General features: G+C 50.8%; 1 protein-coding gene across 2 annotated transcripts; it reads left to right on the plus strand.

Moving 5' to 3' along the window:
• Positions 1-19,908: 19,908 nt before the first annotated feature.
• Igsf5 (immunoglobulin superfamily member 5) lies at positions 19,909-56,569 on the plus strand. Of its 2 annotated transcripts, XM_015478786.2 has the most exons (10): positions 19,909-20,041; positions 20,149-20,214; positions 22,797-22,875; positions 26,719-27,039; positions 31,848-32,147; positions 41,748-41,888; positions 43,990-44,014; positions 47,298-47,398; positions 48,908-48,981; positions 56,188-56,569. In XM_015478786.2, exons 3-10 carry the CDS (start codon positions 22,818-22,820, stop codon positions 56,281-56,283), a joined length of 1,116 nt encoding a protein of 371 aa, XP_015334272.1. In that variant the 5' UTR covers positions 19,909-20,041; positions 20,149-20,214; positions 22,797-22,817; the 3' UTR covers positions 56,284-56,569. The 2 variants fall into 2 exon arrangements, with proteins under 2 accessions (XP_015334272.1, XP_048659649.1); XM_048803692.1 differs by lacking the exons at positions 48,908-48,981; positions 56,188-56,569 and adding an exon at positions 52,521-52,531 and having other exon boundaries at positions 19,919-20,041; positions 47,298-47,439.
• The last annotated feature ends 13,943 nt before the right edge of the window (positions 56,570-70,512 follow it).

Consider the following 70,512-nt stretch of genomic DNA (forward strand, 5'->3'; position numbering starts at 1 on the left):
TCCCATCTACCTACCCATCCATCTACCCACCCATGCATTCATCCACTCATCCATCCATCCCTCCCTCCAGAATCCATTGAGCTTCTACCCATGACACAGGGATGACCCGTGTGTGACTTGGCTTTGTCACTACAGTGACATACCCATCACAGGCCACTTGTGGTGCATAAGAGAGGCTTCCTTTGGTTCATGGTTCTGGAGGCTCAGCTGCAACATTGGGTGACCCCATCTGTTTGGTCCTCTGGCAAAGGAGGTATATCAGGAGCCAGGAAGAAGAGAGGGAGAGATGGGGGTCTCTTGGTTCCTCTTGAGAGCCCCAATGACCTAAGGGCCTCCTGCTAGGCCCTGCTTCCCAACAGTCCACAGACCTTCCAATATCTACCACCAACCACCCTGGAGACTAAGCTTGCCACAGGGACGTATGTGGATGCTCATCCAACCCACAGCACCAGATACTAAAGAGACATTATAAAGAAGAGAGAAAATAGGTTCCTGCTACTGTAGAGCACAAAGAGTGTTCTGGTAATTTTAGCCTGAATTTTGACAGTAAAAGTACAATTTCTTTCTATTAAAAAATAAAACCTGACTGGAAGATAATCATTCATGGATTTTATACTTAGTTATAATTTATAGTCTTCTTTATCTGTGTTCCAACTTTAGGGAGAGCATTCATAGATGCCCGAGTCACACCGTCACACTGAATAAAATGAGCTGCGGGTGAATGTGGAGAGGGAATCTACCCCCAGGATGTTATTGAAGTAAAATTCTACTAGGATCCTGCTCACTCAGTTTATCACCCTGCAGTGCCACCTGGTGGTACCAATGATGAACTACATGCAACTCTCACTGATGACAGAAATGTTGGGTCCCTGCACCTGTGATGACCACGTCACTTATCATCCAAACCTTGTATGTAGAATGGGAGCTATTGGTAACTTCCCAGAGCAGCAAGCATAAACCAAGACCCTCAAAATCAAACTTACCCTAGATGGAAGAGTAAAAATTCCCTTCGACATTCATGAGGCAGCAAGGACTTAGGTGTATGCTTTCATAAAATCGTCCCAGAAATCTACCTCGTGGAAGGCGAGTTTAAGACTTACCATCTTTTTACTGATGAAGATGTGGAACTTGTAGGGTTTCCAGATAAATGGAGGACAGCCCAGTTAATTTCAGAAAATCAGCAATCATATTTTTAAATAAGTGTGTCTCAAATATTCAGATAATTTGCATAGGACATACTTATACCTTTTAGTATAAGTATGTCCTATGCAAATTTGGGGCATATTCATATAAAAAATTGTTGGCATGGAGCTGGGGTTGTGGCTCAGTGGTAGAGCACTTGCCTCTCACAAGTGAGGTGCTGGGTTCGATCCTCAGCACCACATAAAAATAAATACATAAAGATAAAGATATGGTGTCCATCTACAGCTAGAAAAAAATATTTTAAAAATTGCTGGCTGTTTATCTGATATTCAAATTCAATTCGGGGGAAGATCTTTTACTCTGTTTTCTCCTGAATCTGGAAGCCCTGGACGGGAGAGGTTAGGTGCGGGGGCTGAAGACGATAGAGCTAACAAGGACAGTGCTGGCGTTGGAAGCCAGCTCTTTCTTAGAATGACGCTCAGGCTCTTCATGGTGTGGTCATCTCTGGAGACCATGGTCCCCACCTGGGCCAGAAGAGCAGTTTGTGGTGGAGGCCGAGCTGTTCCCTGTTCCAACAGTGTGCGCAGGGAGGACTGTGATCACCAACAGCACAGCTTGTTTCAATTTAGTGAACTGCACAGAATTCTGTGGGAGACGGTGCATCTGGGACGTGAAAGGAACTGGACCCAGGCACTGGAAGGTACCAGCAAACGTGAGATTCTCTAGGGGAACTCTGAGCACGGGCCATGCCAGCCTCTGGGGGCTGTGCCGGCGAAGCACAGGCAGCACTGTACCCAGAGCTCAGAGACTTGAGTGTGGAGGAACCTGGGGACCCCCCGGGGGACTCCCAGGCTTGTGTGCCCAAGTGGAGTCATAGAAGACGACCATGGAAACCCCTTCCCACCCCCAGTAAGGGCAGAGGTGAGACACCAACTCTAACATGGGCTTTGAGGGGTCTTGCGGTCCACACTCCTCTTCTGACACCTGCCCTCCTACCCACAGAGGGGTCCTGGAAGCCATCTTTGAACTTTGTGGCTTGTCCCCAAGGCCACAATAGCAGGTGGTTGTGGGGACACCAGACCAAGGAGGACCAATCAGAGCCTGTCCTCTGGGAACTTGGGATCAGAGTCTGAGGCACTAGTGAATTGTGGTGGACATGAAAACCTGGGAGCTGGGAGGGTCCTGACGGCAGGGAGCTGGGGAGGAGGAGGGAGAGGAGGGCGTGTGAGAGAGGCCGAGAAGGAATCTGAAAGAGAAGCGGAGCCCCTGTGGCCCGTCAGCACACAGAACCCGGCCCCAGCTGCAGTCTGGAGCCTGCGGTCCCGCTGAGCGTCTAGTTCCGGGGCTCCTGAGACCCCTCTGCCTCCCGCAGCCCCAGCAGACACCAGCATCACCACCATCCTGGCTCATGGCCAGGGACACCCCCTTCCTCTTTTATCCCTGACACAGAAACCCTGCGCATCACAGATGTACCCCAAGCAGCTCTCTGGAGACTCCTTCCCTGGGGCTGGACTCCCTGTAGGTGGATGCTGTAACCTGGCTTCGGAACTGTTCTCGGTGTACCCCCAAGGAGGCCAGGCCACAGGGCCCTCCCTCAAGCCCTGCCTGGCTGCCCCTGAATAACCCATGCCTTCAGCCAGGACGCTCTGTCACATTCCTGCTGTGCCTGCTGTCTGTCCTCCTGTCCTCCTGGGTGTCCCTGTCTATGGGCTGGCCAGCATCTGTCTCAGGGGGCGAGGCTACGAATTCTGTCACCACCCATGGCCAGCTGGGGCCAGAATGGAGGGGGTCTGTGGCAGCCTCCTGGGGTCTAGTGAAGCCGCAGCAGATTGGGGGATCCCAGGGGGTTCGGAAGGTCCCTGGATAGGAGAGGGATCCGTAGCCACGAGAGTCAGAGAACACGAGGTCCCATCCCTGGGCATCCCCGTAGTAAGCCAGGGCAGAAATGACAGGCTGACCTTATGGGCCTGGGCCTGGGCTCAGCCTGCACCTCTCCCCTTGCCCGGGCACTTCCTGCTCACTGCCCCTGACCTATGTGGAGCTGCTGTTCCCTCTCACGACTTGCTGGATGGGCCACTGTGATTGGCCTCGAGGTGGACATCTGCTCTAAGATGACAAAATCAGAGCTTCCCCTGGAGGTCTAGATGTGGGGCCTGAGGGCCCAGCCAGCCTCTTCCCAGGGCTGGAGGTGGCATGCCAATGGCTGAGCTCTTGAGGGCCATTGTGTGGTGTGATGGATAGCAGCAGGTGCCCGTCATCCTGGGCTGGTGAAGAGGGGCTTGTGGGGAGAACTCGGGAGTTGGCATTTTTCCTGAAATGACACACACTGGATTCCTGATTCTGGCCACTGACCAAAGGTGACCACAGGCCCGTTTCCACCCCTACGTCAGCCTTGCATGAGCAGCCTCAGGTCTGTCTGTGCTGTGTGGTTAAGGAGCTCAGCAGACCCGGAGTCCACCATAGCCTGGGACAAGCACCATCCAGCCTTGAAGAGCCCTGCCCTATGACCAGTCAGTCCTCAGTGCAAACTCCTCCCCGGAGGGGTCACCCCCCGCTGGTCCCCGGTGTGGACTCTGCATCTGCTGCTGGGCTTGTGTCATGGCTCATCTTTTCCCTCCATCGGGTTGGCAGCTGGCAAGGCCAGTCTGGGAAGCTGTCACAGCTGAGCGGGCCACGGAAACAGGGCAACCAAGTGTTATGCGGTGTCCTGGACGGGATTCGGGAAAGGAAGGGACATCAGGGAAACCCGGAGAGCCTGGAATGAAGCATTGTGCCCAGGTCAGCAGTCCTCCACTAGGGCCTCTGAGGTCCACGGGCAGGCCACCAAGGGAGGCCGCCGTCCGCCGGTGGGGTTCTCCCCGGAAGCCCCCCTGTTCTCCAGGACTTTCAACAGGTGGAGCCAAGGCCACTAGAGACCTAAGAGAGAATAAATAAATAAATAAAACTAATATGGCCCCTCACAAATGCCTGCCCAGGACACTAGCTAGTGCCTGGTGGAATAGTTGGGGCCTTGAGGCTGGCCAGGCGTCATAGAGAGCTGACCGACTCACTCACTCTGTCATCTGCCTGTTCTCTATCATCTCTCCAGATACTCTTCACTGGATACTCTTTTATATAAGTTATGCTCCTTTTATGATTATTTCCCTAGCAATGGGAGTTACTGAGTGAAGGATCATACTCATGTTTTTAAGATTCTGAGTTATATCCATTGGAGTCAGCAGACTTTCTCTCATGATCTTGCTCTCCAGGCTGAACCTTGAAGAGACATGGGAGCACTTCAGGTGTTAGGGGTCAGAAAGCAGTGGGGGTGTGCCCTGAGGCGAGAACGTGAATTTTGTTCCCATCAGGGTCTGAATTGGGCTCCCGACTGAATGCACATTCTCTCTTTGCCTCTCTCTCTCTCTCTCTCTCTCTCTCTTTTATGAGGATGGAAATTTAAGTCTTCCTTTAAAAAAGAAATTGTCTGTTATTTGCATGAAATCACCAAACTGCTTGGACCTGGGACGACCTGGTTCCTCAGGTGGTGTAGTGCATTCCCTATCCTGGTGGACAGAAGTTGGTGGAAACTTTTCTGTCCCATCCCTCTTCATCCTGAGCTTCTATCTGGGGTGACGACGGGCACAGTTAAAGAAGAGATTTCTCATCCTTGGTGGCAGCGGTGTGAACATCTGGCATAGTCTAGCCACCCTGTCACGTGCGGCTCCCAGGAAGAGTCCCCACAGCAAGGGATGAGCATCCAGCATGCTTTGCGGCTGTCCCTCTTCCTGGTCAGCTCCGTCTTCGCGGTGCAGGATTCTGAGAACCAATCTTCAGGTATTTTAGCTGACAGGGGTGAAGGGGCCTGTGCCCTGAGGCTTTGGAACTGGCCCAGGACTGCTGGCCTCAGGCCTCTTTGTACAGTAGAATAAGCCCTATGTGTGCGGCCCCTGTTTTATTTTGGTTTCTCTTATATGAATTTGAACTGTATGTTGCTGGTCTAACCCTGACCCAAGAGGCACTGTTAGCCCACAGAGCCCAAGGACCTGTGGCCACCTGGGCAGCTGTGAATCAGGCGAGGTGCTGGGCAGGCCCCACTGGCTGCCTCTGTTCTCTGCCACACGTGCCTGACTCATGGCCCAAATAAGTAGATCAGGGTTCCCTTGCCCCGTGGGGGGTGTTACACTTAGCTTCACTCATCGGCCATGCGAAACCCCGAAATGTAAACCCGCACTGCTTCACGTGAGTGCCGTGATGTGCGACGGGCTCCTAGCACTTTTGGGAAACCGTAAGACACGGCTGGGGCAGGACAGGGGAGCGGCTGGTCAACACTCCTCAGTGCTAATGGCTCTACACGGGGGCACAGCAGCTTTCTTCTTTTCTGTGTAAAATCAAGTCATTTATTAACAGTGCAGAGCCCCAGAGGGTTTCAGAGTTTGGAAGCAGCAGGGCCCCTTTCTTCTCAAGGCAGTAAAAATAAGTGTTACTGACAACCTCAAAATGGGAACCAGAAATCCAGGGCTTCCACACCTCCATGGGTTCAAAAGAAACCTGGTTTCCCGCTCCAGAGACTGAACAGGGCTCCGTCTATAGGACCCGGCTTCAGAATGGAGGACAGCTCTTCCCACAGGTGGACACACATGACCCAGGAGACACACGATTTGGATCTTAACCATTAGGATTTTGTCTGGATGTGTATTAGGGAAAACCATGACTAGCTCATTGGGTTAATAAGTTCACGGGTCTTGTCACTTAGGGTAAGACTGCAGTAGGTAGGTGTGGCTGCTGTATTTGTGGTGCTGGAGACGGAGCCTGCACTGTGTGTTGTGTGCTTCCTGACACCCTCGCACCACAGCCACTATCACTGTGTGTGTGTGTGTGTTCACCTCCCGAGGACGGAACAGGGCCAGAGCAGGACGAGAGACCATGAAGAAAGATCTTGATTCATTGTTTGGACTTTGAAAAGGACATTTCCCTTATTTAACTTGGGGTCTGGAGCAATTTAAAACCTTAAGCAGTTTAGAAGCTGGAGGGCCCTCTAGTGGAGGCTGCAGGAACAGGGTTTGAAAATTAGACTAAGCCACAGGGAGAGGTGAGGGGCCGGCTTTTCTGGGAGTGGCAGGAGATCCCCGGGCCTCACGCTGGTGTCCTCTAGGAGACTCCAGGGTACTAGGAGACTGGTCTGGAAGTGCCAGCTGGCCCCACCCTTGGGCACTCACTACTCATGCAATGGCAAGGCGGGAGGTGGCCAAGATGGGTAGCTTCTCACTCGGAAGCGGTTCCTGCTTCTGATGAATGCCCGCCGTGTTTCTCATGTGGCTGGGCCTGGGGAGCAGAGTCACGTGAAAAGTTTATTTCAACTACAGGGGAGGTAATCTTTCATTACTGGAACTGACACCTGCTTCTAAGTCAGATTTACCTTTTCTGTCTGCAGTTAGTGTCACCATTGGAAGGCCTCCAGGATGAAGGGGTTCTCCAACAGGAGTCTGCACAGCATCAGCTCAGTCAAGGACCTTAAGCAGTGTTATGGCTCACATCCGTGAGGTGTCCCCAAAAGCTCACCTGTGAGACAGTGCAAGAAGGTTCAGAGGAGAGATGATTGGGTGGTGAGAGTCTTGACCCAATCAGTGAACTGATCACCTGATAGACTTAATTGAGAGGTACCTGAAGGCAGGTGGGGTGTGGTTATAGCAGGTGGGGCACTGGGATGTGGCTTTGGGGCATATATTTGTACCTGGCCAGTAGAGTCTCTCTCTGCTGCCTGATCATCTGTGAGCTGCTTTCTCTGCCACACTCTCCCTCCATGATGTTCAGCCTCCCCTTGAGCCGCAAGGAATGGAGTCTGCTCTGTATGGATTGAGACCTCTGAAACTGTGGGCCCAAGAGAAACTTTCCCTCCCCTGCCGTTGATCTGGGTGGGTCCTTTCATCAGAGAAGTGAAAAAGCTGACCCATTTACGGTCAGGGAGGATGTCATGAAGGCCCAGCCCCGGGGTCCACTGTCATTACCCTGCCCTGCATCACCCAGAAGCAGTCGGCATGAAACAGTGAAAATGTCCCCACAAGGCTCAGTGACAGTTCCAGCCCAGGGCTGATGCGCCCTGGGGTGGGCCCTGCTCGTGCCCCCCAGCATGGCCAGTTCAGGTGCTGCGCCTGCCACCAGTAGGTGACGCCTCGTCACTGACCATCGGAGTAGGCAGGTCTGTGGACTAAGCCCGGGACTAAGCAGGGCTGGCTGCTCTCGCAGGTGTTCCTGGCCTCCTGGTGGGACTGAAGCCTCATGTTCTGCAGGTCTGGAGAACCATTGTGGGGTAGAGTGGGGCAGCTTCCCCTGAGTGTGGCCTCCGCCTGGGCACCCTGGGCATCCCCTGGGAGTGGAGCAGCTACTCCACCAGGCAGCCACTGACCCCCACACCCGGGGGCCACGGCCACTGCCGTGTTGCTGAGGCGTGGCTGGGACTCGAGAGATGCCTGGGCTCCTTGTTGTGCTTCCAGCCTGGCGGCAGGGTGGCTGGTTATTTGCAGCAGCCGTGGCCTGGCGAAGGCAAGGTAACCGCGAGCTCCAGGGTGGCGGGAGGGGGGAGTGACCACACCACCCCTGGCTCTGAGGAACTGCAGGTGGCTTGTTTACTTCACCTTGTGCATGGAGTCTTCCTAGAAACTGTGGCTGGCCATGATCAGGGTGACAGTGGAATTGCCTTGGAGCAAGAATGACCTGTGGCCTCACCCAAGCGCTGAGTGGCCTCACCTGAGCTCTGATTTCGGCAGGTCTCTGTTCTGATTTCTGCATTTCTGTTCTGTTATCAGCACGAGATGCCTTCCTGCTGATAACAGCTCCCTTCAAGCCCAGCCGAGCCTGGGGTGCAGGCTTTTCCTTTCTTCTTTGGACTCCTCTGATGGTAGCCCTTGACGGTGGGGAGTTAATTCCTCTGGAAAAAAGGCTGGAGGGTGAATGTGCAGGCCTCCCGGCCTTCAGGTGGGCAGATCTAGGGCAGCTTTGTTTCTCAGGAGGCCCGGACATCCTCGAGCCCCACTGCCCCAGCAGCCTCCTCGGCCACATGGTCCTTCTTCCTGTCCCGACTCCTGTTATAGGTCGAGTGGTGTCTCCCCAAACGATCCGTTCAGTCCTGACCCCTGGCACCTGTACTGGGACCTCATTTGGGAACCAGGCCTTTGCAGATGAGCAGGTTGCGAGGAGACCACGCTGGAGGAAGGTGGGCCTCTACTCCAGTGCGCCTCGTGTCCTGAGAGGAGGGCGAGGCCCAGGCAGAGGAGCCCACGTGAGGACAGAGGCGGCGAGGAGACATGGCCACAAGCCGAGGCACACCGAGGACGGAGGGGCAGGGAGGGATCTCTCCTGCAGGTTTCGGGGTGCGTGGCTCTGCGGCACCGTGACGGGGACATGCTGCCGCCAGGACGTGAGGGAAGAGAGTCTGCTGCTGGACCCCTGGTGTGTGGCTGCAGAGCCCTGGGAGACCACGTGCTCATGTCCCACCTCCTCTCTCTTGCCGCCCACATCACCTCCCAAATAAACCGCCTGCTCACGGATCTTTCCACCGGGCCTTCCTTCAGGAGCCAAGCGGAGGCACCCCGTGCGGTGCAGAGAGAGTGTCCACGGAGTCCTGAGTCCCCGAATGAACCTCATTTTGTTAAAACAGTGAGTGGAACCATCCTTTCCATTTTCTGCCCACCTGTTCTGTGCTTGGTACTTTACAAACGAATCAGATTGGCTCAGACCCCTGTAGTAGATAGCGCCATCATGACCTCTCCTTTAAGCAAGGGGGAGCCTGGGTCTGACTGAGCCTGAGTAGCTTGCACCCCTTGGGACCCTAGATGAGCTGACTACCCAGCACCCAAATGCTGCCCAGTCGTTTCTCCACAGACCTCAGGTTTTTATCTAGCGTCCACCTGTGCTAGTTGGTGTGTGTCAGTTGCTTGACAGAGACCCAGTATCAGTGGCTTAATTCCAGCAAGCTACCCGTGGGGCGTTTCGGCTCTGGGAGCCCCTGAGAGCTCTGATTCCTGCCACCTGCGTGCTCGGCCACATGGGGTGCAGTTACAGCAGCTCATTACCATGCCACCCTGCAGCCAGGGGTAGGGAGGGCACAGGGAAAGAGGAGACGGGACTCTTCCCAGCAGAGCTACGCACATTCCTTGGATCTTGAATGCCCCCAAAGGCCACGGGTTGGAGGCTCAGTCACGGGTCTGAGGCACTGTTGGGAGGTGGTGGAAGCTTTAGGCCTGTGGTAGGAAGTTGGGTCGTTTGGTCATGCCTTTGAAGGGGGTGTGGGGACCCCAGCCCCCTCCTCTCTTTGCTCACCGTGAGGTGAGCAGCTCTGTTCCCCATCTCTGCCGTGATGCACCATCTCCCCATGGGCCCTAAACAGTGGCACCCACCAGCTGTGGGCTGAAACTCTCAAATTGTGAGCCAAATTAAACTTTGCTTTTAACTTGGTTCTCTCTGGTGTTTTGTCACAGCAACGGAAAGCTGACTCACCTGCTATCGATGGGAATTCTGACCCATGGTCACACTTCGACGCAAGAGGCGGGGCAGGCTGGGACATGCAGCGTGTATTTGTGCCTAGCCGTTGACATAGAATGGGGGGAAGGGGGTGTGGAGACAAGCCAGCAGGGGTTCTCTTGGGCCCTGTGCTGGTGGCAGGGACATGCACACAAATGCACTTGATCCTTCAACTCAGAAAAGGCGCATGATGAAGGCAGAATTTCCTCAGCAGAAGAGATGGTCAGTGGGTCTGTGTGACGGCGGGAGCACAATAAGACAGACAGTGATGTCCCTGTGACGAGCCGGCAGGCCCTGAGCAGGAGGATGCCCAGAATGCACTAGGGAGGAAGTAGAGGGAGAGGAAGGGTGTCAGCCTGTCCAGGACTTGATGCAGATCTCTAAGGCAAAACAAGCAAACAAAGCCCCAAGAGTCCCTCTGCCCCGTGCCCTCCACCTTGACTTTGGAAGTGGGCTGCAGTGAGAGCAGACAATGCCAGCGGGACATTGGCCCTTCTGGGACCCCAGCAGCTGGAGGAGGAGGCCGCAGGCAGCTGTCACCTCCTGGCTGCTGGGTGGAAGCTGACGTCAGAGGTCGGGTGTCAGCAGGGTCAGGCTCCCTCAGACCTGCAGGGGAGGGCTCCGTCCTGGCCCATCCCTGCTTCTGGGGGCCCCAGGGGTTCCTTGGCTTGTTATCCCAGTGGCCGGTTGACCCTGTCTCTCCTCCACGTCTCCTGGCTTGTCCTTGTCCCTTCACGTGTCTTTGTGTGTCTCTGCGTCCACATTTTCCTTTCTGAGAGGACGACAGTGAGCCTGGAGTCGGCTCCTCTAGTGTCCCCGTCCTAACTTGACTCACCAGTGGAGGGCTTGTCTCCAACTAAGGCCACACGCACAGGTGCCGGAGGTGAGGGCTCCAGCATGTGTTGTTGGGGACACGGCTCCACCTATGATAGCTTGCTTGATGGACGTTCATTTCTGAAGCCAAAGTACACTTACACCTCACTCTCGGCAGCAGGAAGACGCCCCTCTAAAGCTAACAAAACATGCAGGGAGTTTTGTTTCCTGAGCAACGAGCAGCCCCTGTGCAAGAATGGATTGCCAAAAAAGGACTCGGTGGCTCCTCGTCCCCTGTGCATACCTATGAGGAGGCGAGGCTTCTGACATGCCCAGGACAAGAATCTGTCAGTAAAAATAGAATCAAATTATGATGTCCCAAAGGCAATTTATATTTCCTATGCTTTGTTTTCAAAACACACTTTTGTGTTTGAGAATTTCAGTTCACTTTCAAGGACCACTTTTATTTTGCTTTTTGTTCAGCTTTTTGTGAACCGTGAGAGGCACAGGTCAGCAGCCAAGCTGGGGGACTCGTGGCCGGTGGCCTGGTGCCAATGGAAGGCCCTGACTGATCACGAGTGCTTTGAAAAGGCTGCACATTTTAATCCTCTCACCCACCAGCAAACACCACTTCCCCATCCACAGCACCCGACTGTCCCCACCGGGAGGCCAGCTGACAACCGAGGCCCAGGCCCGGGTGGAGGAGATCGCCGGGTATGCTTTGGCTGTGCTTTGTCTCCCCAGGGCGCACGAGTCCAGGCTTGGTCCTCCATGTGCTGGTGTCGAGTGGTGTGGGACCTTCCCGAGGGTCCACTGGAGTGGCCTCAGGAGGGACTGGGGGTCCCCGTCCCTCTGGCTTTCTGTTTGAGTTGTGATCTCTTTCTCCCAAACATGCTCCTGTGCATGCCATACCTCTTGAGTCCCCAGAGATTGAGCTGATGCCACTGCCAGGCCTTGAACCCGGCTGTGGTTTGGGTCTGAAGTGTCCCCAAGGCCATGCGTGGAAGGTTTAGTCCCCTACTGGCTTTACCTGGAGGCAGAGGAACCGTGAGGAGGCGGGGCCTAGTGGAAGGAGTCGGGCCATCTGGGGGTGCTCTGGGGGTGTTGGAGGCTCTGGTCCCTTCCTCTCTTCTTGCTTCCCAGCTGCCGTGAGGTGACAGCTTTGCTCTGCCGCGTGCTCTGCCGCGAGGCTCTGCCTCCCCATAGCCCACAGCAGAGGAGCCATCTTGCTGACCCTTGATTCTGGTCTCCTGAGGCCCTAAGCAGAGAGCTTAGGGCTTCCCACCTCAGAACTGAGGGAGATGAGCAAGCAACCTTTACGTCCCTCTGTTTGCAGAAAAGCAATACTGTGACATGTGCTGCTTCCAGGTCCCTGCTGTACAAGACTAGCAGCTTCCATTTCTGGCTCTGGGGACCTGTCCCATGAGGAGGCTCCAGCTGCCCTCTGGAGAGGCCCCTGTGGGTGGTGGAGCCCCTCAGCCAGCCCAGCCGAGCTCCTGACCAACTTCCCGGGCCTGTGTGCGAGCCTCCTTGGGAGTGACCGCCCAGCCCCACTGTCCCTGTCCCAGCCGGTGTGGGGAGCCCGTCCAGAACACCAAATAGATGCTGGGTGTTTGGAACCACCAAGTTTGGGTGCTGTAAGTAGAACACATTTTTGCTTCTTGCTCTCTGTCTCTGAGGATGTGTTGAGATGAAGATAACTTGAGCAGAGAGAGCCATTCAAGATGGTACATGTGACATTCCTACCCGAGGGGAGAATCAGCCCCTGAGGCTTGAAGGACACTTATTCTTATGTATAGAGGGAGTTGTCAATGTTGTGCCCAAGTATGCCACACTCAGGAAAAGGACAGCATTCATGCTGCCGAGGGCTTGGGGACAGGAGCCCTCTCAGACTCTGCACGTGGGTTGTGAGAGGCATAGTTCTGGGAACCGACTGAACTCCACCTCTGATTTCAAAGTGATCAGTGTCTGGATGTCTGCACTGAATTAAAGAGAATCAGACTGCCCAATGCTGGGGAAATTAATAACAGCTCACAGGAGCGTATCTGTCTTCCTCTAGCTCTCAAAGCTAGCAGCGCAGGCGGCCTGATGGAGTGGGTATTCTTTCAGTCCTTATGATACATTATTATGATATTGTGCATCATCATGTAGCATGTTATTATGAAGCCATTAAAACGATGTTCACAAGTGGTTTTTAATGATATGGAGCAATGTGCATCGTACAGCAAAAAATTTAAAAAGATGCAAAATTTTATGTACAACTTTATATTCTACTATATAATATGTGAAAGTACGTATGGTCGCCGAATTCAAATATCCCTAAGAGTTAAGAAACCGGCACAATTTAATATTCAATAATGAAGAATTCTTTAAATAACTTGGTACATCCATAAAACATAATACCATTTAGCCCTTTAAAATTATAACAATGCAGAAATGTTCGGAAACCCAGTTAGGCCACTTGCTCAAGTGGGTATGTTGGTTTCCCTGGGAAGCCATCGGAAAGAGCCGCAGATCAGCCGTCTTAACGCAACCCTGGTTCCTTATGCAAGGTTCTGGAGCCCCGAGGTCTGCAATTGAGTGTCAGCAGGGCCTTGGGAGGAGCCTTCTTCACCGGCTCGCAGCACTGGCTGAGGCTGGTGGTCCTGGGTGGTCCTCATTCTGGCCTCTCCACTTTCATCTCTGTGTGGCTTCTCCTGGGGGCTCACACCTCCCCCTGTCTCTGCACACACACCTGTCTCTCCCTACAAGGACTCCTGTCATACGGGATGGAATTCCCACCCTGACTTCAGGGTGACCTCATCTTAAGTGAACTCTTTACATCTGCAAAGACCCTTAGATCAAATAAGTTCCCACTTGGGGGATCTGGGTGGACTCTTCGACCCGGTACAGGGGATGAAGTGAAAGAAGTAGAATTTCAATACGAAATTCCATGTCATACTTCAATAAAAAGTTAAAAATGAAGTGCAACACACTCACAGGCACATGAGTGTGCACACATGTGTGTGTGCTTACACACAGGCAAAGGGGTGAAGGCTGGGTAATGAACACTTTCCTGGGGGGCTTTCTGGGCCGAAAAGCTGTGGATTCTGCTTCATGAACCCTGTGTATTTTTTGGAATTTTATGAATTTTCTACATTGATAACACACCACCTTTGTAATTAAAATGCTGATGATTTTTTTTTTTTGCCAAGTTGTCAAAAATACAATAGCTGATGGTGTTGAGTGCCCTGGTCATTCCCTGCAGGGGGACAGTGACCATCTTGCAGAGGCCTGGCTACACTGCAGACTGCTCGAGGTGTGCATATCCTCTGACCCAGCGAGTTCATAAAAAAAAAAAACAAAAAAAAAAAACAGACTGCTTTTTAGAGTAGTTATATGTTTGCAGCAAAACAGAGGAGAAGGTGCAGACGGCTGTCATGTCCCAACCCACACACGCATGGCCTCCGCACCATCGACACCCCCCCCTGCAGGTCCCTTTGTCACAGTGGGTTGACCCCCACCGGCCAGGTATCCACCCCCCAGCATCCACGGTGTGCAATGGGTGTGGCTCTTGATGCTGCACCTTCTGTGGGTGTGTCCAAGTGTGCAGTGATGTGAGTCCACTACAGCGTCACACAGAGGAGCTCGCTGCATGCCCTGAAAGGCCCTCTTGGATCCTCTCCCCTAACTCCTAGCAGCCGCTGAATTTTTTGCATAACAGCAATTGCATTTTCCAGAATTGATCCTCGGCTGTGGCCTCCTCTCTGGTGGGCTGTGACAAAGTTCACCACTTACTATACCAAGCTGCTGAAGCCCAGCAGCAGGAGGCCACCCCCTGAGAGAGGTGGCCTCAGCTGACAGGGTCATGCTCAGTCACCGAGAAGTGTGTGTATAGTCACGGGAAGTGGCAGGGGTTTGTAACCCACAGGTGACTCAATCCTGCTGTGAAACAGTAGGCTCAGCATGGACGTGAAAACACTCAGGCCACGCGGTTGACCTGTTGACCGTGCTGTCCCTGCATGGTGGCCTTAAGTGCATTCTGTTTAGAAACTTTCCTCCTTTTTGCTTTCCTGTATTTTCTAATTTTTCTATAGCGAGTATGTTATTGCTTTTTTCGTAAGGAAAACAATTGAATCTAGTTATTAAAAATCCATGGTGCTTCTGTTGAGATTACAGACGGTTTTTATTTTCTTCTTTATATTAAATTGAACCAATATGAAATTGCTTTTTTCTGAAGATGAGGTTAAATATCGGCCCTCTTATTCACTGCTTTCTCTACCGTCTTCAAGAAGTCACGTGCTTGAATTCCTTATATACCTGAATTCCTCAAGACGATGTTTTTGAAGTTGAAATCATGGCTCTCCTTCAAATCTACAATGAACAGTGTCAAAGACTGTAGGTACCAGCAAATTCAGGGGAGAACCCAGGAACATGCACACGTGTGCCATCGTGAGTGATGGGGGACTTCACAGTTAGAACGTGTCACTCTCCACCGAGCCAAAGTCCAGGGATCCCCACTAGACAGGGGTCATTTGCATTTCTGCATCCAGCAATCATCTGTTTTACTTTCAGTTTCTCAGAGCCAAGGGCTCCAGGACGGCTCAGGCCCTGTCAGCCACAGCCTCACAACCTTGGCCCCGTCCACGTTTCTCCACGGCATTTCCCACTTTCCTTTCTATAGGGGAAGGTAAAACCCAAACCTTTGGCCTACCCCTTGGTCTGGCCTTGCATCTAAGGCCACCCACCGCTGGCCCCTCTCTGCACTCAGACCCCACTGGCGTCTCCCACTTCAGGGCCACCTGCCCTGCCCTGCGGCCTCAGGCACACAGTCCCCCTCTGCACTGAGGTTGCGGTCCCACCTCACAGCTTCCTACCCACCTGACAGCCAGCTCAGCCCCACTTCCCCAGGGCCTCCTGGGGTATCCCAGGGCTCCCAGGCCTCCGTTGCAATCTGAATTGCCACATGAATATGCGTTATGTAAATCTGAACTTTGCAATTTTAAAATAGCAAAGGCTAAAAATATCAGTAAAATCTCTTTGTGCTCAAATTTGGAAATAATGCAAGTCTCCAAACTTAAAAGAAAAAAAAAAAGTCGCTCGGGGCCACACTTTGCTAGCTACCTTTCCAAAGACCTGTGAGCCCGTCTGCAGGTCCTGCCTCTGGTGGCCTCTCAACAGCTAGTGAACAGATGCAGTCCAGGCCCAAGGCCACCTGGGGCCCCTGCCCCTGCCGCGGGACCTCTGAGTATGGTCATCAGGTGTACATACTACACAGGTGTGCTGTGGTGCTCACTGTTGTGAGAGTTCTCCTAGAGGCTCTGGTGGTGTTCTCTGGTAGTGATGCTGGGGTTAGGGCTGGGACTGGGAATCTTGGTGACACTGAGGTTGGAAGGCCAGTCCTCAAGACGCCTGGTGCCAACTGATGTTCAAAATGGTAGAAGGAGGCCAAGAGGAGAAAAGAGCCGGCGAGGGCAAGGACATGCCCTCGTTTTACAGTCCTGCGGCACATTGTTCCGGAATTGAGTTCTGAATCATGTTAGGCCACAGCTCATCAATAAGACACAAAACCCTGTGTGATATCTCTGTGATTATTTGACTCCCCGAGACTCTCCATTTTTTCCCCCTTTAGAAATGGCAATTTTGCTTGATGTTACTATTTTGATTTCTATGGGCACAGAGGCCTTCATAGAAAGTGGGGTCCCTGATAAGTGGGGAAACTCAGAGCTTAGATGTGCAGATGGGATGAGACAAAGAAAAAGGTATCTGGGCTTCTACAGGAGATAAATTACTGGAAGGCAATTATATGTTTGAAAGTAACAGAAGAAAGGGGTATTTAGGAAGGCTCTGTCAGCCAACTTGTCTTGGCACTGTCTCTGGTGATAAAGGTCACTCTCTCCTTTGCTGTATGAGAGGGGTCACGGTCACAAGGAAATGTGTATTCTGCTTTTAGGCCGACAGGGGGAGGCAGAGAGCTTTTCCTGTATCTGTTTTTCTCTTAACTGCCTTCAACACAAAATCATCTTTGTAACAAATGCATATTTTGGGGTGGCATATTCCATATTCTAGCCCCTTCAATCTAGAGCTCCAAATAGATTCTGAATGAACAAAAAAGCAATAAATGTTAGTATTAAAAACAACGTGTCTGCTCAGAGGGCTCTTCTGAAGGGGTCCTCTGGCCCCAGTCCTGTCCATACAGTGCAGCCAGCCTCAGGGGCCCCGGGAGGCGCTGCTGAAACCGAGTCGGAGACTGAGCTAGGTTCTCTGCTGCTGCGGGCTCGTGGGTCTGGGTAAGTTGCAGGCCTCACTGGTTTCTTTCTGGTTTCTTGTCTTATGAATTGGAGGAATGAAATCCACAGGAAATGAGGGCTGAGTGTAAAAGAGGAGGATTTGTTCCAGTGATAAAACAGAAGCGGGGCTCTGCAGAAGGAGCGAGGGGCCTGGAGGCAGGTTTCATGTAGGTGTGCTGGTCTGGAGTCCTTGGCCCATCTGCGCTAACCAGGTATTAGAAGACGTCAGGGCTATGGGTTCGGCCCTGACCTTCTGATTGGCTGTGACTTCCCTAGCCCTTGAGTTTGGACTTTCCTGTAGCCTCTATTTAGATGTGTCCCCACTTCTGCTTTCCCACCACTCCAGGACAAACGGCCATTTTATCACTTTTCTGGGACCAAGGTGTGGCTGGAGCATTTGGGTTGTTTCTCCAGGGACATTTCACGGAGCCCTAATTGGTGCGGTGGCTCACACTTATTATCCCAGGGACAGGGAGGCCGAGGCAGGAGGATCCCAAGTTTGAGGCTAGTGTCAGCAGCATAGTGAGACCCTGTTCAAAATAAAAAATAAAAAGGCCTGGGGGTGTAACTAAGTGGCTAGGCACCCCTGGTACCCAAACAAACAAAAAGACAACACAATACAACAACAAACCCCCCAAATGCCCCAAACAAAACAAACCAAACCAAACCAAAAAAAACCCAGCCTTAATTGGGTCCCGTTGCCGTGACTGTCTGAGGGTTTTACTGGGTCCGGTCCTCTTCACTATGAGCTCTTTGACTGAAGACTCAGCGCGTTGTAAGTGTCCCAGTGTTGGCCGTGGCTGCTGCCATGACTGGTAACTACATCATCATGATGGCCGGGTGTCACCAGTGTTACCACACCCCTCTCCACCCTGCAAGCAAGCGGCACTGTTCCCCAGCCTTGCTGACAGGAGCAGCCTTGGGAAGCAGAGGCTGCCTGTGGGGCCCAGGGCTGAGGCCCAGTGAGTAGGCCTCATGTCATCCCACCAGAGGGTACATGTCGTGGGGACAGGCACCATGTGTGGTCACGAGCCACCCTCCTGTGCCTAGAGGACTGCCAGGGAAATACTAGATGCTTCTAAATATTTACTGCATGATATTTGGTGGGTGATATGTCTGCAGTGGCCACGTGGCCCATGGGTTTTGGAAACTCTGGACTGGACTTGCTAAGACTCTGAAGGGGAGGCTTTCTGAGACACTGAGTAGCAGCACTATTTATTGGATTAATTACTGGAGAATGAGGAAGTTACCTGCACATTGATAAGGGTGATGGAAATTCATCTTCTGCATGAACAAACCACAGAACGGGCAGAGGACCCCACCTGTTAATCCAGAAGTCGGCAGCTCTGGAGGAAGCCAAGAGCTGGGTATAAAAACGGGTGGGTTTGTGATTTTGGGCTGGGGATGTGGCTCAAGTGGTAGCGCGCTTGCCTGGCATGCACGCGACTCTGGGTTCAATCCTCAGCACCGCATACAAATAAAATAAAGATGTTGTGTCTGCCGAAAACTAAAAAATAAATATTAAAAAATTCTCTCTCTCTCTCTCTCAAAAAAGAATTCACTTAAAAAAACAATGGGTGGGTGTATGATTTCAAATGAATAGAAATGAGAAGTTTAGATCCTGAACATAACTTCTGCACTCAGTGTGTTTTCCAAGTGGATTCACACTGTACCCTTTTCCTGATGAGGTTGACCTAGACACGTTTGAATGTGTGACATTTCCAGGCACATGCTGGTGCCCAGGACGAGGCCACCAGGGAGCAGGACTTCAATACTACAGCACTGGACGATAACGTGCTCAGGATTTAGGCTGTGATTGCACCAGTCGGAATGCAGGCGTCAGACGTGGTCATTCTCTGCGCAAGAAGAAAGGGCTAGGGTCACGGTCAGTGTGCATTACTACAGCAAAAGGCCACACACAACGGCTCGAGGACAGACAGACTCTTCCCACAGTTCTGGAGGCTAGCAGCCTCTGATCAAGGGCCGATGGTCTTCCTGGCTTGTAGATGCCCCTTCCTGGTACATGTGGGAGGAGAGGGATGGGGATGGAGATCTCACATCCTCATAGGACACTACCCGCCTCAGGAGTGCCACCCTGGGGACTTCACTGTGGCCAAAAGCTCCACTTGAGGAATTAGGACTCCAACATATGATTTTATGTCACACACACACACACACACACACACTTCAGTCCACAGCAGCTAGAAAACAATGTCTTGTTTGTGAAAGGGAAGGTGTTTCTAGGATTTCTGCTCTGAGTCAGAAAAGGGAAGGCCAGCCTGCCCGCCCTCCTTCTTTCCTTCTGCATAAGGTTGAATCTCCAACATCTTCCACTTAAAATGATCTTGAAGTCAAAGTGACACATCGGATCCCCTTCAACAGAAAGGAGCAGCACCCTGCCCTTTCCCCCATGTACTTGCATTTGTGTCTTTCTTTAATATGTGCGTTCTACCCCTTGGGGCCTACTATGTGCACACAGCCTGAATTCTGCGTCCCCTGGGAATATTAAACTACAGTAGGAGAGACAAGATCAGATAGTCACAAAAACTCTTCTGTAGGCAGATGGTTCAACTGTGTAGAGCATCAGGATTTTGGAAGATGGTCTTCTTTAGAAATGTCACAGTGCTCTGAAAAGGCAAGTGGTTTTGTGTACCTCTGAGGAGCCAGGTGGGATGGAGGCCCAGGTCTGTCCTAGTCCCTGAGGGCTGGTGAGGTTGCAGGCTGAGGTGGACTTGGTTCTCAGGCAAATGCTCCAGGGACACTGTGCCCCATTCCTAAGGGCTGTCATGTGCCACCTCCTGTCACTCTAGATTTTATTTTCCCCCAATCCAGCTGCTCTGTGTTGGATTCGAGGTGCCTGCAGGAGCAGGAACCGGTTTCAGCAGCGCCTGGGCTTATGTGAGGCCGGGAGGAGCAAGGTGGTGGCCAGCCAAGGTCCTCGGAGTCTGGGAGGAAGGGGGCTGACAGCCTCGGGCTGGTGGAAAAGTACCAGGACCCAGGCTTTGGCCTGGGAGGCTGGGAGGGCTGGGCGGAGGGGAGCTGAAGAGGCCGGAGGCCTCTGGATCCTAGGCCCCGCGGTGCCTGCGAGCAGTTGTCTAATGATTAATGCAGAAGGTGGGGCGCTTGCCTGTGGGCGTGTGGCCCCGCCTGTGACATGACGGGGTCATTTCAGGAGGAACTTCCTGTTAGCTGGTCAGGAGAAATCGGAGTTCTGTGGCGGCCAGAGGATCAGCTCCCGCGCCCTGTGGAGAGGCCAGCAGCCTGGAGCCTCTGGGAAAGGAACCTTCCTGGCAGCCCGAGGGGGAGGCCTCCTGGCCGAGGTAGGACACTGCGGCTCGCGCTGCAGTTGACCCAGGTCTGCCGGGGTCTCTCCTGGGTCTCCCATCAGAGCCTGGACGTTCACCCCCACCTGATGTTTGCTTTCCAGCCTCCACGGAGTTAAAAATTAAAGGAGAGGCCTGCTCGGAGGAGTCGGGGATTCCCTCAGTACCCGGTGAGTGTCCCTGTCACTCTTGGGAGTGTGGAGGGCCACTCTGCTGGCACTTGGGGAGGTCTCGGGACTTGAGTGCTGGGAGGTCCCAGGGAAGCGGCTCCTTGGGCACTTGAGAGGCCATTGCTCCCCAGCGAGAAGGCCCACGTTTTGATGTCTTGACTTTTTAAGAAGTTGGGCCCCGGCTTAGGGGCCGGCAGAGCTGCAGTCCGCAGGGTCCAGGCAGAGGCGGTCCCTGTCGCGGGGGCGGTTGAGTGCGCACTCCTCCCTGCCAGGCCCCACTGGGTTCTGTTGGGGTCGGGCTTCTGGAGCTGCCTAGACCAGGACGTTCGCAGGTGCTTTGGGAAGTTACGACATCCAACTCCTCCCAATCCCTAGCGGGAAAGGCCGGCTCAGGGAGCTCAGACCCAGCGCTGTTCTTCCCGAGAAGGCAGCTTGGCGGTGCCTGCCAGAGTTTTCCCAGGGCTCCTCCGGCCAGTAAGGCAGGGGCAGGGGTTACGTCCTGCCCAAACGGCCCGTCAACACAAGACTGAAGAAGACTTCGCAGTTTTTCAACTACAGGCGCATCATTCGGATCCTTCCATAGTGGAATGAATGAGAAGTCACGTCTCAGGGCTGCTCAAACTCCCCCAAGCAACTTGTCTGATTTAGGTTGCACTTGAAATCCGCTGTGTAGTCCTGCCCCAACTGAACCCAGCCTTTGAGCCCTGTGTGTCCTCACAAGCCCATGACTGTAGTGACCGCACTGGTCCTGCTCTTGGACTCCCACCGTCCGCTGTGCTGCCCACCCCAGACCTTGCTGGAGCATGAGACAGCCATTTTCCGGGGTGGAGAGCAAAAGAGGGGGACAGCATCTCCCAGGGGACCTTAACCCGTTGCTGCGGTTTCCCTAACTCTGGGCCACCTCCACAGTGACTGCTTTTGATAAAAATGTATCACTTCCGTAACTGGCAGGGTTGATTTCTCCTCATTCTGTGCGGGCCTTGCATTCCAGGTGACTGTAAAGCCATCAGCCACCAGTTGATCCTTGACAACTGGTAAATGATTGATGGGGCGCTGCGTGGCTGAGGTGTTGGAGTGGTCTCAGAGGCTCTGATTTCATTCTGGTTTGTGCCTGGCCGAGGCGAAATTTGGTGCTAAGACATTTGCTGGGTCTGTTTGAGGCCAGCGCAGGGGGCCGGCTCCTGCCGGGGAAGCGTGCCGTGAGATGTTTGAACCTTAAATTAAGGGTAGGAGTAGTTGCAGTTTTCTTTCCGAAGAGAGCAGAGAAATATAAGGCCGAGACCCCGTTCCTTCTCGGGAGCTCTGAGTACCTGTAATGAGATGAAATGTTCACTGAGTCCCGGGCTGGAGCCGCTTGGCTGCCAGTCACAGGGACCCTGGGCAAAGCATAGTCGTCGCAGCCCAGGCGGGCCTGCTTGGGGTCTTGTATTCCTGCCTCTGGGTCGGCTGTGGGGTCTGCCTTCTTAGGCCATCCCTGGCCTGCTGTGCCCACACACTACAAGGTCCCACCACAGGGTCTCTGGTGGGACCTGGCACCTCACGTTTTGGAGGGACAGGCTGTGGAGTCTCGTGGGTGCTAAAGCTGAAGTGAGAACCACCTGCCTCTCTCGCACACCTGTGAGGGTGGGGAGGAGGGCTGGGAACACCCTAGCCCCAGGCACAGGGTATGGCTCCTGCAGGGTGTGTTCCTGCCCAGGTGAGCTAGCCTTCAGCTGCCCCGAGGGACCCACAGTTCTGGCAGGTGCCTGGAGAAGGAAAGAGCAAAGGTAAAGAAGCAGATGGGGAGTGAACAAGGAGGCCATCAAGGAGAAGGGGGACTTGGAGGAAGGGTCGAGGGGTGTACATGTGGGGCCTGGAGTGCGGCTTAGTCGACCCTGACCTTCTGGACCCTGAAGGTACCCCTCACTCAGCCACAGAGCTCTAGGCTCTCTCTCAGCATGCCTGGCCCGGCCCACCCCAGGGCCTTTGTACCTGCTGTTCCCCTGCCAGGGGAGCTGCTCCTGCAGAAGTACACACAGAGGTTGCCTTGCTCACTCTCCTCTTGGGAGCCTGCGCAGCTGGCGAAGATGATAGCTAGACCCCGCCCCACGCACACCCCTGCGCATCCTATTTTCTCCTCACCTCTTGCACCTTCAGGAGATGACATGATCGATTGATCTGTTTTGTCTTCTCTTCCTTTGTGAGAGTGTAAGCTCCTGGTGGGCAGGACTTTTTTCTCAGTGGCTGACAGGGAGGATAGGAAGCCACGCAGTACCTCTCAGTGGGCTGTGCAGGGCTTGGGCTGCACCATCTGCACCCCATCATTGATGGGAGGGCTGGGATAGGGTTGCTCTATTCATCCAGTGACTCTCAAACCTGAGCTGTGTCAGAGCCCCGGGGGCTTGTGTGGATGCAGGTGGCTGGGGGCACCCCTGAACAGCTGGTCCAGCGGGGTGGGTGGACCCGAGAATGTGCCTTCCTGTCAAGTCCCCTGTGAGCCTTCTGTTTCTGCGTGGACGCCAGGAGCTGCTAGGGCTCAGGCCGTCTCTGGGTGGCAGGTGCCTCTTGGCGTGGGGTGTCACCCACTTGCCTTTCTATTCCAGGGTGAGGAAGAACATGCGGAGATGGAGGGCGGCTGGAAAGAGGTGCTGGCCGTGCTGGTGGTCCTGGCTGGGCTCGCAGGTAGGGGTCACAGGGCTGTGGACTGGTCACTGTCTGCTGCAGGCAGGGTGGCGGGCACACAGCTGCCCGAGGGCACCTCCCAGTGCACGGCTGCCTCTGGGCCTCCCTCTCGGTGGGATGCTGTTCCTGCTTGGAACTGACATCACGGCCCACGTCGGGGCTGTGGCTGAGACTTGGGGGACCACATCAAGGACCTTCCCGAAGCAACGGCACAGCTGAGATGTCTCTCTCACCCCCATCAGTGTCTACCTGGCTTTCAAGGAAGGGGGCACAGGTGTCACCGCCTCGGGGAGCCTGTGGTTTCCAGGGTGGGCACCCCGGCTGCCACGCATCCCCAGGTGAGGTCCATCGTGTGACAGTGCCCCCTGGATGTGGCTGCTCCGGGACATGGTGGACACGCCCAGGTGGAACGGACTTGGGGTTGAGGCCCAGCCTCCGTCTTGCTCACTTGAGTCTGCACACCCCGCTTTGGTTTAGCTGGTCTTGTCTGGCTCCGCGGCTCCCGGAGGGCTTCAGCTTGTCTCCCTGACTGGTTAGATGTCCCTCGGCATCCCTACTGCAGGGACTCGCAGGCGTCACGCAGAAGGACAGTGCGTGTCCAGGAGCGCACTGTGTCGTCCAGGTGCAGAGCGAGGGCTTTCAGGGCTCGCGCCTCTGTGCCGTCTGTGCTGGGAATGGGGTCTCCCCTGGGCAGCCCCCTCTCTGGCCTCCCTTTGCTCCTCCCCAAAGTGGCCGCTGTTCTGACCTGTCACTGCACAGACAGTTGTGGCTGTTTTTTAGGTCCCTGTGTTCCCTATTTTGGATGCTAGACACAGCATTTAAAAAATCTGGTCATGTCAGCATCAAAAAAAAAAAAAAAAGGGGGGGGGTGGAATAAAACAGAACAGGAAACATCGGGTGTGTTCCACGCAGCAGGGGCACTGCGAGAGGCTTGATTGGGGGATGATTGGCATGTGAAGTCTAGGGGCTCCAGACTGTGGTGGGGAACGCACTCGGGGCACAGGGACCGGGAGACCCTGTCCTATGGCGTGAGGGTGAGTTGGTTGGAAGGTGCTTGCTAGACATTTGTCTGCAGAGTGGAGGGGGGAAGAAAGCCCCCGGCGGGCTGAGCCCAGGGCTGGCCAGCCACCCTCAGGACTCATTGCAGTGACACGGCACTGTGTGGGCCTCTTCTAGCCATGGCTGCAAAACTCTTTCAAAGGATTGTCAGGCAGTGATGAACTCTGGTTTGGATTTTCTTAGAGATTTTTTTTCCTGGTGTTGCTGTCTTGTGCACTGGGTTGAGGCCAGGGAATCTGGTTGATGTCTTATCTAGAGCCCTGGGGAGGGGGGCCCATCCTCAAACTGGTGATGAATACAAATTTGGAAATGTGTTGCCGACGCTTCACTTGGGCAGGCTTGGGGTACAGTCCTCTTCACTTGCAGACACCTCTGAACCCCTGGGGGCAGCGACTGGGGACACCCAATCCTCCCTCTCCACCTTGCCTGTGGTAGCTCTCCTGATACGGAACCCGACCACTTGATTCATTCACTAGTAACTATGCGCAGAACTTTTGTTGTGTGCCACTTCTTTGAGGCACTGACACCAAGTCTGGGGTGTGGAGTGGGAGGTGGGGCAGGGTTGCCCGATCAGATGCATGACTGCGGCATGGACAGCAGCTTTGGGGGGACTGGTGGTCTATGGGTGATCCCGACTCTTCCTGGGGACTATCCCAGGGACTGAGCTGGGAGCTCACCTGCCCCGGGGGCCCTCCTTCACGTCTCTTCTTGTTCTCGCTCCTTTCTCGCCTTCCAGAGCTGCGTCCCAAAGCAGCGCTCTCTCTGCCCGCCCCTGTCTTCCAGCTTCCAGGAGGATCAGCTGCTGCGGACGGAGCCAGGACCTGGCGTGGCTAACAGCTGCAGCTGGGCCCTCGGGCAGGCGCCCTGATCTTTCCCAGTTTCTCTTTGCTCTTAGGGGAGAGGGCCAGCCAAGGGAAGAGGAAGGTTCTGAGCAGAGGTTCTGTTGGTTAAAGGTCTTATTTACAGTTTGCTCCTACTCATCCCGGTGGGGCAGGCTTGCACACTCAGCTGCAGATAAGATACGAGGCCTTGACCAGAAAAACAGCTTCTGACTCAGGTCTGGCCCGGGGCGGTGGCTTAGGGTTCTAGCAGGACCGCGGGATTGTCAGGGGGAATTTGGTGCTTAGCATTTGGTTCCTCCTGTTTGTGATTTAAAGGCCCATCAAACCCAAGGGGTTTCCATCCCACACAGGCCCCCTCCCCCCTTCCCCCCTCCCATCTCCCCAGCTGCACCGGAAGCCTCACCCCTGGGTGCTGGGTTCGTAATCGTGGTACAGGCTGACTTTGGAGTGAAATGATGTGCCCGCCCCATGCCCAGGGCTGGGAGGAGGTCTGGGTTCAGATGGGCTGGCTTGGAATTGCCTGCTGGGCTCCCCGGGGGGCGGGCAGGCTCAGTTCCCTGGCCCCACTGGGCACGTCCATCCCTCGTCTACCTGGCCAGGTGAGGTCAGGATGCCTATCATCAGAGTGTGGAGCTGGGGCTCAGCTTGCTTCTTCCCTTGGGGGCAAGTCTGCCTGTCCTTGAAGTGTGGTTCAGGGCTCAGACTCATGTCTGATTCCCCCTCTTGTGGCTTTTCATTTCTGTAGCTGAAGATCAAAGTTGTGGGCCGAGCGTCTTGCCCAGGTCAGGGAGGAGATCCGACCTAAGTGTTTAAAGTCACGCTTTGTCTCTTTTTTTCTGTCATGCTCCCGTCAAAACAAAGAATGGTGACTGTTTTCCCGGACCCTGGATGGGCTTCCTGGGCCCTGACCTGCCCCAGCTCTGCCCCAGCTCTGCCCTTGGCCAGCAGGTCCTCCTGGTCTCCTTGCCTGGCCTGCAGCGCTTCCCTCCCTTGCACGGTTCCTGCAGTGCCTTCTGGGTGCTCAGTGAGGTGCCCATGGCAACGTGTGTCCTTCAGTGTGGCTCTTCCCCAGGAGCTGCAGGCCGCAGGGAGACCCCTCTAGAACCTGCCTGACACTTGACCTTTACCAGGTCTGAAGGAAGGAGGGGAACTCACTCTACCTGGGGACACCCAGTGCACATGGCAGGCCACCTGGCTGACGGGGTGGCGGGGGGGGGGCGGGGGCGGTCCTAGGACACCAAAAGGCAACAGGAAAGTCTTGATGGAGAGAAACTAGGGTTTGGGGTGCACCCCGGGCCAGGCTCTTCCTTTAGTGGCTTCAGAGGCAAAGAGCAGGGGATTCAGAGTGGGAAGGTCCGAGCTGGCCCAGGTCCACCACTGTGACTGCGAGTGCCGAGGTGTGGCTGGTGGACAGGGCTAGCTCCTCTGCAGTGTCAGGGAGGACCTGTTCACACCTCTCTGCTCCCAGTGGGTACCAGTGACCGTGGGTGTCTCTTGCTTGGAGGCCCAGGGCTCCATTCTCGGCCTCTATCTTCATTGGGTGGCCCTCTGTCCTTTCTCTTATAGGGACACCTATGATTGGACTTAAGGTCTGTCTTAAATCCAGGTTGATTTCATCTGGAGATCCTTAACTCATTACATCTGCGAAGGCCTTATTTAAAAAGGTCACATTCTGAGGTGGACATGGTGGACATGGACTTTTAGGGGACAGTATTCCACACAGTGCAGCCCAGGGAGGGGAGGGGACTGGAAAGGAGGATGCGGTGGTGGCCTTGTGTCCACGGGCAGCTCCTGGTCTCCTGGGGGCGCCCTGGAGTCAGGACCAGTAAGATGGGGTCTGAACCATTGGGTGGACGTCCATTGGGGGACACAACTGGTAATATAGAGGGTTACACTACAGGGTCGACTTAGGTTACCACCTTGAATATCGGTTGTTTTCCAGCTCCTGGATCCGGTTATCAGATCATAGAAGGTCCCCACAATGCGACCGTCCTGGAGGGCTCGGAGGCTCGCTTCAACTGTACCGTGTCCCCGGGCTGGAAGCTCATCATGTGGGCTCTCCAGGGCACGGTGGTCCTGAGCGTCACCCCCAGGGAGCCCATCATCACCAATGACCGCTTCACCTCCGAGAGTTACGAGGACGTGGATGGGAACTTCATCTCCGAGATGATAATCCACAACGCGCAGCTCAGTGACTCGGGGTGGGTCAAATGCAGCCTCCAGAACAGTGACCGGGAAGGACTGGCTTTCCTTGCTGTCCAAGGTGTGTGTCCAGGTGGTCCCCACGCTGGGAAGCTGCGGTCCATTGGGTTGGCCATCAGAGGGTCAGAAGGGGCCTTATGAAGTCGAGGCCACACAGGGTGGCCCTGTTCTGCCTTCGGCTGGTGTCACCCTTGCCCTTGGAGAATGTGGTGTCTGTCACTGTCCTCCGTCCCTCCCTCCCTCCCCGTGCAGCCCGGCCTTCAGTTTGCAGGGTGTAGAATCGCCCAGAACTAATGTTCACTGTTTGTCCTTCATCTCTCTCCTCCGTCCCTCACCTCTCCCTTTCCTCCTTCTTCTCCTTCCTCCTTCCTCTGCTTTTTAAAAAAAGACTGTTGGGATGGGCTTGGTCATTCTGGTCCCTTCCTGTATCTCCCGGCCTTTCTGGACCCCATCCCCGCATCCTGCAGGATCAGGGACGAGCGCTGTCTCTGCTGTGGAGATGTGTGACGAGCACGGTCCCTTCTCTGGTTTTCCCTAGACTTCACCGTCTTTCTTTGCACACATTATTGACCGACTTTGAACATGCCTTAAGTTCCTTCTCTTCCTGGCTGGAATTCCCCCACCTCGTTCTCTCCCCGCCCCTACTGCAGTGGTTATTACAGTCAGAGGTGTGTGTTCATCAGATGTACCGAGCCTCTGGGAGAGAAGGGACGTAAACATCATGTGTCATGATGATAACTTCTTTTCTGTTCTTCAAGGTAACGCTGAGATTCTGAAGATCATGTTACATACTAGGGGAAAAAAGTAAAGGGATGCTTTGTCAAGGATCTAGAATATTCCGATCCAAGTTCAATCCCTTTGTAGTCTTTCGCAGTATATTTATGTACTGTTTATAGAGGCACAGGAACTAGTGGGGTTCTGGGTTTCCACGTTAGCACTACTTACAAGAGACTGTGCCATATCTTTGAAATGATTTCTTACATCCATTTACATATTTGCCTGAGGGAAATTCTCAAAGATTCTGTCTATGTTCCTGTTGCTGACATATCAGATTTCATAATATTCGATGGATAGACATGTCTATTTCTATTTGCTTTTTTAAATGATTTTTTTACTGTAGAAATTGAGCTACATTGGTGAGCTACTGCAGGGTGTCATTCATTTTGTGTGGTTTAATGAGAGTCCAATGACATTTTCTAAGTAAGTGATCCTCTGAGGCCACCTAGGACCGCTGGCCTTTTGCACGACCAGCTTCTTGCGATAATGACTTGTGGTATAAGGGAAAGAACACAGGAGGAGAGCGTCAAAGGCACGAGCTCTGCGTGGCTTTGTCTCCCAGAGAGACAGCTACCTCATCTTTTAAAAACTGGGATGAGGCTTCCCTGCCCACATCCTAGGCTTGCTGTGAAGACCAGATGTACAAATGACTCAGGATAGTTTGGGGACTCCAAAGTCCCTTCCCTTCAATAGATGACAGCAGAGCCAGGGCCACAGTGCCACACATTATTGTGACTTGAGGCCTCATTGCCTGGGGTCACTGTTCAGCTCTATGGCTAACCCCTGGTGTGACCCAGGACATGGCGTCCAGTGGCCTTGTGCCCTCGTTCCTTCGCCACAGGGCTGTCGTTGATGTAGGACGGATGAGGCTGGACACCCGAGGAATTTTCAGGAAGCAGGTTTACTTAGGCTGCAGTGGTCCAGAGGGGCTCATGCCTATAAATCTCTGGATTTCCCAGAGTCTGGAAATTCCTTTAGATTAGACAGTGGCATCGGTGGGAACATGACAGTTACTCTTTGTCTCCTACTCGTAGGCTAGACAGAGGCTTCACACGCTGTGTCTGCAAACCTGGCATTTACAAGAAAGAGGAAGCTCTGAACCACAGTGAGCTCTCTGCAGATCTCCTGTGAGATCCTGTTGGCGCTCTTTGTAAAAATCTGACAAGAGGAGAAGCTTAATTCTGGTGGGGGGGTCTTTTGGGTGGGGGTACCCAGTCTGCTTCATCATGGCATCTCCAAGGCGGGTCTGTGGAAGGTCTTCAGCTCAGCGTGGCCCCCAGGACCATTTGCTTCATATTTATTGGGTTCCTAAAAAGAGCAGGCGTTTCTGTCGACTCAAGATGAAAAGAGGAAGACACGGTTCCTGTCCTCAGGAGCCCGACAAGACCAGGGAGAGGCAAGTGGCCACCCAGGGGCTGGCAGCCGTGAGGGAAGGAGGACAAGATTGGGGACCCACAGGGAAGGAGGTGACGGGCTCTGCCACTCCTCCCAGAGCAACTTCCCGGAGAAGGCTTCGTCTGAGGTGTGCCTGGGAGGTCTGCGGACCTGGAAGCAGGAGCGAGAGAGGAGGAGGGAGCCTGGATGGGGAGTGGAGCATGAAGGCTGGCTCCTCTCCCAAGGCCGCGAGCCCACAGGGTTGTCTGAATACGCCCAGTGCACATCCTCCTGTATGGTAATTGCCGTCATTTTTGGTTTTAATACAAATGAAAGAAGAAGCTTCTAGGGGAGGCAGAACTTTCTCCAGGGTCGTGCGGAGGGAACCCACAGGGCTGGGGCTGCGTGCCATCATTTCACCACGGCTCCATGGATCTGGGTGGCACTTTGTCGTTGGAGGAACAAATGTTCTCTGAGCAACAAGGTCTCCTCGAGGGAGAAAAGCATCTTGAAAAAAGAGAGGACATGCCCACCAATTACCCAACGATGCTCATTTTTCCTACACGTATCAATGAGGAACATAAAGAGTGGATGGAGCTCCAGTTTGAGTCATGCAAACTCTGTGGGAGCGCTGGAGTCATCCTCTTGTGGACAGAGTGTGTCCTGCTGCTGGAGAAGCTCCGTGAAGCCAGCGGGGAAAGTGGAAGTCCAGATTGCTGTGTGGGTCCTTTCATCAGCCATCTACCACTTTACCCCTCACCAAACAGCCCTGGTGTTTTGAGGACCACTTGGCCCAGAGTTCAAGGTCCTCTGATCTTGTCTGAGGCAATACTGTTCCTTCCAGGGTCTGCATCTTAAGACCCCTCTCCATCAAACAAACAACGGACAGACACAGGACAAGTGCAAAACCCTGTGGACCTAAGGGACAAGTCCTTTCCCTGCTCTCATCGCATTTACGATGGCCTTTGAATTAGCAAAGGTGCCTTCTTATTCCAGGGAATATTCAGGAATGAAACAGTTGGAAGTCTCAGCGTGGGTGGGTCAGGCAGAGCTGGTCTGGTTCATGTGGCCTGGGACTACTCGGTACCCAGGACCTCTCCAGGGGTCAGTGAAGCCACTGGTGCTCTCAGAGTTCCCAGATGGGGGCTGAGTTTCTGCTTTCCGTCTGGCAAGTGCACAGGGAGCTTTTGGCTGGGCACTGGGAAGGTCTACAGGGCTCAGCAGGCCCGCACTTTCCCCAAGTGAATAGGGACAATGGTACAAAGTCACGAGAGGACAAAAGACCCCAAGTGCCCACTGGAGAGGAGGAAAGTCCCTTGGTACAGCTTCAGAGTCCATGGTGCCACCAGCCTTGAAGAACGCTCAGCTGTTGAGCTTTGGTCTGGTATCAAAGAAGAGCAGGATGATCTACAAAGGCGAGGAGCTTCTCCGCACTATTGCAATTACATTTCAGTGTGAAGTGAGAGAGTCTTTACATCTTTCAAACAAAGCAATATATTGCAACAGATGGAAGGAAGAAGCAGATGTGAGTTCCTGGCCAGACACCGAGATTTTTGTATAAGTAGGAAACAACGTCACCCTTACTAATTTTTATTGGTTTAAAAATTAAGTTATTTTTTATGAAATATGTTGATCTATGTTGGCATGGAATAGGTTATTTTTTTGAATAAATATGTTAAAGTAAATATTTAATCTAAATTTTAAATATGTTAACTATCAATAGAATCCACATAAATGAAAGGTCTTTGGAGTCCTCAGAGATTTTCAAGAGTTAAAAGATACTGAAACCAAACTGAGAACGGCTTACCTGGTCAAATCATCTGATTGACAGGAGGAAAACAGCAGCAGGATTTCGGTCTTTTTTTGAGGTAATGGCAATTTTTCAGCAGAGCCAGGAGCGAGGGCAGAGCCTTTGATTCTTAGTCCAGTGTTCTTTCCATTACATTACGTGGAGGGGAGTTTCAGCATGTGCAATTTGAATATTTCAATGCATGTATATTTCGCTAAGGCTGTGTCTTTGCTGGAGCCAACGCTCAGGTTGTATTAGCAATATCAGCAAAAGTAAACAATATTTTCCCGTGGATTATTTATATTGTGAACACTGGTATAGGCAAACGGGTTCTCGATAAAATTTTAAAAATCATTTATCTGAGTAAACCATTTTGATACATGATTTGGATTCATTATTTCTATCATTACCTCAGATTTGATTTTTGTTTAACATATGGCTACAATCATATTTTAAAGGCCATGTCAAAGATAGTAATAATGTCTAAGCATTTGTGATCCCCACAATAAATAAAACAAATGTGGTTGACCCCACATCAAGGAGAGGCCTGCTTCCCGGGAGGCTCCAGAATCGGGCCACCTTGAAAAGAATCTGGAGGCTGTTTCCCTTCCTGCTTTTGCTCCCGGGGAGGCCCAGGACAATCCTGTGTCTCACTGCAGTGACTCTGTGGCCATGCATCTGTTTTCTCTTCCCTATAAAGTGGTTCCCCAGAGCATCGTGGGCGATCTCACCTTCTCTTGAGAACCTGGCAGATATAGAAAGGGACACAGGTGAAACCTGAGCTGGGGTTTCCCAGGACAGACACAGCCTCGGGCTTTGGGAAGAAAGTCTCCTGCCCTGTGATTGGGAACACGAATTGCCGCAGGAGAAGAGGAGCTGGCACTGACAGCCACTGCCGATTCTCCGACTTTCTCTCTTCTCTTCCTCAGTCATGGGAGCGCTGTACATTCCCAATGACAGCATTGTAGTCACTGAGGACGAGCCTTGTACTGTCACTTGCCGCGCACTGGGCTGGAGCCCACTCCCGAATATTTCCTGGGAGGTCGCCGTCCCCGTAAGCCAGTCGAGCTATTACTCCTTCCTGGAGCCCGGCGAGCCCCGCAGTACGGTGAGCGTCCTGGCTCTCACGCCGCAGGGCAACGGGACCCTGACTTGTGTGGCTAACCTGAGGAGTGTGCAGGCCCACAAGGCCGTGGCTGTCAACCTCACGGTGGTCCAGTCTCCGTCTGGTGAGTGAAGACTTTCTGCCTCATGTCCAGGGAATTGTGCCTTCAAGCTTCTGTTTTCTGTGTGGGGCTAACATAATGCCTGAGAAAATCACAGGGGACCTTGGTTTCTAGCTGGGGATGGTAATGAAGACAAATATCTTGTGCTGTTGGCTTAAAGATCCTGTGATCTCTTCTGCACTTAAAATTCATCTTAAGGTTTTTTTTTGCACATGAGAACCATTCAGAAGTCTTGCCAATCAATGATCATAAAAGAGCATTGGATTCAGAGACAGATATTTGGATTGAATATTTCCTTTAGCCTCTACTGACATGTTCCAGGTTGGTCCCACTTCTGAGGAGAGGAAGCAGCAGGTCCCAGTGTTGGGGAGGGTGTTCGGGTTGCCTTAGGGGAATTATGAGGTTTGATCTAGTTTGCCCAGCAAATCCTCTATGCACCATGTTTCCATTGACTGTTTAACTGGACTAAGGGATATGACTTTAAAGTCTAGATCCTTCAGTGGGATCTACATGGGGTCCTTGACAGGCCGGAGACCCTAACCAGCAACTTGCAGAACCTATGAGCTCCAAGTGGTGTGGGTGGATGGGAGCGCAGGGGTGGTGGGGTTTTGGGTGCTCAGCCTGGAGATTCTCTTTAATGCCTTTGTTTCGCAGAAGACGGGGAGGTCTGGAAAAGTGTTCTGCTCTAATCAAGAGCACTAGCTGGGTGGGGCAGAGTGAGTCCTGGAAGCTAAGGAGAGTTTTTCTCTTGGTTCAAAGCTTTTCCCACCATGCAACCACCATTACTCGAGGGTTTTCAAAGTTCAGAACAAAGCTCTAGCCAAAGCAAAATAATAATAATAATCCAATAATAAACAGCACTTTCCAACCACAATAAAGAGGCACTGTCCCAAGCACTTCCCAAGTATTTTCACCACTGTGACCAAAAGATTTGACAAGAACAATTAGAGGAGGAAAAATTTATTTGGGGGCTCATGATTTCAGAAGTCTCAGTCCATAAAAGGCCAATACCACTCCTTGGGGCCTAAGAGGAGGCAGAACGTCACGGCGGAAATATGTGGTGGAGGAAAGTGGCTCAGGACGTGGTGATCAGGAAGTAGAGGGAGCTCCACTCAATGAGGACTCAATATACACCCAAAGGCATGCTCTCAGTGACCCGGCTCCTCCCCCCGTACCCTGTCTGCCTGCAGTTCCCACCGGGAACTATCAGGGGATTGATTCACTGATTAGGTTGAGGCTCTCTAACCCGGTCATTTCACCTCCAAACTTTCTTGCATTTTCTCATACATTTTTGGGGGACACCTCACATCCAAACAGAACATCAAATATGAACCAGGTTCACCTGCACAGCAACCCTAGTCACTGTAAGGTGAGGTGACAGGGACAGTATTGACAGGATTTTGACCAGGCCATAGAGACAGTAGACAGCAGGGCAGTCCTGGCAGTCTGTCCCTAGGATCTGACCCCCCACTCCACCCACCACCGTGTGAGTGCCACTGAATTGTGTAAGGGCTTCCTGTGGCCGCTGTATGAGGTGTTGCAGATGACAGGGCGGGGGGCTGGGAGGACCAAACAGCAGGAAGTCACTGTCTGGTCCTTTTGGAGGCTGCAGTCTCAGGTCAAGGTGTCAGTAGGGCTTGTTCCTCTTGAGGGCGGTGAGGGAGAATCTGTTCTGCTGCTTTCCCTTCATTTCTGGTGCTGGCTGGTGGTCTTTGGCGATGTGTCTTTAGCCATGTTGATGGAACTCTGCCTTCATCTTCCCATGGTGTTCTCCTTGTGACCAGACCGCCCACCCCCCACCCCCACATTTTTTTTTTTTTTTTGACAACAGTCATATTGGATCAGGGAGTTGTCTTACTCCAGAATGACCTCAACTTACATTTGCAATGCTTCTCTTTCAAAATAAGATCACATTCTGAGGGATTTAACGTGAGTTATTTTGGGGCACAGTTCATCCCGTAACAGGAATCTCTGAACCTATCAAAAACTGTTCTGAGCCTAACCTGTTGTAACCACCCACCATCTGTACTCCATGCCATGTGGATTGATCCCCAGGGCAGTGTTTGCTCACTCCCCTGATGTAAGCCTTCTTGTTTCCAATTCGGCTGTCCCCAGAGACCAGGCAGACAACAAAAATGAACACAGAAATGAACATATGCATTAGCTAGAGGATGGAGTGGTAGGGGAGGGGGGAACCAGAGCACACTCACCCCTCCACACAGAGCGGCTCACACCAGCTCCAGCTGATTGTTGCTGAGGGTATGTGGACCCAGTACTGCCAGCCCCAAGTACTCCATGACTAGGTAGAAATCTGGAATTTTATGTGAACTTCTGTGGCTTTTGAATGTTGTAGCTTCTTAAACCATCTTGTAACTCTGTAGGCTAAGCAAACACAATAACCATAAGGGGCCTTGTACTGTCCATTCCCCAGCCCTGTGTGATGTCTCCCTGTTAAAACAGGCCCACACTCCTCACTCTGAGGTCTGTGGACTAGGAAAATGGTACTGCAGAATAAATTTATCTCCAAGAGAACTAACTTGTAGCTATTATTTTCCAAATTCCAAGGAGCAGAAGTCTATTACAAGGATTCCCTCCTCCTTTTCCCTCATTTATTCCCTTTGTTCTGGAATAAGAAAGAGCAGGAGAGCTGCTCACTGGGGCAGTGTCTCCCCTCCTGCTTGTTTTGGTGCACACACTCTAGCTCTTCCTGAGCTGGCCGTGGGATGTCGCTCTGGGTTGCTTAGGCCTGGTTCTGGTAAAAGGCAGTGTTTTTAGGGTAGGGACATGAACCTTGTGTTTCTTTAGTCAAGGCTAGCTTATTCTAGCTGATTAAATTCAGGGAAATCTAGCTTGTTCCCTACCAAGACAGTATGTGGGAATAAGCTCGAATCCAAACCTAGTTTGCTTTTCTTTCTCCACCTTACTTTGAACAAGTATAAAACCTTTACAACAGTTGCGAGGACAGTATAGGAAATACCCATGTTTCTTCATCTGGGTCACTAAATGTTCCCTAGATGCTTGTCATGCTTGCCTCCCTCTTTTTCTGTCCCTCAACCTTCCCCCAGAGTATTTGAGAGTCACCTGGAGATGGGATGACGCTGTGTCCTGAAATGCCTCAGAGGTCTGTCGTCATACAGGGAGGCCACTCTCCCACATGACCCTACATAGTTGGCTACCAGAAAGCTTAACCTTCATCCAGGACCATTGCACAGGATAGGGTCTGTACTTCCAATATCTCTGATAATGTAATGTGTAGTGAGTTGTTTCCCCCAAACTGGTGTTAGCTTTGGGTGTCAGGGCTTCAGTCTCCTTGAAGTTCAAATGGCTCCCCTAACTTTTTGCCTCTCATGGTCTAAACACTTTTGAAGGGTCCAGTCTACTTCTGAAGGATTCTCCCCAATTTGGATTTTTTCCTAATTTTTTTTCCCAGCATGCTTTGCAGTAGGCTAAATATAATCTTGCAAGATGTAGGTAATGCCACATGGGCACACGAGGACAGTGTTCTCTATCATTGGTAATGAGTATGTCTGTGGCATCTCCTGGATCTCTCCAGTGAAAAGCTACCCTTTTGCCTTAATAATTAACATCGGATCCATGCACACTGTGGGAAGGTGCTGTTTCTCCACAGCCTTCCACCTAATAACTTTTGCATTTACTGCTAAGTCACTGCCGGAATGTGTTATTTCTATGCTGGCTGTAAACCAGCCTTTCTATATTTAGCTGTTGGCATTCTTTTGTAAAGAAAAGACCTTCTTTTCTTCCTTTCGTGTCTCTTTTCCTTCCTGTTTTGGTATGGACTCATTTATTTCCTACCCATTGTATTCCACTCTTGTCATTATTCCTTTTGATGCTCAGCTTGGTCCCAGGGTGGCCTGCAGGAGTCCTTTCAAGCTGTCTCGGTGTCTTTTTGATGTTTCCCTCTTACTTTCTAAGCACATGGTCCAGTCAGTGTCCCAGACTCACTTTGCACCTCCGTGTCCCAGCCTGGAATCGACCACGTCGGCATGGAGCTGACCAGCTTGCCTTTATGCTATTTAAATATGATGAAGTCTGGTCCAGGCTTTGAAAGGAAGACTGAAAAAAAATGCATAAGTCTTCTGTATTCTGGAAAGAAGTGTCTGTTGAAGCACGTATTTTGCAGGGTAACAGGGCAGCCAGGAGCTCTTGCAGGACCGATGGTACCCTATAGAAAGGGATTTTAGAGATTAGGTAGCCAGCAATTTTTTTTCCTGCTATAGGGGCATGGCAGAGGGAGGGCGTTTAATGTCCCTTGTAGGTTGACTCAGTGGAATTCTGCAGGGACCACACGAGAGCTTTACGTTCAGTGGCTAGAGGCAGGACGGCTGGGTAGGAGGTTTAGTGGGTGGGCGGCAGTGAGTCTGTCCTTATTGGACTCATTTGGAAAAGGGTCATTAGTTTCTAAATTATTCATCCAGGTCTGGAGCAGCTGGTGCTGGCAGTGTGTTGTGTGTTTTGTGCAAGTTTTATTGGCGGAAGTCTCTGTCGCAGCCTTGGCTGGTGCAGCTGGCCTGAGGCTGCAAGTGGCAGAGCCGGGTTCCCAGGGAGCTGCGAGGGAGTCAGCTAGCTCAGCCTGTCAGGCTTCTTCAGGATCTGGTCAACATCAGTCCTGATGCCACGTCCCAAAGCACAAGGAATCTGTTCTCATTTCTGGAGTGATCCCTGTCAGTCACTGAGGGAAGGACAGTGGCAGCAGAGGAGGTTGGAGCAGGTCAAGCCACGTTGCACGGAGTTCTTCCTACTGGTGTGTAGCCCAAAAGCCTTCCTCAAGAAAAGCGAATTGCAAGGTGAATCCTCATCTTCAGAACTGTTTTATAAAAGCTGATTTTCTTGCTGACAGAAGAAACAGAAACTTAGAGTATCACAGACATCCCTGAGACTAGCAAGCAACAGCCCTCTCACCTCTGTCTTGAGACGCTGTGGGCCTTCATGCCACTCTGGGTTGTTTTCTTTTTTAAAATTTGTTTTAATTAGATGCACATGACAGTACAATGATATTGGCACATCATACATTTGAATCTCTGGGTTGTTTTCTTTGCATGTATCTGTGGACAGCTTGGGAAAGGATGGAGGTGACACGTGACCGCCCCTTGTGGGAGGGCGTGACTCCTGTCCACAGTGCATGTCCACGGAAATTCAGGGGCAGAGAAGGGCGGTAGGCGTGACAGTCCTTTCACTCTACAACTAATGGTGTGATTCTGGGCTCCGTTGTCTCACCTGTGACAAGGGCAGGAGAAGAGCAGAGCGGTTCTCCCTTCTGCTGGGTGTCAGTCACCAGGGGAGCCTAGACACGGACACTGAGGCTCAGGCTCCTCCCCAGAGGCTCTGGTTTAACTGGTCTTCTTGGAGCCTGGAAATTAGGATTTTAAAATTCCCAAACCATCTGCTGGGCACCTAGGATTTTGGGACACTGTTCTAAAAAAAAATCTCCAGGTCCCCACCTTCCATCTAGCCTTCAGGAGTTGGTTTAAACATGCAGGTTTAATCATCAGACAGGAGCTGCCCCCGGCTCACTCACTAGACAAGTGGCTTTGGGCACGTCATTTAACCTCCCCGACCTCTGTTTTGTCATCTGTAAAGCTGAGATTAGAGCGAGGCTCCTCACATGGCCGCTGTTGGTGGTAGAGGGGGCGGGCTGAAGCGCCTGCAGCACTGGGGTGGCCTGCCCAGGCAGGACGCAGAGCCAGGGCTGGCGTCTCACTGGTCCACTGATCCCCTGTGTCCCTCCGGTTCACCAAGAAGCGTGCTTTGGACATGGTGGCGGTGAGATTTTGTATGAACACAGTTGGCTTCAAGAAATTCTACGCAGCCTTTTACAACTGCACCTTCCTTTGAGAGCACCTGGGAGATACATCTTCCTTGTCTTCAAAGACGGAAAGAAGGGAAAAGGACACTCTTGAGGCTGAGAAAGCGCGCCTTAGGTCAGTCATGCAGCCCCCACCGTGGTGTGAGGACCGTAGGGAGGGAGGTGGTGCTGACCGGGAGATGGCCTCTCAGGCCCCATCTGTGGTCACTCAGGTATGGCACCTCTCTGCCAGCGAGCCTACCACACCTGGAAGCAGGCACACCCCAGACTTCTTGAAGACGTGTGTATTTCATGTCAGGCCTGGGTGGTGACTTCCCAGGGGGATTGGGGTAACTCATGGCAGGGTGCGGGGTGAGTTGAAGGACGAGGCTCTCCTGTGCCAAGAGCCCTGGGCAGATCACTTGGGCTCTTGGCTCCTGGATAAGACCATTCCAAGACTCTGTGTTTTCTGTGCACCTTTATGATTTTTTGGTTTATCAGTATATAACTCTTATTATTTATTTTTTCAATCTACCATAATTGTATCCATTTTAAAAATTGGCCTTATACTGAACAAAAATATCCAGTGTGTATATGGTACACGTGTGCATATACAAATACACACATACACATGTGTGTAACATATGAAAAATAAAATCATTATTAAAACAAAAGAGGTTAACCTGTGGAGCTCTAGGACTAAACCCTCCCCACCCCGGCTCATGTACAAGGCTTTGTCCTCCCCTGAGTTAGAGGGAGACTAGAGCTCAAATCTCTCCCAGGTGTAGACTTCCAACAGCATGTGGTCACCACCAGTAGAGAGCAGAGGAATGAGCCTTCTGGTTCCTGAGGCCAGTTGCCATTTTGGTCAGTGTTGTGGGCTTTTGGGCAGGCATCGCCTGGCTGACTGGTGAGTTAAGGAACAAGAAAGTGGGTAATGCCAATATGGTCCACTCTCCTCCTTGACTCTGTCACCAGTCTCTGCAAGGCTGCTTCCCCTCCTGCAAGCAGGCACGCCCAAGGGCACTCCCAAGGACACAGCAGGCAGTGGTTTCTAGGTCAGAGGAAAGGCTGTCAGGTCAAGACTGAGCTGGCAGGAGGGTGGGAAAGGCCACGGCATGATGTCTTAGCAGGTGACGGGTCCTGCCGATTGCTGACATACTGAGCCAGACCTTACTGTTTAACCTGAGCCAGCTCCCTTATTGTGAAAACTTGTCATATTTGCAAGCTGAGTTTTGTAAGAGCCCATCAAACTGGATGCAGGGTGACAGTGGCAATCTCAGACATGTGCATTGGAACTTAGAGCCTCCTCAGAACTTTCCCACACATTTTTTGAGTCTCTGGGCAAGAACTGTTACTGGTGAGTGAGATGGAGGCCAAAGAGGACATAGCAGGTACACAGTGGCATGAGACTGACTGGCTTCCCCAAGTCTGGCCTCAAGAGAAGCCCGAAGCTCTTGTCAGTCATAAACCTTTCCCACAGTGCTGATTTTCAACTCCAGATTGAGAATAGATTGATGAAGTTCTTGACTTAATCCTATTCTTACGGATTTGTGGGAGGGGGCACATGGGAGCACCCTGTAATGAATGGAGTTACTCTTGGGCAGTGTTTACATTTTTGTCACATACCAGGGATTCTCAGAGTGTGGGTCCTCAGCCACCTGCATCTCAATCACTTGGGTCACTATTCCAAATCCCTTGATTCTGCACATCCAACAAGCATTCCAGAGGATTCTTGGGGTTCTTCCATCTGTGGAACAAGGGGATAATAAGCTTGCTCTCTGAAAATGAGGAGCTTGTGTTAGTGTTTCAAGTCTGGGGGTGGGAGGTATGGTAGAAAAGGGTATAATTCTATCTTCTCCCCATCACAATTTTTGGGGCCCTTTTCTTGTCTCTTTCTGTCCTATCTCATTTCAGAAAGATAATGAGTAAGGTGGAGATAGATGACATTAGAAAAATAGTTGACTTTCTCTACATTCCTACAATTCTGTTCTGAGCATCCTAATATGGACAGAAAGGTGAGTTCTAGGTATGACTTGGCTACAGCCAACTGCCTGACTTCTCTGTGTGGAGACAGAAGGGAACTCAGCATCTTAGTCATCCATCCATCCATCCATCCATCCATCATGCCTAATATGTTCCAGGTGCTTGGAGTATAAGAAAAATAAGTCAGTCCTTGACCTTGAGAAAGGTAAGTCCTGTTTGGACATCATAAGATATATAAGGAGAAATGAAAGCAACAGTTGATTTCCTCGACGTTTGATATGACAGTAAATGTGAGGTGTTCAAAAGAGAAACTCAAAATTATTTTAATATTTCTCAATTTCTTAGAAGAAAAATTTAAAAAAATCCTTTACAGACAAAGCAGAGAATCTTTGTGTAGGAAGGCAAGACACATATTTTTTTATATTATATAATTCTTCAATGTATAGAGTTCCCAGAATTTCAGCTCTTGTTTTTAGACAAGTATGTAGATGATTCTGCAGCTGGGTCCTGACCTGCCCATGAATCAGCTTCCAGGTGTTTGGAGGTGTTAGACACAAGGCACAAGTGATCATCTCTAGCAATGCCACACTGTTCTGAGCATTTGGCACAGACATGGGAATGGCAAACTATAATTGTAAGGTCAATTTTCAAGGAAAGCTCTAAGGAAGAACATCCAAGTGTGATTTTCAACTCTGGCCTTTGGTTCCAAAGTGCTGAATGACCATTAATTTCAAAGCCAACTCCATGTTCCTTCAGAGGAAGACTCTGTTTTAATATTTTTTGATGTGTAGCATCTAATAAAGTAGCACACATTTACATCAAGATGCAACTCACTCACTCAGGGCTGAGTGACAATTGTTTGTCTAGAGCAATTCACAGTCCGACAGTGGTGGTTTGGCTTCCATGTGGCTTGGCAGGGAGAAGCGAAATGCTGGACGAGGCCCTCCTGGGAGCACCAGTGTCGTTCCCACAAACCATGGCCCGGCCATGCTGCCCGGTAGGACTTTCTGTCATGACAGAGGTATCCCATAGCTGTGATAATCAAGCACTCAAAATGGGACAGTAACAGAGGCACTGAATAGTTAATACACCTAATTTGAATTAATTAAAATTTGAATTTGAATAACAACATAAAAAGCCAGGATTGGAGAGCTCTGAGACACGGCAGCAAAAAATCAAAATGGCCTTTTTTCTCTCTTTCCTGCTGTGCCCGCTTCCTTTAACTTCCTGCCCGTTCCTCCTCGGCTGGCCATTTTTCTCTTGTGACCCCCTGACTGCCTGGTACAATCAGAGGGCAAAGCAGTCCCCGAGGAGGGTGGCTCCTGAGAGCTATGGGAAGGCAATTTCAGCCTGAGAACTAGATCCTGCACCTGGCTTCCTTAGCAGTGACCGGCTCTGTTCCTGTTGGCTCTGGAACCTCAGAGTGGCCCCCAGGAGCGAGACCCCCGTCATTCTCCAGTCTTGCCCGGCAGCAGCTGCTCGAGGCTGATTCTTGAGTGAACACAGAAGGTGCGGGTGTGATGAGAGTCCTCTGCCCCGGGCCCAGGCTTTTGCCTCTCAGGGCATCGGGTGCTCCCAACTCACACCTGGGCTGGGTTCCTCAGCAGTTATTTATGGATAACAATAAATATGATGATGGAGATGCTGACCAGTGTGGACTAACTGAGCTCATGGAAGGGACGCTGGCCTCTGGTGCCTGGCCACAGCAGGCTCCCTGTTGGCATTAGTGGAAAACAGACTGTAATGTAGAGCGAGGCAGTCCATGATCCGAGGCAAAGCTCACTCAAATGTCTCCTCTCCTTTCAACCCTGCAGACAACACGGAAAAGTCAGGTGCATCGTTGCCCACCTGGGCCATCGCTCTGCTCGCAGTGTTATGCGTGTCGGTGTTTATCCTGATAGTTGTTCTGATCATCGTATTCTGCTGCTGTTGTTCCTCTCGGAGAAAGAAAAAAGGTAACTTTTTCCTGTGTAAATTTTTATGTAGTTTTGAAGTTTGGTAATAAGAGATGAAGCTGATGAGCTCGTGAGCTCTTTTAAATGACACACTGAGGGCGAGCAGATAGAACTTCCCACCTGCAAGAGTGGCTATTGTCAAAAAGACAGATGGCCAGTGTTGGAGAAGGTGTGGAGAGAGGGGGCCCTTGAACACTGGGTGGGAATGCAAATAGGAGGGGCCATTATGGGAACAGTGGTGGGGGCTCAGACAAAATGAAGCCCAGGGCCACTGCGTGATCCAGCAACCCCACTACTGGGTATGTACCCAAAGAAAGCGGAATCGGAATGTCCAAGAGATGCCTGCTCTCCACATTCATGGCAGCACTATTGTTAGCCAAGAAGGGGAAACCGTCCAAACGTCCATCCATTGAGGAATGGAGAAAGAAAGTGTGAGCTATCACACACGCGAACTTACACAGAGTCAAAGGGCAGCTGCCAGGTTGGGGCTGAGGGGATGGGGACACGTAGGTCCAAGCAGGCAAGGTTTCAGTCAGCCAGGACGGATAAGTTATGGAGATCCATTGCAAAGCAGGGTGTCTGTACTCATCATACTGCATTGTGTGCTTGGAAATTACTACGAGAAGAGGTTCCAAATGTTCTCACCATAAAAAGGTGATTAAATGTAAGAGGCGATGGATGTATTGAATAGCTCTTTAATCAGTTCACGATGCACACATGTCAAAACGTCATACCACACGCTGGAAGTATATACAATTTTAACACATATAAAACTGATATATATATATATANAATATATATATCCATATATATATATATATATATATATATATATATAAAATAGATTAATATCAGTTATACTTAATAAAGTTGGGAAAACAGTAACAAAAAATGAGACAAAACCCAAAACAGAAGAGCCCTTGACTCCAAAGCCCTTGAAAGGAGCTGGAGAGATCCACGGGAAAGCCGAGGGTCGTTTGGGAAGGAGCTGATCTGTAGGAGCTGTGGGGTCTTCCCTCTGCCGGGAAGCCAAGGAGGCAGTGCCTTTCTCACCAGAGACATGGGTTATTTGAACTTTGTGCTTATTTTCAAGGGTATGTAGCTACTGTGATGCGTCATTGAATGCTGTAGTTTTCTTTTAGGATAAAACCTACCTGTTTGGGCACATCAGAAAGTTGTTTCCTGTTGTGTGAAGTTAAATTTCCCTTTGCAGGAAAATATTAATGTACTGGTAGAAAGAAAAATAAGGTCTCCTGTTACAGTTTGGATTTCCCCATGAGGATAATTTCAATGCTTCAAATGACTAAATATGATTTTTTCCCCCAAAAGTATTTTTTGGTACTCGACTGGTACCTGCAGAATTCTCCCTGTGCCAAGTGGTTGACAGTGGAGTGACTGAGAGGGACCCAGTGGAGTCCTGAAGAACACAGGCTTGAGAGACAGGCGTGGGGACTTGCTCTGTGGCTTGTTACTCCCCATCTTCAGATTCTAGATTCACTATAGTTCAAGAATCCATTGATTAGAGATATTAGCAATTTAATGACAGTTTTTGGGGGTTCGTGTGTATATACCAACCGTATCTACCATTGGCACAAATGAAACTGATAGAAAATGTATCTTAGAATAACGTGAGAGGGTGATGCTACTAAGGTAATATCTAGTCTATTAAATTTGGTGACACTAATAACTACTCTTGGGTTGTTGCAACAATTAAATGAGGTGATGCTTTGTACAGTTCTGCCCTGGGGCTCATACATTGTCAATACTAATGAATGAGAGTGGTGATTGGTGGTGCCAGCACTTCTTGTTGAAGGAGTCTTTTGTAATATTGGTAATCAAACTCAAAATCACTAAATATTAATTGGATACCCACTATCTTTCAGGTTCCTTAGGTTTACTTATTTTTCTATTGGTTAAGAGTGAATTCTGCTTTCCTTATTCTTGGAAGCCATTGGATGATTTGGTGTGGGGGTCACTTCTTAATACCTGCTAGGTCACCAATACTAATGTGAGGGTTAGTAGAATCTGGGCATCTGTAACGATCAATGAGATTTTGTTTTTAAAACTAGTATTTTGATTTTTCTATTTTTTTTTTTTGCAGAGTCTGTTTATCAAATTAAAATAAGGTAAGTCTGAAAACATGTCAGTTTTTTGAAAACCAAGCGAACTACCACCACCACCAACAGCACACATACCCATAATTGTGCCATTTTAGGGTTTGTGTTACTCAAAATTAAGTCCTGAAAATAGGCGATACTGCAAAGCACATGTGCCAGCCACAGACTCACCTCGCGGCCCTCGGGGACTAGCACAGGGTGGACGACAGCTGCCCGTCTTGCTCTGGCTGCTTAGGGCTGGAGCAGACGTGTTGGTGCCTGGCATTTGCAGCTCCTTCCACAAGAGGACACTGTGCACCAGGACTGTCCCTCCTGTTCTCTGTTGAGGATGGGGACACCAGAGAGGGTACGCTGGGATTTCTGGGGCATTGGAAAGCCAGGCGTCTAAGAGCTGCAGGAGGCCCTGCTCAGGATGACAAAGGAGGCAGCATTCCCTGCTCCTTGTACCACGGGAGGCAGGACAGAGACTCCCTGACCGCCCACACTGTCCAGCAGTAGCTGCAAGCACTGTAAAGTGACCGTGTCGAGACCCACCAGAGCACGTGCCCACCAGTGTGGACGCAGCACTTGGGCAGGGACCAGTGCTCCAAGGCGGGGGGCTGTGGACATGGGTGGCTTCCCTGCAGGGGGCTCTGACAGTCGTGGCTAGCTGTCGCTATTTACCTGTTAATTTGAAATGCTAGGACTTAAACTATCCCTGGCTGCACTCAGTACAGTGGACAAATGTGTGTCCTCAGGAAGGGACAGGCGCTATCCATCTCCCCCCGCCGCTGGTGATAATGCAGTTCTGAGAGGCGCTGCCTTCTGAGGACGCCACCGTGGAGCAATCTGAAGACATGTCCCCGTGGGGCCTGACTTAGGGGGAGGGAGGAGGAAGGGACACCACTCTGATAACCTTTCTGGCCTCTTTTCGACTCTACCCCTCAGGGGGATCACAGCATGGAGGCTGGCCTCGCCGTTGTTGACCATGGCCACATCTTTGGTGTCTGTTCGGGGGCCTTAGGTGACCTCAAAGCATAGTAAGATGATCAAGAGCCATTGAGGGTCCTGGGCACAGAGCAGCAACAGCCACAGTGCAGTGACCATGGGTCCACGGGACAGCTGGCCAATGCTGGGGCGTCCCATGCACGTCAGCTTCTGACCTAAGCCCTGTGGAGCTTTGCAGTCTTGATTCTCACAGTGACTTTATGAGGCCATTTTTTTTCCATTTCGTAAATGAGGACCCTGAGCTAGAGAGGTTAAGCAAAATTCCTGACGTGTCCCCTGTGGGCGGGGGAGGGTGGGAATGCGAACAGGGAGCCTGTTCTAGGGCTCAGGTCCTTCCTGTGTGTGCTGCTCGCGTGCTGGACCAGGCTCCCTGTCTGGAGGTGAGGACAGGGTAGCTCGCTCACTGACCTGGGTCTCCTTCCAGTTGTCCCTGGCGCTGACTCCTGCCACGCGCGGCATCCTTTGCATCAAAATCACATGTGCGTTTTGAAATTTTTTTAATAGAATCAGTGCACGTTTATTGTAGACAACAATTAAACAAATATAGGTGTAAGAATTGGTGTTCAAATCCCTTACAGCTCCACGACCCAGGGTAATCATGTCCTCTACGCATGTGTGTACCTACGGGCACACGTGTTCTCATACGCACATGTGTGTTCACACACACACGCACACATACACACACAGTTACTTTATAACTTGCTGTTGTCATTTGACTCCATCCGGAAGTCAATTTTCTATCAACAATTATTTGTCCACCATATATATATTTATATTCTTGTACCAGGGATTGAACCTAAGGGCACTTAACCACTGAGCCACATCCCCAGCCCTTTTTATCTTTTATTTTGAGGCAGGGTCTTGCTAATCTGCTATGGCCTAACTAAATTGCTGAGGGTGATGATCCTCCTGCCCCAGCCTCCCTGTGCAGGGTTACAGGGTGCCCTCCGCCCTGGGCTTGCCCACAGCATTCTTGTTTGTTTGATGAAGTCTTACATGGACGTGTGACTATAGGAAAGGGCACAGACCATGCCTGTGTGGCTTGGCTGGTGTTCACAGGGCACTTGTGCCAGGGCTTGGTTGCTGAGATTCTGAGCTGGAACATCCTCAGTGTCCCGAAAGTGCTGCTCAGACCCCGTCAAACTGTTGTCTGCCCCTTGTCACCAAAGGCAGCATTCTCTGGCACCTGTCCCCACATCCCCAGACACTAGACTCCTGTAACTGTCACAGAGTGGACTCATGTCACGCGTACTCATGCACATCTTCCTGCTTGAGCTCCTCACTCGGGCTGAGCCACATTGGCACACAGATGTTGATGGCGTGACAGTTACACAATGTCACCACAATGTCACGGTGTGCAATTTATTTTTCCCTAGGGCTTTAAGTGGGCGTTTGGGTAGTTTTCAGGTTGGGGCCGTTCTGAATGGAATGGCCCCTCTCTGAGCTGCTCATACGTCCTTTTGTGAACCTAAGTGCCCACTCCTGTTTGTCCTTCTGTCGGGCGCACCTCTAGCAGAGAGCCCTGGGCCACAGGGTAGGCCTGACTTCCGCCACAGTTTCCAAAGGAGCTGCTCCAGGGCACACGGCCCCCAGCAGCTCTCGAACGTTCTCATCTGTCGTGAGTTTTGCGGCAGCGAGGAGACATGTCCTAGAGACACTCGTCATTCATTTTACCAAGTCCCTGCTGTTGGCCACCTGGGCTGTTTGTGGGTATTGCTATTATACATAGCCCACGAGGAACACTCTTTCTAGAACTAATTCTTAGACATTGAGTAACTTATGCCAAACTTCTGAAACTCAATATCTTTAATTCTCCCTCTAAACATTGCTAGACACGGTTCCCAGCACGCTGCCCCACCTTGCTGTATTTCTGAGGTTGGCGCAGGGTTTCCATAAAGGGCTGCATGGTAAGCGGTTTGGTTCTGCCAGCCATCTGGTCTTTGTCACAACATTCAACTCTGCTGTTGTAACACGAGAGCAGCCCCAGACCACACGGTGGCCTGTGGACAGGTGTGGCCGTGTTCCAACAAAACTTTATTTATAACAGCAGCTGGTGGCTGCTGCTACTGACCCCTGCTTGACTTAGTGGTTCCTGAAAGTGGAGCACCAGGTGGGTCTCATGAGGTCCACGGGGCTCTGGTGAACAGGTTCCATCCCTCCCGTCCTGAGGACGTGAACTTGTGGACCGTGCACACCTGCACTGTGAGCCAGGCACCTGGCTGAAGCTTTCCTGGGGTAGGACTGCATCAGAGGCTGAGGGTAGCCAAGCAGCCACATGTGACTTTGTAAAATGTTCTACTTCTAGGAATTCTGAAAAGGACAACACAAAGAAAGGAACTTCTGAGACAAAGTTAAAAAACGAAAATGAAAACTATGCATTCAGTTCAGATGAACTAAGGACCACACGTGAGTAGCTGGTGGGGCAGGAGAGAGGCAGCCAGGAGACCGTGCTGACACAGAGCCGGCCGGCCGGACGCCACTCCTGGGGAGGACAGCAGCCACAGTGGTAGCGAGTTCTTGGATAATGTTTAGAAGGAGAAAGTCTAGAATCAGGAATATTCTAGGACTAGGTTATTAGCAAAATCCACCTGTTTATCTAAAACTCGTCTTGTGGGTTCTTTCCCCAGGATTTTTCTATAAAGCCTTCTGCTTTAAAAAGTGTGGGGAGGCATTTTGATCCTTTGCAGGAAGTTTCCTCCAACCCTACCAGACCCAGCCACACTGACACTTGACAAATAATCTGTGCCCGTTGGTTGGGCAGGGTGTTGGAGAACGCGGGAGACCCCCTCCACTTCTGAAGCATCTTTCTGATTATCTCATTTTCACAGAGGCTAATGGGTGGCAGAATCTTTGAAGGCTGCCTCCGGACAGTAGGATTTGTAAGGCTGATGATAAGGAAAGTCAGAACAAATCCCTCCCCAGCAGTCTTCGAGGAAGACGCAGCAGAACAAATCCCACGGGAAGACTTTCAGCCAATCAACCCTTGATGAGGATTTTTATTTTTTTTCCCTACAATTGGAACTCTATCTTCAGAAACCCCCATTCCAAATACTAGGCTTCAGATCTTAAATAATTCTACAAAGCACAAATAGCTTCCATTTATAGTGTAACCACAACTTCCTGCAGTTTTTTGTGAATGTTTATTCATTAGTACTTTGAGCATTAATCAAGCATCTTGACCAAATCTTGGCTCAAATCTAAACCTCTGTTTCTTTCCCCCCATTTGCCCTGTGTATATTTTTCTTAGTCAGCTATTCATCTTGTCTCTAGATGAGGCTATTATGTCAAGAAAGGAATTGATTTTAAGTCAGTTTTTAAAATATTTTTATTTTACTAAAAGGATACAGTTCTAAAATTATATAATCTCAAAGGAATTTTTAAAAACAGTATTTATGGTTGTATTAGCTTTCTGTCACTATAACAAAATGCCCGAGATGAAAAGCTTATAAAGAGGAAAGGTTTTAATTTTGTTCACAATTTCAGAAGCAATGTTCACAATTTCATAGGACAATGGATTCGTCCTGTCACTTTGGTGAAGCAGCACATTTTGGAGGGGAGCACATGACAGAGTAGAGCTCCTCATCTCATGGCAGCCAGGAAGCAAGAGAGACAGAAAGGGGCCAGGGTCTCAGTATCCCCTTCAAGGACCCATCTCTAATGATGTCTCTTCCTTCCAAGGGCCCCGTCTCTTAATGGTTCTCCCACCTCCCCATAGAGCCATGCTGAGGACCAGGCCTTTAACACACAGGCCATCAGGGCACACCCAGACTGAAACTGTAGCAATGGCTAGGGTTATTTGGTTCTGGGGCTCTACATAGGAGCAAGCACATCTCCTTATGCATCACAGCCTTCAGTGCATGTAACTCGGTTTATTTTTTAATCACCAAACACACTGAACTCATTCTTCTACTGCAGAGATGGCGCCTCTCCCTCCCAAGTCCAAGGAAGCCAGCGCCCAGAGACAGCCGAGCAGCAGCCCCCCTCCCCAGGTGATGCGGACGTTTCTTTCTCTATTACCCTGTAGTGTGAGATTCTAAAATGGAGCCTGTTGAACATTCACGCTGGAGGGAACGGGGGGCAACCTTGAGTATCACCTGTCCCTCCAGCAGTGACTCCAACACCAAAGCTGACGTGTGCAGTTGTCCATGAGCCTGTTTTGAGAGAAGGTGACTTGGCTGGGGGACTTACCAGCAGGGCCAGCAAAATCACAAATGCGCACAACTTGCCATATGTTCTCGTTGAGCCACGTTCTCCAGGACTTAAGTCAGCCCTGCTGACCTGATTACCTGGCCCCACAGGAGGCACATCTGTACTTGGACCAAGGGTACTTGGCTCATGGAAGGATGCTGGGTGCTGGGTGCTGGGTGCTGGGTACAAGACATAGAAAAAGTGTTTGTGCATGAGAGATCTGTGACAGGAGCTGGGGAGCTGGGGAGGCCCTGGTGGGACTAGGGTTGAGGGGCGAGCAGAGGGGCTGACCCTCGAGCTGCTCTTACTGAGAGGAGGGATGTTGCTGGCAGAGTGGGTTTTGGGGGGAAAGAGCAGACATTTGGAGCTTGCAGATTCTGAGGTCTCACTTGGATGTGCACGTGAACCCGTTGGGTGTGCAGCTGAATTCATAAGCGTGGCTTCCAGGGCGCGTCACACGCTGAGGCTACTGTTGGATGTTGAACACAGCTGGGATGGCATCCTCGGGACGGGCCAGCTGGGACCCGGGGAGCACAGCGTGCTACCTCCGATGGAGAGTCCTTGGCACTTGTTATTCACATGAATGAACTAGAGCTAATATGCGGAAAATGAGATTTATTTCTAAAATCACTTTGGGCAAAACCAATGTAACCGGCGCCCTTCACTGACCTGGACAAATGCTATCTCAGCTGAGGAGTGTCTGGAGCGTTCCTCGCGGGGCCCAGGGCGCACGGTGTTCTCCCCTGCAGCTCTCGGGAGATCGACCCCACGGCTGGGCTGCAGACGGTGCACTGCACTGGGCGGTCCTGGTTTGTTCTGCAGCGGAGGGTTCGTTAGCCTGCAGGGATGGCGCCCGCGTGGGCCCTGGCAGAGGATCACTCTTTTCTGCGTAGCTCTTTATTGGATTGCCAGGCAGCCAGGCTGTAATTTTCCTCCTGCAATCAGGATTCAGCTCCCCACATCCATCCTGCCGGGGACCGCGCCTTTCAGGCCCTGGGGGAGGAAGGGAGTGCTGACGGATGCTCCTGTGTATCAGGAGGACTTCAGCCATGTCATTAGTGGTGACCCAGGTGGCCATGCAGGAAGACATATGAGGGGACCGTGGCACCAAAGAAGCTGGGCCTAGTGACAGACCGCTAGTTCCCGGCACCAGCTCTAGCGATGTCCTTGGCTGCGTGGCAGGAAAATAGAGAGGTCAGTTCTTTCCATCAAGGTCCATCTCCTTGGCACATGTATCTGCTGATGCATTTAATCTGAGAGAAGACTCCAGAAGGGGTTTCCTCTGGAAGCTCCAATCTGCCGATGAAGAGGTGCAGTGAGGGAGTAATCGTCGGCTCTGAGGGATGCTCTGGGTGGAGTCCCCAGGGCAGGGTGTAGTGGCTGTGAAGGCATACGCCTTGCTGAGGGGCTCCACCACCCAGAGCCAGGCACAGACATTCCAAGAGCACGTTTCAGCAGCCATTATTTCCACAGCTGCCTGTGGCCACCTTCTGTCAAGTGCGTCTGCACTGCCAGGCCCGGTGCTTGGGAGGAGATCAGGATTGGGTTGCCCCAGACAATTCTCCTCTAAAGGCAGGTGGTGTAAACAGGGAAAGGGGAACTCCGGATGAGTCTGGAAGCAGCAATGGAGAGTGATGTTTCAGAGTTCCGAGTGGATGTTTCTGCAAGCTTGAAGTGCTGTCTTGAGAATACACAGGGAGAAAAATTTTAAGAGGTTTCTGCTACTGAAACATGCAACCAGCTAAATAATTAACTGGTGGAAAAAGAGCAGCAGTCGTGGAGGGGCTGTGCCCGTGGCGGGGGGTGGGTGGTAACTGCCCTTGGGTTTCCCAGGTGTGCACAAGGCTTCGGGGAGCCCAGCACCTCAGCAGAGGGCATCATAGTCCTTAGGAAACAAGTCAGAACCCCAGAGAGAGGGACCGTCTTCTCTGGGCTGGAAACTGGGAAGGTGTTTTAAAGAGCTAAGTCGCACTTACAGGAGGAGAGAGCGTGCTGATGCTTACTGGAGGGACCGGAACTGGAAGTACATAGTTCCCTTCTTGGTCCAAAGAAGACACAGTCTTCAGTGTTGTCCACAGGGTCACTTGGGAGCTTCCACTCGACGGAGCCATAGCTTACAGCCACAGGTCAAGGTGGCCCTGAGCACAGAGGCCCCTGTAAGAGCTTCCAGTTGCAGGGCCTGGCCTGTGTGGCTGCGTTCTTGCTGTGGAGGTGACCTCAGAGCTCTTTAATCCACTGTAGACAGCACAGTCCATGCCCTCTTCCCCAGGCCCTCACCCATTCTGCAGCTAGCCATCTTTCTGTGGGCCAGGATGGGCAGCCAGGAGAGTCCAGAGCCTTTCTCAGTTGTCCTTTCAGCCTCCTCTCTGCCCTCCTCAGGGTGACTCCAATTTGTCACAGAGCTCCCGTGCCGCTGAGCGTTTCTGTGGGTGCCTCTCAGGCCCCTGCTGGCACCCAGCAGCCTCCTGCCCCAGTGCAGGGTTGTGGACTGCAGATTGCACTACTTTGCAGAAACCCTCACTAAGCCTGGGGCCTGAACAGCTGTAGACCTCCAGCTGTGACCTGGCTGCGAGAGCCTGCAGCCTCAGTTCTTCCTAATGGCAGCTGCTGGGGAGCTCACTGGGCCAGATAAGTGGCCCGTCCATGGAGAGACGCGTGCCCACCAGCGCTGGGTGGAGCCGCCTGCTCTGCTCTAGGAGGCTGGGGTAGGACGAGCCTGGCTTTGTAAGCAGCAGCAGCTGCCCAGCAACGAGCTCCCTCTCTGTTCAGGCCGGTGCCTTCCTCTGCACACCTGGGTGATCCGTGGACCTGGGATTTTCAGGTGTTAACTGAGGTTTGATTGTGGTCCACCCTATCTAGAACAGCTCTGTACTGTCACATCAGGGCTCTATGAGGAGCATGTGCGCAGGGACTGTCACTTCACTGTGAGTCACAAGCTGTTGCGACAAGCAGCATCACTAGGACCCACCTTAAAAGTGACATTAAGGTTGGGGTCACTGACCATGTTAAATGACTCTGTGTCACATTGCTGCTTCACTCCCCTGGGGTCAGGCAGGGACATTGCAGCTTTCTTCAAAAACCCCCTATTTATATATTTATTTTTGAGAACCCCCTATTTAAATCAGGAGCAGCCTGAGTGCCAAGGTCACCCACAGGACTCATCAATGAGAACTTGGGGAAGCTCAAACTCTTGGTCCCCACCTCTGGGCCTCCTGGTTCAGAAGGCTGGGGAGGCACCTGGGCACCTCTGCTGTCTAGAACAGCCTGGTGTGGCTCCTACCAGCTGAGGGTGACCCTACCTGGTTACCTTACAGCAACATGGGAAGAGGGTGGCTGGAAGGGAAGAGCGGCCAGTTGCCAAACACCAGCTCACCCCCTTTGTAACTTGGCCCTGCCTGTCGGGGGCTCCATCCTGACCGTTGGCTCACTGTCCCAAGGTGTTAACTGCACAGGGGAGGGTTTATTCTGGACCTCTCCCAGGGGTTGACAGTGCTTGTACTCTTGTCCTCTCTGCCAAGAGTCATGTGGACGCCCCTGCAACTAGAAGAGGGTCTAGACACTGGGTCCGTGAGTTTGGAGTCCCCCCAGCTCAGGGCTGCACACAGCAGGACAAGAAGCAGGTGGTGTTGCTGGGGACCCGTGACCCTTTGTCATGGACCTCAGGCCCAATTTCAGTTACAGCCTATACTCAGCTAACTAAAAATGTTGCTGTTTTGGAAGGGGTAGGCACCAGCATCCTGTAACTCTTGCCCATTGCTTTGGGTCGAGATACACAACGCCTGAAGCTCAAGCCACCATGGAGAAGAGCAGGACGAGCTATAGCAAGGTCCCTGTCTTGTCAGACCTACAGCATCTCCTGATGCTTTCAATGTGGCCGTCCTTGGAAAACTGTAGACGTGCAGGGCTTGTCTCAGGGACAGCATTGTAAGTGACAGGCTGTGGCTGGACATTTGCCCCACAGAAGTCAGCCACGGTGGCCCGAAGCCACATGGGCAGGGTGGCTGGTGTAGTTCAGGGCCACAGACAATGCTGGGTGAGGACAGTGGGACAAGGCACAGGTTCCCAGGGTGCCTGGCCCCCAGGCTTCCTAAGCCTCCCTCCCTGCTACCCCTATTCCCTTCCGGGTCTGCCCTGAATGTAGGAAGTTTTATTTGAGGGATGGGCTGACCTTATTCCTGCCATGATCAGGTAGAAACCAGGGACATGTTTTCCTGGATCCTCCCAAAGATTGCTTGGTACACAGGGGTGTGTATGTGTGCATGTGTGCACGTGCTCCCTGACACCTCTCCATCCCTGTAGTGTGTGGTGCTCTGCCCATGTGGGTGTCCTGGCACCTCTCCATCCCTGTAGCATATGGCTTGGCACCATCTCAATACAGCAGAGGCATTTGGGGAATTTATTAAAATGCAAATTCTTGGGGCTCTTGCAGACTTTGTGGACATTTTCTCTGGACGACATTTTTAATCATGTTCTGGCATTTTAAATCATGTTCCCCCGGGATCTACTTTGAGGAAAATATTTTCATAGACATGGGTAGCATCATTTCTAAGGGAGAGGACTCTCTGAATTCTTGGGAGATGCTTTCGGGGGTGCAGAGAACAAGACCAAGTGCAAGGTCATGACACTGAAATGCTTCTGCTTCCACAAGTCTGTGCCCTTGTTAAACCTTCTGTGGATCCTGAAGCACATTGTACCCAATGTGGGTAAAAACAATGGGGTTTTAGGCTATAGAGACCTCAGGCCATGCATTAAATTCTAGGAAGGGTCAGAAGGGAAATAGAGATTGATTTCAAAACAGATACCAAACCATGACATGGCTTCATGACTGCTTCTGGTCTGGTGGAATCCACCGTTGGGAGGTCCAGACCCGACCAACACTCTTCTCTAGACAGGACTTTCTGCTGGTGAAGTGGAGTGGCCCATGTCACTGTGGCTGAAATGTGTTAGGACAAAGATGGTGAATAAATTTGAAATTTTTAATAAAACTTGCTGTTAACAGGAAAGGCAAGTTCTCTTCATTTTGACATGAAACCATGGGGTGTGAAAATGTTTTGCATCTTGATGAGGTTTTAAAACAGGTGCCCATCTTCTCCTCTCCCCTTTCTCTGCCTCCATTCCTGATCTGTTAATTCTTCCGGTTATTTTAGATGTTTTTTCTCTTTCTCTGTCATTTTGGAGGGTGACATGTAATTGTCTTAAAGCTTAGATCAAGCCTTCCCTTCAATCCCTCCTCCTGTTGAGATAAATAAATAAACTGGTGATACATTTATTTTTTAATTAATTTTTAAAATTTATATATGACAATGGAATGCATTACAATTCTTATTACACATATAGAGCACAATTTTTCATATATCTGGTTGTATACAAAGTATATTCACACACCAATTCGTGTCTTCATACATGTACTTTGGATAATGATGTCTATCACATTCTACCATCCTTGCTAATCCCCTGCCCCCTCCCTTCCCCTCCCACCCCTCTGCCCTATCTAGAGTTATCTATTCTTCCTATGCTCTCTCTCCCTACCCCACTATGAATCAGCCTCCTTATATCAGAGAAAACATTCAGCATTTGTTTTTTGGGGATTGGCTAACTTCGCTTAGCATTATCTTCTCTAACTCCATCCATTTACCTGCAAATGCCATGATTTTATTCCCTTTTATTGCTGAGTAATAGTCCATTGTGTGTACAAGCTACATTTTTTTTTGTATCCATTCATCTATTGAAGGGCATCTAGGTTGGTTCCACAGTTTAGGTATTGTGAATTGTGCTGCTATAAACATTGATGTGGCTGTGTCCCTGTAGTATGCTGTTTTTAAGTCCTTTGGGTATAGTCCGAGGAGTGGGATGGCTGGTTCAAATGGTGGTTCTATTCCAAGTTTTCTAAGGAATCTCCATACTGCTTTCCATATTGTCTGCACCAATTTGCAGTCCCACCAGCAATGTGTGAGTGTGCCTTTTTCCCCCACATCCTTGCCAACACTTATTGTTGTTTGTCTTCATAATAGCTGCCATTCTGACTGGAGTGAGATGATATCTTAGAGTGGTTTTGATTTGCATTTCTCTAATTGCTAGAGATGATGAACATCTTTTCATATATTTGTTGATTGGTTGTATATCCTCTTCTGAGAAGTCTCTACATTTAGAAAACAGCAACACATCTATGCAGCCAGCAGTGGACACAAAGACATCTCAGCGTGTTCTCGCCATCCTGAGAGCTCTGCTGAAGTAGTCCCGTCCGTTCCCAGGTTCCTCCTGCTGTTGGGGGTCCATGCATTAAAGCCAGGAGCCAGAGTGGCTGCAGGCTCAGGACTCACTCACATCCCAATGCAGCCTGAATAATTTATCCTGCCCAGCTACATTATTTAAGATGTTAAATGCAGCTACCGAGCCTTGGAATCTGAGCCAGCATCCCCCGGCTGGCAGGGGAAACACGTGGCAGTGCATTTTTATAGGGCGATCCTACCAGGCACAGGCCCCCACAGGCAGGATTCCACCATTTGTTTGTGAATGTTTCTGAATATGAATAGCAAAGAGGGGGCTCCTTCCTGATAGGAGCCAGTGACACCCACTGCCAAGGGAGACAGATGGGGGAACCTATTTAGAGTCAGTTCAATCTTGTCCCCTCTCTTTTAGAAGGGATGTATGTTATTTGAAGAAGTTTAGAAATATTTTATGTGTTCATAAAAAAGCCATCTGGTAAAGCAGGAACTTCCATAGGAAAATTGAAAAATAAAACAAACCAGGCAATCTTTGCATTTGTAATTTACCTTCAACTGAATGAATCTTAGATTTTGGGAACTGGATTGCTCTTGGACCCTGGACTTGGAAACTCCCTAGAGCGTGTGTTGTGGAGAATAATGGAGTCAAGGAAGAGCACGTTTCCACACCGTGTTCCCCTCTGCAGCCTAATGCCATCTCCTCGGGGAGCGGCGGTTCCTTCTCAAGGTTCCATTCACAGTGAACTCAACTGATTAAATCCATTCTTTTTCCTCTGTTGCCAGGAACCCAGAAAACAACAGCCAGGCCCAGCAAGCCGTCCACAGGTTTCTTTTAATATTGCCAGTCCTCAGAAGGTCAGGAGCGCGACTTTAGTATAGTGAAGGTTTCTCTCGGGACCTGTTTTGTGCCTGCTGACAAGTGACATCACCGGGCCTCCATCCGTCCCCGTAGCTCTGCCAGCATCACCTGGCCCCTTGGACAGTTGGAGCGGGTATCTGGTGGCAGGAGCAGTCTGTTTTCCCAGATGCCATGGAGAATGTGGATTCTGAAATGTTTCATGGTTTTATCGAATGCCTTAAAGTTTCCAAGCAAAACCCTCAGTGTATCCTGTTAATATTTATTGTCACTCCTACTTGCTCGTCTAATAAATGGCACTTGACACTATTCTACCACAACATTTTTTTTTGTTTTGTTTATCATATAATTTTTAATAAGATCTAAAGATTACAATAATACATTATTTATAATTCAGAAGGTACCACAACTTTTAAAATATTTTTATTGCCCATAAGATGGTATTTATGTGTGTTTAGCAGGGAATTATTGTAAATGATCAGAGAAGTAAGAAGAGAATGATCAGGATCACTCAGAACTCTGAATCCACTGGCACACTGGAGTCAATAGGTTTGAAAGTCTCTCAGGGTCGAATGTTACAAGACCTCGGTCCTGTCTGTCTGCTCCCTGAAGACTCCTCCCACTCCTCCAGTGAGTCACGTGTGGATTCTGCCTGTTGGGGGCAAAGCTCACACATGCAACCATCACGGAAATGATTACGTGTTCTTAAATAAACGAAAAAGAAAATACCAATATCTCCTATTGCCTTTCTTGATGCTTTACTATTTGGGTGCTGTTTTAAAGAGTCACATACTTAGAAATTAAGCTTTTCCAAGAAGGAACACAGGGACTTTTGGAAAGAGTTCTCATCTTCGTGCTTGCCTTTTGCTTCTGTGTCTTTGTCCTGCTCAAAGTCAACAGGAATGTTGTGACTAGAAATGGAGGGTCTGCCTTTCCCAGAGGTCCCTTTCCCTCCAGGGTGTTCAGTGAATGTCACCACCTGCTCGGCCTCTTCAGATGAAACCTAGAGGCAGGACTACTATTTTCCTGAGCTCTGAACTGGCCGGTACAGATTTCCCTGCCAGTTGGCAATTAACCACTGCTCGGAGGCTCCCATACCCCCAAATGTTAGTGCTAAAGTAGGGCTTGACTTCTTAAGTACGTCATGATTTTAGCAATTTCCTCAAATTTACTAAAAGATGCAAATTCATCATGATGAGGTTTCTCATCACTCAACACTCTGCTTGTTAATCCAGTAATTGGCTGACAAGTATGACACCCCCATGATTTATTAAGTACTTTTATGATCTTAACTCACATTCAGCTCCTACTCTGGACCTTCTTCCATGAGCCAATGATTAGCCCAAGAACTATTTCCTAGCACTATGGCAGGTTTGTGTTCTGATTGGCTGTTGCTTGTACAGGGTTCATTTTGATTGGCTGGTGTCCATATAGGCTCCATTCTGATTGGCTGGTGTCCATACAGGGTCCATTCTGATTGATCAGTGCCTGTACAGTATCTATGCTGATTGGGTGGTGTTAGTACCTTACTAATTGTCAGATATCTTTTTAAAATATTACCATAGCTTAGAGGATTCTGGAAAAACGTCATCTCTTCCAATACTGACCCAATGTGGGAGAATTGGCTGCCTATTTTTTAAAACTTTTTTTTGGTATACATTATAATTACACATAATAGTGGAATTTGTTACGTATTTGCACATGCACACAATATGTCTATTTTTTGAGAGTAGAACTAGAATGCAAACTCTCAAATATCCTCTAGCATGTTCCTAAGAACCCTTTCTATGGAAAAACTTCTGATTCAGTTGCTTAAAAATGGTGCTCCTGTGTATTATACTGATTTATTTACTCCTTGCTGGTGTGGTTGGGTCTCTCCCTACCATTCTTGAATGGGTTCAGGAGAAGAGAAAGACAAAAAGGTCCTGAGACCCTTTCTGCAGAGCTAGTGAGTGAACTTGGTATTCATCACCTAATAGTTACCTTCCCTAAGCCATCCTAGGATCCAGACCCAGAGACAAAACAAGTCCCCTGTGCTTTGTGGCTTTTGAAGCTTCCACAGCACCTGCTACACACAGTGTTCTGTAACTAGGACACCAACAGGTCAGTACTGAGAAAGGCAATATCTTGACCATAGTGAGCATCTCCCACCAGCCTGCGAATCACATTTCTGTGGCTGTTTTAGGAATCAGAGAGGTTGTGCCCAAGAATACAATTGAACTTCAGGCTCTGACCTCAGGAGGAGGATGCCAAGTGGTTTGTGTGGCCGTTGTTCCAACGTTGAGCTTGTTTGTTGACTTGTTCTCATAGTATCTTCCAGTTTCTCAGATTGTGGGAGCTGTGTTAGTATCACTGCTCTGTCTTGAAGATGTTTTGTTCCCCTGAAATCATGCAGGAGCTTAATCCCCAGGTTCCTATATTAAAGGTATAAAGAGGGTGAAAACTTCATTCCTACGTAATGTCTAGAGGTAAGGCCTTTGTGTTGTAATTAGATCAGATGAGGTCATTAGAACAGAGTCTCCATGATTGAATCTTGGTGGCTAAGAAGAGGGAAATAGTCCACACAGACACAGAGAAACACATGTACTCCCTCCATGACGTGATGCAGCCAAGGGCGACCTTGGCCAGAGATTGTGCCATGCTGTTTGGATTTTTATCCTCCCAAACTGTGAGCAAATAAACCTGTTTTCTTTATAAAATAACTAGCTACATGTACTTTATTAAAACATCAACAATAATAAAACAACAACAACCAGATTAGTACAGTCCCAAGAGTGGAGTTTCTCAAAGGAGTCCCCTGGCTAGTTTTTATTTCACAAGAGATAGATATATTATTTGAATAGAACTCTTTAAAACCATATCAAAGCCACAAGGGACTATTTGAATTTAAATTATTTAGACTAAATAAAATATAAGATTCATTTTCTTAGTTGCATTAGCCATGTTTCAAGTGCTCAATAACCACATGTGGCCAGGGGGCACTGGTTGAACAGTGGATATGATAGGTTTCTAGTGTTTCTGAGAGTTCTGCTACAGTTCTGACCTGGAGACAGCTCCTTGGGAGTGACCTTGATGTGTCAAGGACGGCTCAGCTACACAAACACGCAATCTGTGTTTTCTTCAGCATTATGACGGCGCTCGCCAGTTTCTATTTAGGAATCCTGCAAACCCCAGGGCAGCTCTCAACTGAAATTGGTGTTCTGCTGATGTGGTAAAATCATCTCTCACTTTACAAAACTGAGAGCTGGGGCAGGCTCAGGGGGCTGAGGTGACTCAGTCACAGCAGAACGTTATGGTCAAGGTTGTTTCTCAGAAAGTTTGATGAGGGCCACTCCTAATAAATGGCTGATGAGGCTAAACATTTATTTAAATATCCCTCAAAGCTAGTCATAAATTCTAGCCAGGGAAGCCACCTCATCTGTCCTCCTGGCTAGTCGGCCAGATTCCCAATCTTTCCCACAAGTGAGGATCGTCTATGGTTGATTTAGAGTAGAACTCAAGTCCATGTCAATATGCTGCAGGTAATCGGGAAGCTTGGAGGGAAGTCCTGCCCCTGGGGCCTCCTGGCCTTGGAACGCTGTCATGGGCAGTGTGTGGTTTAGGTTCGAGGTGTCCCCTGAAAGCCCCTGTGTTAACGCAGGAATGTTCAGAGGTGAAGCGACCGGACTGTGAGGGCTGTGACCCAGTCAGTCCACGCTAGTTTGAATGGACTGACCGGGTGGTAGCTGTAGGCAGTGGGTGTGGAGGGGCTGGTTGCTGGGGATGCCCTGGAGGGGTGCATCTCCCTGTGACCCCTTCCCCCACTCTGCTCCCTGACCTCCATGAGGGGAGCAGCACTCTGCTGTCACGCCCTTCCTCCACGATGTTCCCTCATCTCAGACCAGAGCAAAGGAGCTGGCTCACTGTGGACCAGACCTCTCGCACCATGAGCCCAAATACCCAGTCCCTCTTCTAAGCTGTCCTTTTTGGGTATTTTGGTCACAGCAAGGGAAAGTGGGCTAATGCAGGCAGGAAGCCCGGCTGCATGTTTCTAGGGATTGGATGGCATAAAAGGTGTGTGGTGGTTGTGGGGCACAGGGACATGCTCCAGTTTAAATGCCTGTGATATCTTGGGGACTGAGTCCATCCTGTGAAAAGATGGAGAGCATGCGCTCCGTGACCCAGGTGAGAACTTGGAGAACCCCAAGTTGGGAAGAAGATGAGAACAAGATGGCGAGCAAGGGTCCAGGGAAGCAAGGCCCAGAGAAGCAAGGCCCAGGTGGGCAAGGACCCAGGTGAGCAAGGACCCAGGTGGGCAAGGGCCCAGGTAAGCAAGGGCCCAGGTAAGCAAGGACCCAGGTGAGCAAGGGCCCAGGTGGGCAAGGACCCAGGTGGGCAAGGACCCAGGTGGGCAAGGACCCAGGTGGGCAAGGGCCCAGGTGGGCAAGGGCCCAGGTGGGCAAGGGCCCAGGTAGGCAAGGACCCAGGTGGGCAAGGACCCAGGTAAGCAAGGGCCCAGGTAAGCAAAAGCTCAGGGAAGCAAGGACCCAGGGAAGTAGAGTCCAGTTAAGTAAAGACCCAGGTAAGCAAAGGTCCAGGTCAGCAAGGACCCAGGTAAGCAAGGTCCCGGTAAGCAAGGAGCCAGCTGGCAGGGCCCAGGACAGGGTGCACTGTGAGGACGGTCGTGACAGGTGCTGATGCACAACACTGCAGAGTATCGTAGGTGGAAAAGCTGTTGCCACCCTCAGGCTGACAGGGCGGGCAGAGGTTGTCCGACCCCTATGGAGCAGACTCCCAGCCGTTGCTGTGACCCTGAGTAGGGACACAGCCAAGTCTTGGAGACCTCGCAGGGAGGGAGCCTGAGTGTGTGGGCTCCAGCCTCCCAGTCTCTCCTCTCAGTCTCCGGCTGGTGCCTCCCGCTGACCAGACCTGACCAGAAGCCAGGCGCCCCCAGAGTCCGCTGATGTGGCCTGCAGGGGTCAGTCCTGGAGAGCAGCTAGCGGATGGAGGGTGGACAATGGATGTGGAGGGGCAGGCAGGACATTGGGAAGCAGGTTCCAGGCAAGGAGGGCGTGTTTGCGGGTCAGAGGGGAAGACGTTCCGTCTGGTGGCGGTCCCCCACTTCCCTGCCTGATGGGTGGGGCCGCCTACCCAGAGAGGACATTATTGAGAGGAGGAGTTGATTTCCAAATCCATAGGACGCGGGGTCCAAATGGTGGACCCCTGAGGTCTCTGCAGAGCTGCTCATGCATGTGGACGTGCACACATCTGCCTGTGCCCTCACCAGTGTGGCCGGTGCTCAGGGCTGCGCTGCTCCATCTGCAGATGTGCGGCCACCCCTCAGGCCTGCAGCCTGGAGGGAGCTGTGTTTTTGCAGATGGTAAATATTTAATTCTCACCTGGCACAGACTGTGATTCACGCCACAGGCGGTGATGGCCTTGGGGGCCTCACTCTGCAATATTTATGAAGCAGGTGCTCCTTCCGTAGCACAGCCTTGATGAACACAGAGGTCGCGGCAGCCCAGGGTCACCTTCCCTCTCCTGGGAGGTGCCCGTCATTTCTAAAAACACAGAGGACCCTGAGCCTGCAGGGATAGGCAGGGTTGGTAAGAGGGATAGACCCATGGCTGCAGGCGGAGGGATTTATGCCCTGCCTCGTGATAATATGGAGTTGACACAGCAGAAAGTTGGTAGGGTTCCAGTAGGTTCTTTGGGGAAATGGAGCGCAGAATGTATTGATTCCATTTCTCTTTAGAAACCTGAAGAACGTATGGTATTTCACCAGGTAACTTAATTTGGGAACAATTGGATAATATGCTTCAATTTCATGGGTAATAAAGGCTGTGGTGGTTCAAATAATTACAAATTATCATCTAAATAAAAAACTAATTTTGAACACTACAGTCGATGGAGTACTTTATTTTCTCAGGAAGTGCGAGTTGGACGGGGTTAGGTGCACTGGAGTCACGCTGAAGGCTCCTGTTGGGCAGTAGCAGCCAATGGAAGGTTCCGCGGCCCTCTGCCTCTTCACAGGTGTGTGCCGGGGGTGTGCGCTAGCGTGTGCCTATGGCATGTCTGGCATGTTGTGTGTGAATCTCCATGTGCCATGTATGCTGCGTGGTATACGTGTGTGTGTGTGTGTGTGAACATGTGTACGTATATGGTGTGTGTTTATTTGGAGGATGTGTGTATATGTTTGCCAGAGCTGATGTCTGTGTGCACTGTGTGCATCCACAGATTTGTGCTTGGGTAAAGAGCGCAGGAAGGGGGTTTGGCTCCTCAGGGGTAGCAAACTATAGGTTGCGAACCGAATCCAGTCTGCTGTTTACATTTTATGACCTGCCAACTGAGAGTGGATTTTGCATTTTGAAGGTGGTTGAAAAATATTGAGCGAAGACTGTTTCAAGATGTGGAAATGGGATGGAGTTCTCATGCAGCGCCCCACAGGTGAGGTCACTGGAGGCAGCAAAAGCTCACTCACGGATGCCCGTGGCTACTGTCATGCAACACGATTGACAGAGACCGTGTGGCCCATAAAGTCTAAAATATTGATGACTGGGCCTTTTGTAGAACAAAAGTGTGCTGAGCCCTGGGGTCCCCCACGGCCCCCTTTCATGGGTTCTCACTGAATTCTCACCCAGTGCAGCGATGGCTCCGTCTCCACTTGACCTGGGAACGGGTGAGCTGTGGAGCCTGCAGCTGCGGCAGATCTTCTGACGGGTCTTTCTGACTCCAGAGCAGGGTGTGTCTTCTTCCTCGCACAGTGACACTGGCCCACCCGCCACGGGCCGTGCGGGGCTCCCTCCTTATGAATCCCACTCTAGTCCTGGGGGGCGGGAAGGTCTGCCGCCCTGCTCTCCCAGGGCCTTGGCGCGTGCTGGCCCCTGCTCGTGGCCTTCCTGACTACTTTGCCTAGCACCAGCTGGGGACTTTCAGATTCTGTTGGGTGAAGACATCTGGAAGTTTCTCCTCTACACGGGCTGCTCTTTCCCCTGTGGTTCTGGGTGGGAGTTGGCTGTGGTGAAGTAAAGCCAAGAGACAGAGCTGAGGCCTCCCGACGTTACCTATGGAGGGTCGGGCAGCACCAGACACAGGCTGCTCCTGTGTGCAGGTGGCCGACCCGCTGGCTCACCTGAGCTCCTCTGCTGGCCTGGGACCTGGGCAGTTGGGAGGGCAGCTCAGTGGCGGGGTGCTGACTCTGCCACTACTTGTGTCACCAGGGTTAGGAAATCTGGGACAAATGCAGGGGCTCCAGTTTGAGGTTCCTGCTTTGTGCTCAGTGTTCCTTTCTGGCCACCAGTGATGACAGACCCCTCTCTAGATCAGAGGTGGGAACGGCCTGCGCTTCCCATCAGCCGCCCGTCCTACTTCCTGGTTAGGGACTTCTCATTGACCCTCTGGTCCTTCCCTCCGATACTTTATTTCCCAGCGTGTCCTTGAATGGGGTGACTTGATGGGGTGACTTGGATGGGGTGACGTCAAATTCCTATAAAAGGGCCACTTGTATCACTTTCCCAATGGGACCCTAACATCACACCCTCCCTGTGCCCTGCCGGCTCCCAGGCTGGCTTAGTGCCTCTGCTGTGTTAATGTCCCCTGGGACTTCTCCCTCACGAGCTGCCACTAGTGAGCTAGCTGTTGTCTCAGTAGGTCTTTGGTGCCTGTTTCCCATTTGAGTCTGGGAAGGGGGGACAGCTCTGTCTGCCGGATGCTACTCAGATGGGGACAGGCATGTTCCTCATGTTCAGTGAATACTTGTAGAATGAGTGGTTTATGGCAAAAGTAGAGGCGAGACATGAAGACGGATTTCGCTTCTAGGCGGCTGCTAACATTGTTTTCAGGATCTCTGGGCTGTCCAGGCCTGTTGACCAACGTCCAGCAGTTTGCTCTCAGTGCCAAGCATCTCAAGCCAGGGAATAGGAGCGTCCCCCTGTGCCTGGAAGACGCCCCTTAGGGTAATCACCTTGAGGTTTTTCTGGACGGGGGTCACTGCAGAGTTGGATTTTTCCTGGTTTGGAGTCTGGAAGCCCCAGAAGCATGTTGTGGAGGGAAAATCCTGGAAAGAAGACTCGGAGCCTGGGCCCGACTTGCTGAGTGGCTTCTGGTGGGTCACCTGACTCATCTGAGCAAGGTGCTCGTGAGAGAGAGCTCTGATTCTCTTCCCAGGGTGCTTGTGGGTGCTCACATTTCTCAAAGGTTAAGGTGCACTAGTGACTCCAAGCTGATGTCCCACCATACCTGGAAAAGGCCTGTGAATCTTCCAAAAGTCCCAGAGACATTGATGTAAATGATGAGCCTGGTCACCTGTCCTACGCGTCACTATGATTATTTCACTGTATATGGAAATAGACAATCTGCTGGTCATGTATGTAAGGAGCTCCAAATTTTCCATGAACGTGACTGTCTTGAAAGATGGAAGCTCGTTTTGTTAGGAACTGCAGCAAGGACATTTTGGGAAATGGTGACCAACACCCCTACCCCTCACAGTCCCTGAGTGGCTACAGGAGACGCAGAGGTCCACTGGATCCTTTCCTGCTGCATTTCCCGTGATTCTCAGTGCAGATTCGATGACTTCTCGTGTATTCTGCTGTGGTCCTGCAGAACACTGTGTTCGCTACTCAAAAACAACTTCTTCAGATCACACGTAGGGTATTCCGTTGACGTTCTTGAAGTTTGGATGCTTAGGTAAGTTAAATGATCTGTGAATTTAATTTCGGGTTAGTAAAATGAGCTTTGAAAGTTGATCGTCATTCAAAATGGAAAGGGTTTGGGGCCCATAGACCATCCAATTGCAAACGTCCTTTGAGCTTTAAAACATTTCTGCATTTTCTCCTTCCTCAATGCCCCATCTGACCTGAACAAGAGGCCTGGCAAAGGAGAAGAAATGACTCACAGCGTGTTCAGGTTTCTCCTCTTTTCTTCTATGGCTCCTGGTGGTTTAGAGTGAGGAGGATCCGTGACACCAAGTGGCACGGGGACTGCAGCACTGTGCTTGGCTTCGAATGGGTTGCAGAATACATTTGGGCTGGATTCAGCATTTACACACAACCAAACTCGTCATTTAAGAAGGGAGATGGGTTCCGCTTCTGCCTAATGTGGGAAGCTGGAAGGAACGTCACAGACTTTGATGATAAACTACCCAGAGATCCTCAGAGAGCTGAGATGATGGAGCAATCAACCAGCAGGAAATCTAAGTGGGGAGGGAGTGACAGCAGACAAGCACCTCCCCCAGGAGTGACAGCACAGGCACCACAGGAGGTGCCTTACCAGGCAAGGGCTTTGAAGAAACCAGCCACAGTTTCCTCAAGCTGCCAAGGCCTAGGGGAACAGTCTGGCAGCGGAGAAGCCTGGGGTGCCAGGCACGGGGATTCCCAATCACCCACAGACTCTTCTGTGGATTCTCCCAGGAGCCCACCAGGTAGACCCAGTGGGAGGCTGGGGGAGCGCCCTGGTCAGTGTAGGTCTGGGGGCCGTGATGAGGGTGAGGCTGGTGGGGAGGACGGAACAGGAAGCCCACCCATCTGTTCCTTCCCGCATAGCAAAAGCTCAAGGTGCTGGGAGAGGTGCTGCAGAATGTGTCCCCTGCAAGGCACAGGCATAGACCCTCTTGTTGCGGGAGGGCCAGAAGAAAACCCTCCTCCCTGGAGAGGGCGACAAGGCCCAGGGTCAGAATCCTGCAGTGTCGTCGCTGCTTGGATGTCCTGTCCCTGTGGAGGAAGCCTCACGGAGCACATGGCTTTCACAGGCAGGAGGGGCAGGGCTCTCGGGGAGATGCCCAGGGGACCCGAGTATGTCACCCCAAACTTGTCTCTTTAGCATATGGATTTTGGGGTGTTGAGTACTAAGAAGAACCAGAAGATGCAGAAAAAGCTCTAAACATAGCAAAGCTTTCTTTTCTAAAGAAAATTTACATTGTTTACATTGGTAAAGGAAATTTCCATCTGTGAAGGTGTTTCCCTCTCCCTCCCACAACACACCCTGCACAGGAGGATTCTCAAGGACTCCTGTCAATGGAGGAGGCGCTGCTTGACTTTCCCTAACAGATCTGCGCAGTAGCCCTTATTTGCTGTGCTCCTCTTGGGCACCTTCCTCGAACTCGCTGCCTCCTGCCCTCCCAGAAGCTCCAAACCACTTTTTCTTTGCTTGGCGTAGGCTGGTATATAAACCACAGCACCTGGCTGCCTCTTCCTTGAGGCTCAACGCGTTCTTTGTGAACTCCTGTGCCTGCTTTTGGAATTAATCCTTTTCTCTTGTTAATTTGTCTTTTGTCCGTTCCATTCTTAAGGTCCAGCTATTGAATCTAGGGAAGATTCTTCCATAAGCAAAGAGATAAAAAAAAAGAGGTTAGAATAAAAGCAAGGGAAGTTCTCTGGGTGTACAGACTCGCTACAGGAAACACGGACGGGCGTGGTGGGGCTGAAGCAGCTAAGCAGAATTCAGTCAGGTGAAAGCAACTTGCGATGCACCAAGGCCAGTGGTGGGAAACTGCTGCCCATAAGGGTGATGGTCACTTCTGTACATCCATTGGATTGTCTGGGTCAAGAGGCAAATTCGGTGACTCTCATATTTCTCAAACCTTGCAAGGTACTGTTAAGTCACAGGAAATTGTTCCCTCTGGTGGATCCAGTTCCTGGCAAGATTTTAACACAAATCATGGCAGCACCATGTGTCTGGTGCCGCCTGTTTAGATGAGCTCTACTTTGCATATTGTCCCTTGAAAAGTTATTCTTTTCTGCACCCCATCCTCTTTCCCAGTGTTGTAAATTAAAACAAACAAACAAAAACCCAAAAAAACTGTCTTTGAATGATTGAGACACTAACTGTTGGAGTCAGCTATTGCAGGCAGAGGAGCTAGGTGAACAGTGGCCCCAGAGTCCCCAGCTGGTAATCCTCCCCTAGCCTGGGTCACCTGATGGTTCTCAGATAACATTGAGGTGTGGGCCATGGATTTGCGAATCTCTTTCTTTAATTAAAAGTGGAATCATGTTTAACTTGTAATAATGTGTGTGTGTCTAAAGAATTATAGGGACTGGCCCAGGAGACGAAAATTGATCGTTATCTTTTGGATATTCTGGCAGAGGAGAAAGAAAAACTCGGACCCAGGATGATAAAGCAAGTGCCCTTTCTGCTCAATGAACCATGCAGCTATTTTCTTCCCACAAAAGCCTTTTGCCTGTCTGAGCCCCCAAGCTGTTCTTTGTTTGGTGGCAGTAGCTTCCCTCCCATTTTCCAGGATTCCAGCTCTTGAACAAGCTGATTTGCTTCTCATTCTCATCTCTCTGGTATAGGCTTTTGCGTGGTGAGCAGGTGGAGCTGGATCCAGTAATGTTATTTGTTCATGGCAATTTGACCCCTGTCCGTAAATCTCTAAGGGTTGGGAAAGTTTTTTTGCTCTTTTTAATTTATCTTATGCAACTATTTGACACCATCATCGTCATAATTATTTGGTATTGGATCAAACCCAGGGCCTAGGAGCTGCAAGGCAAGTACTCTACCACCAAACCACACTTCAACCCCCCTTTTCAACCTTTATTTTATCAACCCTTAAGTCCCAAGCACATGAGGACATCCTAAGGCAGATCCTGGCCCGTGAAAACAGAGTCTGTATACAAACTCCCACCAGCCTAGGAAGCAAAAGTACTAAGTGCAGCCTCTACGGCTGGGGAGGGAGAAGAGCTGGTGGAAGCATCCTATGTGAGTCAGGGGCCAAGCTCTGAGAAACAGCTGAGGTGGAGCGGGAGCTTTGAGGAAGGTCTCTGGGCCCTGCACCTCCCACTCTGAGTCACGGCATCAGTAGTGGGAGGTGCAGCCTTTGGTTCAGTAAAGGCCACTGGAATCCTTTTCTAGGGCTGCCATATTGAAGAATGGACGCTTGTTGTTTTGCAGTTCTGGAGACTGCACTTGACAGCGGGGGTGATTTCCTCTGAGGCCTCTCTCCTGGGCTTGCAGATGGCCACCCTCTAGCTATGTCCTTATGTGGCTTTTCTCTGCCAGGGATGCCTTGTTCATCTCTGCTGCCTCGCCTCTTATTAAAAAGATCCTTGTCGGGCTGGATGAAGGCCCCGCCTTTATGGCCTCACTGAATCTTTAGCGGTTTTATCTCAGATGTAGCCAGTTTGTTGCTCAAGGCTTTGACATGCGACTTGAACAGACATAATTCAGTCCATATCAGAAACCATAGTGTATCGGTCAGGGCTCTCTAGAGGGAGAGATCAACAGGAAGGATGATTATAGCAGGGGGACTTATCAGGCTGGCTCACGTGACCAGAACCTGGACAGTCCACAGTGGCCGTCTGCTGCTGCTCCCTTGTTCTTCCACCATTTATTCCATCCAAGCCTCCATCCTATTGGCCAGTGCTGCCCACATTTAGGGAGGGTCTCCACTTCAGTTTGCTATCACAGATGCCAATCACTCCTAGACACACCCTCATTGACAAAACCATGATCCTCTTAATCCTTGGCATCTCCTACTGTTGACAATTCAAAATCAAGTTAACAATAATACATAGCTAGACAAAAACCCCAAACCAGTTTGATCCTAACCAGATTTACTCAATTTGCCCCCTTTAAATATCACCTATCATTGTAAGTATCTTTCCTATTGATGCATAGTCCTCACAGCTGCCATTTTTAATGACTGTATAATATTTCTTTAAGTGAATTTATCATATTTTACTTATGCCTTTCCTATTGTTGCACATTTCAGGTTTCATTGTTTTCTTTTCCTGCAAGGAAAGATCTTTATGCACATGTTTGGAATATTCTCCAAAAATAGATTCTAAAAAGAGAAATGATTGCATCTAAGAGAATGTTCCCTTTATGGGCTAAAATGTCTCCCTTGCAACATTTGTATGCTGAAGCCCTAGCCCCCAGTGTGATGGTATTTGGAGTTGGGGGTGCTGTGGAAGGCAATTAGAGTTTAGTGAGTGGCAGGGGAGAGGGGGCGCAGTGGCTAATTCAATGGAACTGATGTCCTTACAAGAGGAGGGGGAGGCGCCCCCCAGAGTTCCCTGTTACCACATGAGAATGCAGCAAGAAGGTGCCCTCTTCAGGCCCGGAGAGCCCTCACCAGGAACTGAGTTTGATGACATCTTGCTCTTGAACTTGACTGTGGGAAAGCACATTTCTATTGTTAAGCTGCCCTGTCGGCAGTATTTTGCATGGCCAAGGAGCAGACCCGCAGACCCTGTGACGCTCATGCTCTGACTACCAGTGAGGGCATCAGCCCGCTGTGCCAGGGGTAAAGGCACATAGCCTTTTTTCTGGATGCTTATATAAGCTTTTCTGTGCCTGCCCTTTCTAAATTGATTTTTCTGTCACCTATAAACTTAAGAGATTCCACTGTACTCTCACTTAAATAATTTATGAAGCTACATGTCAGATCCTAGCATTGATATCTAGTAATGCAAAATCATGAATTTTGTGTCTTTAAGCCTGTCAATAACAAAGACAGTTTTTAAAAAGTTATCTCTCACGTATCAGGAAACAAACAGTAAAAATGACCAAGCAATAACAAACCCCAATCAACCAAAACCAAGACCCTAGCTAAAAACACCTCCAGAACCTGTAGAAATCCACACCCAACCCCTTTAAATACATTTCCCAGGGCATTTTTATCACGTATCTTAATAGACAGGAGTGTTCTATGAACACCTGCCGGTGGATGATTTGTGTGGCTTAGAAATAGAAAATAGAGAGGAAAACTACAATAAAGGGCCTTTCTGTCATGTGAGTCAGCAAATTCTGTGATAACAGCTATAAAAAATCAGAAACAAAGGAGGGGGCTGCTGCAGCTGGGGGGTCTGGCCCGGAGTGGGGGTGGCCTCGCTGGGACCACAGAAGCCTCGAGCTCACGGAGGCCGAGTTTGCTTCAGACTCTGCTCTGTGATTGTTTGTAGGAGCTTCGAAGTCAGCCAGGGAGCACTTGTTGGTCTTCCAAGTCCCTCAGGATGTGAAGAACGCGCTCTGTCCTTACCAAGTTGTTTCTCATTTGTGGCAAGCTCTGTCCTTACAGCTTCTCAGTTGTGGCACTGTCTGAACTGTTTCAAGGTCAACTGTGGCTTACTGTTTTCAGTCAGCTTTTTGGCAGCTGGGATTAAAATCCTGACCAGGACGACTGCAGAGGAGGAAAAGTTTATTTAGGGGCTCATGGTTTCAGAGGTCCCAGTCCATAGACAGCAGGCCCATACCTTGGGGCTCGAGTGGGAGTGCACATCATGGCAGAAGAGCGTGGCAGAGGGAAGCAGCTCACGTGATGATCAGGAAGCAGAGGG

Source organism: Marmota marmota, unplaced genomic scaffold, assembly GCF_001458135.2.
Source record: "Marmota marmota marmota unplaced genomic scaffold, marMar, whole genome shotgun sequence".
Classification (NCBI taxonomy): Eukaryota; Metazoa; Chordata; class Mammalia; order Rodentia; family Sciuridae; genus Marmota; species Marmota marmota.

Coding starts and splice junctions, on each gene's coding strand:
- Igsf5 (XM_015478786.2), top strand. CDS start 22,818: ATGGAGGGCGGCTGGAAAGAGGTGCTGGCCGTGCTGGTGGTCCTGGCT. Junction 41,889..43,989: donor CTCTCGGAGAAAGAAAAAAG/GTAACTTTTTCC, acceptor TTTTTTTTGCAG/AGTCTGTTTATCAAATTAAA. Junction 47,399..48,907: donor AGATGAACTAAGGACCACAC/GTGAGTAGCTGG, acceptor CTTCTACTGCAG/AGATGGCGCCTCTCCCTCCC.